At 54.6% G+C, this 56753-nt stretch overlaps 4 protein-coding genes across 18 annotated transcripts; 2 read left to right on the plus strand and 2 right to left on the minus strand.

Moving 5' to 3' along the window:
• The first annotated feature begins 5531 nt into the window (after positions 1 to 5531).
• On the plus strand, positions 5532 to 13164 carry KAT5 (lysine acetyltransferase 5). 9 transcript variants are annotated; one of them, XM_059070003.2, is made up of 14 exons: positions 5532 to 5870; positions 5970 to 6036; positions 6362 to 6430; positions 6517 to 6653; positions 6944 to 7099; positions 7189 to 7263; positions 7373 to 7447; positions 7798 to 8046; positions 8119 to 8208; positions 9930 to 10070; positions 10152 to 10245; positions 12140 to 12299; positions 12434 to 12515; positions 12609 to 13164. In XM_059070003.2, exons 1-14 carry the CDS (start codon positions 5859 to 5861, stop codon positions 12741 to 12743), a joined length of 1542 nt encoding a protein of 513 aa, XP_058925986.1. In that variant the 5' UTR covers positions 5532 to 5858; the 3' UTR covers positions 12744 to 13164. The 9 variants fall into 9 exon arrangements, with proteins under 9 accessions (XP_058925986.1, XP_058925985.1, XP_066893671.1 ...); XM_059070002.2 differs by having other exon boundaries at positions 5593 to 5870; positions 6917 to 7099; XM_067037570.1 differs by lacking the exon at positions 12140 to 12299 and having other exon boundaries at positions 5593 to 5870; positions 6917 to 7099.
• A 69-nt stretch (positions 13165 to 13233) lies between these two features.
• On the minus strand, positions 13234 to 14539 carry RNASEH2C (ribonuclease H2 subunit C). Its single transcript, XM_059070030.2, has 4 exons — positions 14251 to 14539; positions 13865 to 14061; positions 13666 to 13785; positions 13234 to 13364 (listed from the first exon to the last, which is right to left on the minus strand). The coding sequence occupies exons 1-4, from the start codon at positions 14420 to 14422 to the stop codon at positions 13338 to 13340; spliced, it is 516 nt and encodes a 171-aa protein (XP_058926013.1). The 5' UTR covers positions 14423 to 14539; the 3' UTR covers positions 13234 to 13337.
• Positions 14540 to 16053: 1514 nt separating this feature from the next.
• Positions 16054 to 24086, minus strand: AP5B1 (adaptor related protein complex 5 subunit beta 1). Of its 7 annotated transcripts, none has more exons than XM_067037576.1 (4): positions 23673 to 24086; positions 23132 to 23299; positions 20526 to 23027; positions 16054 to 16383 (listed from the first exon to the last, which is right to left on the minus strand). In XM_067037576.1, exons 1-3 carry the CDS (start codon positions 23691 to 23693, stop codon positions 20544 to 20546), a joined length of 2673 nt encoding a protein of 890 aa, XP_066893677.1. In that variant the 5' UTR covers positions 23694 to 24086; the 3' UTR covers positions 16054 to 16383; positions 20526 to 20543. The 7 variants fall into 7 exon arrangements, with proteins under 7 accessions (XP_066893677.1, XP_066893676.1, XP_066893675.1 ...); XM_067037575.1 differs by lacking the exon at positions 16054 to 16383 and adding an exon at positions 16432 to 17218; XM_067037574.1 differs by lacking the exon at positions 16054 to 16383 and adding an exon at positions 19516 to 19995 and having other exon boundaries at positions 23673 to 24085.
• Positions 24087 to 31277: 7191 nt separating this feature from the next.
• OVOL1 (ovo like transcriptional repressor 1) lies at positions 31278 to 42532 on the plus strand. Its single transcript, XM_059070022.2, has 4 exons — positions 31278 to 31665; positions 38117 to 38334; positions 40029 to 40218; positions 40376 to 42532. The coding sequence occupies exons 1-4, from the start codon at positions 31566 to 31568 to the stop codon at positions 40669 to 40671; spliced, it is 804 nt and encodes a 267-aa protein (XP_058926005.1). The 5' UTR covers positions 31278 to 31565; the 3' UTR covers positions 40672 to 42532.
• Positions 42533 to 56753: the final 14221 nt, after the last annotated feature.

Consider the following 56753-nt stretch of genomic DNA (forward strand, 5'->3'; position numbering starts at 1 on the left):
TTAATGAGGAAAATATTTTATCTGCTAGTCCTGATTTTGGTCTTGCTGTTGAAATCAATACTGTTTATTTAGATTTCAGATCAGTTTCTGGGTTCCTGTTGGAGTATTACATAATTTTCACAACTTTTTTTTTTCCTCCTCTTAAAGCAGGGGTCCCCAACCTTTTTGTCACCAGGGACCTGTTTCGTGGAAGACAGTTTTTCCACAGATGGGGCGGGGAGGGTGGTTTCAGGATGATTCAAGCGCATTACATATGTTGTGCACTTTATTTCTGTTATTATTACATTGTAATATATAATGAAATAATTATACGACTCACCATAATGAAGAATCAGTGGGAGCCCTGAGCTCGTTTTTTTGCGGTACGCAGGCCTCTCACTGTTGTGGCCTCTCCCGTTGCGACGCACAGGCTCCGCGGCCATGGCTCACGGGCCCAGCCGCTCCGCTGCACGTGGGATCTTCCCGGACCGGGGCACGAACCCGCGTCCCCTGCATCGTCAGGCGGACTCTCAACCGCTGCGCCACCACGGAAGCCCTAAAATGGTAAATTTTATGTTATGTATATTTTACCATAACTTAAAAAAAAAAAGACTGACACTGTTATCAGGGCCACAAACCTACACTTACAAAATGGTAAGAGCTACAAGAAGCAAGACTAATTTCATCACGATGACTTCTGGCTTTCATAGTCCTATTTCTGCTTCTGCTTTTAACCTGACATCAGTGAGTTCTTTTGAAGCAGTAACGTCTCCACGTGGATTGCTAAGCCTTAACTGTTGAGGGAGAATTATAATCCTTTTTTTCTTGATTTTTTTCAGGATCAGGCCCAGCCATGAAATTTATGGGGCCTGGTGCAAAATGAATATGCAGGGCCCCGTGTTCAAAAATTAAGAATTTTTAAGATGTCAACAATGGAGCATTAAACTAAGTGCAGGATCATTCTAAGCTCTGGGCGCTGTGCAACTGCACTGGTCTTACACCCATGAAATCAGCCCTACTCAAGATTCAGCAAAACACAAATTTCCTGAGAAATACCAAGAAGGCGTTTATGCCTGGAAACAGCAGTTTTGAAAGCAGAAGCGTGTGGCCCAGCGGCTGCAGCGGGCACTGGGCCACCCTAAGGGGAATCCCCTTGAAAACAAAGCCAACCAACTGAGCTGGTGGATAAAGGTGCCATCTTTGAGCCACAGAGTTGACCAGCTTTGGAGCTGCTCCAGCTCCAGGGAGGTAAGAACTCCAGTTTATTTGGAGTTTATTCTTTGTTTTCTGTTATTTACAACCAAGAATGTCCAACTGATGCACGTCTTATAGAAATGTCCTTCATCATCCTTGCAGCCCCCCCTGGTTCCCCTCCAATCACTCTCCTTAAAAAAAAAAAAAAAAAAAAAAAAAAGCTGGAATTCCCTGGTGGTCTAGTGGTTAGGACATGGTGCTTCCACGGCAGCGGTCTGGGTTCAATCCCTCATCTGGGAACTAGGATCCCAGAAGCTGCGAGGTTTGGCCCCCCCCACCCCAAATTTTTATTTTCTTTTTTAACGTCTTTATTGGAGTATAACTGCTTTACAATGGTGTGTTAGTTTCTACTTTATAACAAAGTGAATCAGCTATACATATACATATATCCCCATATCTCCTCCCTCTTGCATCTCCCTCCCACCCTCCCTATCCCACCCCTCTAGGTGGTCACAAAGCACTGAGCTGATCTCCCTGTGCTATGCGGCAGCATCCCACTAGCTATCTATTTTACATTTGGTAGCGTATGTATGTCCATGCCACACTCTCACTTTGTCCCAGCTTACCCTTCCCCCTCCCCGTAACCTCAAGTCCATTCTCTAGTAGGTCTGCGTCTTTATTCCCACCTTGCCCCTAGGTTCTTCATGACCATTTTTTTTGTTTGCTTTTTAGAGTCCATATGTATGTGTTAGGATACGGTATTTTTCTCTTTCTGATTTACTTCACTCTGCATGACAGACTCTAGGTCCATCCACCTCACTACAAATAACTCAATTTCGTTTCTTTATATGGCTGAGTAATATTCCATTGTATATATGTGCCACATCTTCTTTATCCATTCATCTGTCGATGGACACTTACGTTGCTTCCATGTCCTGGCTATTGTAAATAGAGCTGCAATGAGCATTGTGGTATGTGACTCTTTTTGAATTATGGTTTTCTCAGGGTATATGCCCAGTAGTGGGATTGCTGGGTTGTATGGTAGTTCTAGTTTTAGTTTTTTAAGGAACCTCCATACTGTTCTCCATAGTGGCTGTATCGATTTACATTCCCACCAACAGTGCAAGAGGGTTCCCTTTTCTCCACACCCTCTCCAGCATTTATTGTTTCTAGATTTTTTGATAATGGCCATTCTGACTGGTGTGAGATGATATCTCATTGTAGTTTTCGATTTGCATTTCTCTAATGATTAATGATGTTGAGCATTCTTTCATGTGTTTGTTGGCAATCTGTATATCTTCTTTGGAGAAATGTCTATTTAGGTCTTCTGTCCATTTTTGGATTGGGTTGTTTGCTTTTTGATATTGAGCTGCATGAGCTGTTTGTAAATTTTGGAGATTAATCCTTTGTCAGTTGCTTTATTTGCAACTATATTTCTCCCATTCTGAGGGTTGTCTTTTCGTCTTGTTTATGGTTTCCTTTGCTGTGCAAAAGCTTTTAAGTTTCATTAGATCCCATTTGTTTATTATTATTTCCATTTCTCTAGGAGGTGGGTCAAAAAGGATCTTGCTGTGATTTATGTCATAGAGTGTTCTGCCTAGGTTTTCCTCTAAGAGTCATTTTAACTTTTCATGCAAACTCACACTACCATAAAGAATTGTGTATTTGTGCTGCTTCCAGTTCTTCGACCCCTACAGAGTCTGGCTTTCTCTCACCCCCACCTCTGTGAGAGTTCCCCCTGAAGCCCGGGAGGACCAGCCAACTACCTAGCCCAGCGGGCATTCTCCTGCCCTTGCTGCCATCCATGCTAAGGATTCCCAGACCTGGGCCTGCAGCCAGGACTCTCTGCCAAGCAGTCTTTACCCCCACTTTGATTTTTTTTTAAATTTTATTTATTTATTTTTGGCTGTGTTGGGTCTTCGTTTCTGTGCGAGAGCTTTCTTTAGTTGCGGGGAGCGCGGGCCTCTCACTGTCGCGGCCTCTCTTGTTACGGAGCACAGGCTCCAGATGCGCAGGCTCAGTAGTTGTGGCTCACGGGCCCAGTTGCTCCGCGGCATGTGGGATCCTCCCAGACCAGGGCTCAAACCCGTGTCCCCTGCATCGGCAGGCAGACTCTCAACCACTGCGCCACCAGGGAAGCCCTTGGGTTTTTTTTTAAACACAAATAATTTTTTATTTTAAAAGTTACAACCTACCGAGAAATTAACACCTTGTCAATCTAGAACAACACTGGCAACCATTCCTCATGCACTTCTCTTAGAATAAAAGTCCCCTTGGCTGGTAGGATGAGGTTTACGCTATAGAACCTTCTCTCCCACAGCCACGACCCCCTTCTATGACAGACCCCTGCTGCCCTTGTTCCCCCCATCCCCACATCAGCATTCACCTGTCCCACCCCAGAAAGTGCAGCTCATGATAACTGTTTGTAGAAAATGATTTTAATGGGTACAGCAAATACACTTTTTAAAAAGCCCTCTCTGAAAGCCAGAGATGATGAAAATGAATTGTGTTCTTGAATTTTTTTTTTAAGCCTTCACTGGGCCAAAAAGGTGTCATTCTGAATATTTGACTTTTGTCTTGGGTACTTGTTTTCCTTTAGATCCCCTGAGATATAAAGGAGAGCACAAGTCCGCTTTCCCAAATGAGTGAGCTGTTGAGCCCAGTGGGGCTCAGCTTCCAGCCCCTTTCCTGGCTTGGGGTCTTTCCCGGGAACAAGTTATTGCTTCCATGACACTGTGACAGGGAATGTTCCACAAAGGCCATGGTCACATGCCCATGGCCTGGTCACAGCCCACCTGCAATGACAACTCTGTGCTGAAAAACACCCCAGCCCGAGAGCTCTTACCCAGAAGAAACATCATCAGCCCTCGAGGTCACGGACAGATCATTAGTGCAGTTTAGAGGAAATGCTTGTTTATCCCCACCTTGAATTCAGCCAGCATTTTGATGGATCTGGATCTTTTAAGCACAAGTGTAGCACATACATTTGGAAAACAGAAGTCCATGTTCCTTCCTTCTTCTTTTCTTTTTTTAAATATTTATTTGGCCACATTGGGTCTTAGTTGCAGCATGCAGGATCTTTCCTTGCGGCGCACAGTCTTCTAGTTGTGGTATGCAGGGTTTTTTTTCTCTTCTCTAGTTGTGGTGCACAGGTTCCAGAGCACATGGACTCTGTAGTTTGCAGCTCACAGGCTCTAGTTGAGGCACGCAAACTCAGTAGTTGTGACATGAGGGCTTAGTTTCCCCACAGTATGTGGGATCTTAGTTCCCTGACCAGGGATCGAACCCGCATCCCCTGCATTGTAAGGCGGATTCTTTACCACTGGACCACCAGGGGAGTCCCAGTTATCCATTTTATTTATTTGTTTGTTTATTTATAGTTCCGTTGGGTCTTCGTTGCGCACGCAGGCTTTCTCTAGTTGCAGCGAGTGGGGGCTACGCGCAGGCTTCTCATTGCGGTGGCTTCTCTTGTTGCAGATCACGGGCTCTAGGTGCGTGGGCTCTAGAGTGCAGGCTCAGTAGTTGTGCCGCACGGGGTTAGTTGTTCCGAGGCACGTGGGACCCTCCCGGACCAGGGCTGGAACCCATGTCCCCTGCATTGACAGGCGGCTTCTTAACCACTGCGCCACCAGGGAAGTTCCAATTATTCAGTTTTAATGTGGATGGAGTCACAGACAAGACGTCAATGAATGAGTGTGGCTATGCTCCAACAAAACATTGTTTACAGACCCTGAAATTTGTATTTCATAATTTTCATGTGTCATGAAATATTCTTTTGGTATTTCCCCAAGCTTTAAAAAATATAAAAACCATTCTTAGCCCACTGGCTGTAGGAAAACTAGCAGAGGGTTGGATTTGGCCTGCAGGCCACAGTTTGCCTACCTGCCCACTTCCTTCACCTTGCAGCGTTTTTTTTTTTTTTTTTTTTTGGTTTCCCAAAACACTTATTATCACTCTTTAATAGACTAGGTAATTTATTTTTAAAATATATTTACTGTTTGTTATCTATACCCCTCTTTTTTTCTTCCCAACCTCCAAGAATGCAAGCTCCAGGAGGAGATTATTTTATTCACTGAAGTATTCCAGGCTCCTAGAATAGTGCCTGGCACATGGTAGGCGATAACTAAGCACTTGTTGAATGTATAAATGAAAAACGTTGTAATTACTCTTATAATTAGCAACCTGTTATACAAAACAACAAACCCATAAACCTTCCGTGACTCCCAGCCCGAAGGAATGAAGTCCACAATTCAGTGACGCGTTTAGTCCTGCAAGCCCCGGCCACTTCTCCAGACCCGCCCCCCAACTCCCGGCCGAGCACGCGCAGTTCACTCCCCGCGACGCATCGTTACGCCAGTAGGAGACGCCCCAGCCCAGCCGCCCTCAAAGCACTAACACCAGTCCCACGTGACCGGCGTCGCACCCAGTGAGCGTCACGTGACGGACTCAGTTTTCCTCCAATCGTTGCGCACGTTGTGGGGATTCCACCCAGGACCTGGCCTGAGACTTAAAACACACCATTCCCCCAGCAGCCAAACGGGCCGGCTCCGTCAACAAGCTGGGCGGCGATGTCTCTCAAGGGTCCTCTCGTAAAGCTGCTTCGGGGAGGCCCGGGCCTACAACGTGTTCAGTCCCGGAAGTGACGTCTCCCAGAGGGGCCGGAAGTGGCAGTGGAGGGAGGGAAGATGGCGGAGGTGGTGAGTCCGGTGCCCGGGGCGGGGCGGAGGGAGCCAGGGGAGGTGGGTAGAGCCCGAGGCCCCCCAGTAGCCGACCCTGGCGCCGCGCTGTCTCCCCAGGGGGAGATAATCGAGGGCTGCCGCCTGCCCGTCCTGCGGCGGAACCAAGACAACGAAGATGAGTGGCGTGAGTGACGTCGGGGGGCGGGGCTAAGGAACCTGAGGGCGAGGGGCGGGGGAGAGTCAACCGAACCCAGGGGAGGGGGTGGGGCCTCTAGAATCCTGGAGCGGGCGGGGCGCAGATACTCAGGAGGGGCGTGGCTTTTAGCCGTTTGTGAAGGACCGGGCAGGGCTTGGAGAGGGGATAGCGCTTGGTGACTAACGGGGGCTTGAGCGAGCGGTACCAAGTGCTGGGGCTTAGGAATCGGGCCTCGTAGTGGAGTTCAGGTCGTAGGAGGGTGGAGCCTCATGGCCTGGTCTGTCTAAGGCCCTTGCCTCTGCTGTTCCCACAGCCCTGGCTGAGATACTGAGCGTGAAGGACATGAGTGGCCGGAAGCTTTTCTACGTCCATTACATTGACTGTGAGTTCTGGGCCGGGATGAGGTGGGGCCGCAGGGTTGCGGGGCAGCCTCTGGCACTCCTTCCTGAGCCATCCCCACTGCTGCAGTCAACAAACGCCTGGATGAATGGGTGACCCACGAGCGGCTGGACCTAAAGAAGATCCAGTTCCCCAAGAAAGAGGCCAAGACCCCCACCAAGAACGGACTTCCTGGGTCCCGCCCCGGCTCTCCAGAGAGAGAGGTGGTGAGTAGGTCCCCTGCTTCACCTCCTCTCTCCTGTCTCCTACTTTTCAAATCTCTTGGCCTCAGTGGCTCCTGGATGGGCTGGAGGCTGTGCCTTCCCACCCTGGCTTCAGTTTGCGAAGGATGGGGGCCAAATTGCAGATGTAGTTTCCAGAGTCCAGTGGCTGTTCCTGTGTCCTTGAAAGGGCAGAGGGTGGGGTTTGATCACTCCATGCTGAGGGGGCCCTACTCCCCTTCCTGATCCCACCACCAACCCCGCCCCAGAGGAAGACCCTGGACCTATCTCTACAGCCGGCCTCCGCCCAGGCCAGCGGGAAGACCTTGCCAATCCCGGTCCAGATCACACTCCGCTTCAACCTGCCCAAGGAGCGGGAGGCCATTCCCGGTGGCGAGCCCGACCAGCCGCTCTCCTCCAGCTCCTGCCTGCAGCCCAACCACCGCTCAACGGTACCCTCAGCAATTCCAGGGACCTTGCTTTCCTCTCAGGTCCCACCTTCTCTACCTTCTGACCCACCTGTCCTGGTTTCTCTCTGCAGAAACGGAAGGTGGAGGTGGTTTCACCAGCGACCCCAGTGCCCAGCGAGACAGCCCCAGCCTCAGTTTTTCCCCAGGTGAGTCCCCCAAACCATCTCTTCTTCCCTTCCCTTCTTCTAACCTCTGGTAGCCCTTTTCGGGCTCATTTCACAGCTATGTCTTCTATTTCTACTTTCTCATCTGCAGAATGGATCAGCCCGTAGGGCAGTGGCAGCTCAGCCAGGACGGAAACGAAAATCGAATTGCTTGGGCACTGATGAGGTAGGTCTGAGGAAGAGGGAAGCTGGGTGAAAAGGAGGGGACATAGGCAGGGCAGAGACTTTAGCGACTAGTTTAAAAATGAACAAGGGGCGCTGAGCAGAGATGGTGTTGGTGGGACTAGGAGTGAGGCGGAGCTGGTTCAGATCAGGCATTGGGTGATCTTTTCTACATTCCAAATGAAAACTTTCCAAGTCTTGGTTTCTTTAACTGGAAAGTGGGGATTTTAGTACCTCCCCCAATAGGTTTGCTGTTAGGTTTGAACAAGGAAACCTGTGGAAAGGCTGTGAGCTGTAAAGTGCCCTGCTTGAATTGTCTCCTATAACCTGGTGTCTTCCACCGGCCTTGGGCAGGACTCGCAGGACAGCTCAGATGGAATACCGTCAGCTCCTCGCATGACTGGGAGCCTGGTGTCTGACCGGAGCCACGACGACATCGTCACCCGGATGAAGAACATCGAGTGCATCGAGCTGGGCCGGCACCGCCTCAAGCCCTGGTACTTCTCCCCATACCCACAGGAGCTCACCACGCTGCCCGTCCTCTACCTCTGCGAGTTCTGCCTCAAGTACGGCCGAAGCCTCAAGTGTCTGCAGCGTCACTTGGTATGAGGGGTCCCAGGAGGCTACCCTCCTAGAACCCCCCCACCCCGCCCCTAATTCTCCTCTCTTCCTCAGACCAAGTGTGACCTGCGACATCCTCCAGGCAACGAGATTTACCGAAAGGGCACCATCTCCTTCTTTGAGATCGATGGACGTAAGAACAAGGTCAGTGGCTGAGGGGCAGCGGGGAGTCCTTGTCGCTGGGAGTGTGAGGGAATCAATCGAGCAGCTTCTTCCAGCTCAGGAAAACGCTGACCATTCTGGCTAACAAATCTGTTCGCCCTGTTTACTGCATTCCTGTGTAGGGCAGGTGGTGGGAGATATTGTACAAGGTGAACTAGACAAAATCTCTGCTTCGAGCTCACAGGGGAAAACAGACATGCTAATGGCTGCATAGATCCCAGTGTGATAACGTGTCATGAAACACAAAGGGTGGGTTATCAGGATCCAGAAGAGGTGGACAGCAAAGCTTCACAGAGGAGGTAACCTTTGAGCCGTGACACAAGCAGTGGGTTCCGAAGGGCAGGAATGGATGCTGACCCCAGAGATACTGCGGGTTCAGTTTCAGACCACTACAGTCAGGTGAAGATCAAAATAAAGCGGTCACACCAATTTTTTTGGTTTCCCTGAGCATATTAAAGTTACATTTATGCCATGCCATAGTCTTATTAAGCGTGCAGTAGCATTGTGTCTAAAAAAACAATGACAGTGGTAACATTGAGAGTCACTGGTCACTGTAACAAATATAATGAAAAAGCTTGTAATATTATTGCAAGAATTATGAAAATGTGACACAGACATGAAGTGAGCAAATGCTTTTGGAAAAATGGCACCGATACTCACTGCAGGGTTGCCACAAACCTTCAATTTGTAAAAAAAAAAAAAATGCATTATCTGTGAAATGCAAAAAAATGCGCAGAGACAGTGTAAAAGGCGAAGATCCTTTCTTCTGGCTGGAGGGCAGACAAGGTGAGGCAAGGCTCTCTTACATAGGACAGAGCTCAGGTGGTGGGATTGAGGTCAGCTGGGAAGTGGGGACACTACAGATTTGGGGCTTCCAACCTGCCTTAGTCTGGCTGTGGGGAGGAAGAAGGGCATAACCTGGAGGGACCTTTAAAAGTGAAATGCCTCATCCTTGGGGCCTGGAGGGCGGGGAGGGAGAGGCAGTCACCTAGACTGGCGGGGGACAGCTCTTGCTTGGGTGCTGGGGGGACTTGAGAGGAAGATGCTGCTTTAACCACTGTTAACTGTATTAAGTGTGGGCTTAGGTGCCCAAACGGCCCTGCCCAGCAGGTGCTTAAAAAGCCAAACCTGAAATGCAGGAAAGTTGTGAGAATAGGAGTAAAGTAGCAAGATTAATGATTTTGCTGGGGCAGCCCTTGAGGCAGTTATTTTGTCAAATTCCAGAATTCTTTACCCCTGTTGTAGAAGAGCAGATCAGTTCTCAAGAGGTGTGACTGGGTTGCAGAGTGTTGTTTTTTTGACAACCAGTTTCCTAAGACTGTCATACAGGCAGAGCTTTTCTCATAATCCTTGGTCAGTCTTTCTTCGTGGGGACACATCAGTTTGTTGACTGGTAACTGTGGCAGAGGGCAGTGGAGGCTTCTAGGCCAGAGTTAGATGGGGCTATGGGGAGCAGGGGCAGACCTGCCCAGCTCACTGGGAGGCGGACGCTCGAACACCATCACAGAGCTGAAACATGGGCCCCTGGACACTAAGAAGGGCCCGTGCACCGGACAGACTGACCGATGCACTGGGTCAGGCCCCAGGGAGGAAGGATCCTCACCTGTCAGCCTGGGGGACAAAGGAGCTTCAGGCTGACCGTGGCCCAACGGCCATGCTCAAGGCTGGGTACCCAGGGTGGTGACAGACCTTTTCGTTTGCAGAGTTACTCCCAGAACCTGTGTCTTCTGGCTAAGTGTTTCCTCGACCACAAGACACTGTACTATGACACAGACCCTTTCCTCTTCTACGTCATGACGGAGTATGACTGCAAGGGCTTCCACATCGTGGGCTACTTCTCCAAGGTGGGTGCTCATCCAGGCTCTTCCTCAGTCCTGCCCTGAGCTAGGCCCCTTCCCTCACACTCACCTGCCCCTCTTTTCCAGGAAAAGGAATCCACAGAAGACTACAACGTGGCCTGCATCCTGACCCTGCCTCCCTACCAGCGCCGTGGCTACGGCAAACTGCTGATCGAGTTCAGTGAGTACCTGTGCTGCTGGCCGGGGGCTGGGGGGCAGGTCCTGGGAGGCCCAGGCCCCATCGCTGTCTCACGCACAGATGCTGCACACAGACATGTCGGGATGCTGTGTTCTCAGCCCTGGCTGTGAGTCTAGTCACCAGGGGAACTGGCTAGAAATAAAGATGAGACTCCCAAGGTTCTCTCCGTTCTGGGGTGACTGCCCTGTTCGCCTGGACTAGGTTTTCAGCCCCTCATAGTTCCTTGGCCAAGGTTCTAAGTACCACTCAACTCTTCCCAAATCTGACTTGTCTGCTCCAGCCCAGGGCATGGGCAGAAGCTGAGTGAGCCAGTCCTGCTCAGCCGTCTGGTCCCGTGCGGTTATACGCGTTCCTGGGCAAGGACCCGTGGTTCATTTCCCTACTTGTTCCCTGAGCCTTGGGGACAGCAGATGTCACGTCAAACGTGACTCACGGGGACCTGGCCTCTGCCCCTCATCAGACATGAACTCTTCATTAGCCCCAAGGCCCCCTCTTGCTTCCCAGCCTCTTCCCCTCATTCCATTCAACTCACCACTCACTGCACCCTTGGGATAACCAAGCTCTGACCCGGGAGATAAGGAGGGAGGCTTAGCTGTCTGGTGAAGACTTGGAGGCTTGACTTGATCACCATCATGTTCTGAGAAATTTTATTGGTATAGAAAGATGCCAAGATGGGGTCACATCCTCAGGAAACCTGCTGCCTGAAGAACAGGTTGCTGAAAGTCAGTCTAGGCCTTGGAGCTCAGACCTCAGTGCCGATGGGATGTGTGCGGGGTCACCAAGGAAATGTGCTCAGTTGTGCCCGGCAGGAGCAGACAGGACACTAGAAGCACCATTCCAGGCAGCTCCAGAGGGTGGGTCGGTGTTCACTGGGAGGGGCTGGGAGTTCCTGCAGCTGAGGAGACAAGTGTGGCCTCCAGTTGATCTGTCAGGACTCTGCATGCACTCCCCCCAAAGTTGAGTAAGGACTCAAGTGTGCCCCTTCCCTCTTCCATGTTTCCTTCCTCCAAAGCACAAGCCTCTCTGTCCTCCCCACCGGGCTGCTTGGTGGAAGTCACAGGAAGTTGGGCAAGAGGGTCAGACTGGCTGATAAAGATGAATCAAGGGGGAAAGCAGAAAGGGCTACAATCCAACACAAGACTCGTTATGACTGAGGGTAAAGAAGGGCTTCTAAAAGTAGTGGAGACATCTCAGGGCCCTGATGGGGAAATGAATACTGTCCAAGAGATGTGAAACCACTCAGGGTTTTGCAGGGCCTGAGGGTCTCACCAGGAACTGCCTGCCAGTGCCCAGTGGTCAGCAGGGTAGAGGAGGGCAGAGCAGTCAGAGTGGGAGGGAGAGAGCCACTGGAGAGGTAGCTACTGCTGAGGAATGGCATCCCTCTGATTTGGGAAGTGCTTTGGCGCCCTTCTCCTTGCTTCCTCCCAGCCATCCAGTCAGGCCAGCCTGGTCTTAGAGCAGCTGATGCTTCGCAGGTCACAGCTGGGAGGCTGATTTGACTGAGAATGCAAGCATCCTCAGGCCTGGACCAGAGGTGGGGTTTTCCCCTCTTCTCTCCTCACATATCCAGGCGCAGAGAGTCTGGTATGACTGAGGAAAGTTGGAGGTGTTTACTTTCCACAAACCATTTTCTCTGCACTCCCCACATCCCACCTCTAAGCCCTCACTGGCTTCTAGTTGATTGTAGCTACTTCCCTCAGTGCCCTCAGCACACAGGTGAACAGTGTGCTCACTAGTCCTTTACAAGGAAACAGAACTACCACATGGCAGGCCCAGGATGGGAGCCACGCAGTCTCCCTCTGCAAGGTGCATCCTGAAACGACGGCTGCGTAATGCTGTGATTGCTTTCCCACCCCCTCCCGCTCCATTGCTTTAGGCTATGAACTCTCCAAAGTGGAAGGGAAAACGGGGACCCCTGAGAAGCCCCTCTCGGATCTCGGCCTCCTATCTTACCGAAGCTACTGGTCCCAGACCATTCTGGAGATCTTGATGGGGCTGAAGTCAGAGAGCGGGGAGAGGCCGCAGATCACCATCAAGTGAGCCTGGCCCTGCCGACCCGGGGGTGCATGGCATGACCTGTCTGTTCCCGGGCTTTCTCACTCTTTGGGCTACTGGGGGCCTGGGGCGGAGATGTAGGCCCCCAGGGGACCTGATCTTTGCCCTCCCACAGTGAGATCAGTGAAATTACCAGCATCAAGAAGGAGGATGTCATCTCCACTCTACAGTACCTCAACCTCATCAACTACTACAAGGTAGGGAGGCAGGCAGGGGGAGACAGGTGTGTGTAGGGGTGCGGAGAGCAGGCCCCACGTGGGCTGACCTGCCTGGCCCCATCTCCTGTCCAGGGCCAGTATATCCTCACACTGTCGGAGGACATCGTGGATGGGCACGAACGGGCTATGCTCAAGCGGCTTCTTCGGATCGACTCCAAGTGTCTGCACTTCACTCCCAAGGACTGGAGCAAGAGGGGAAAGTGGTGACCAGGCACTGCCCGTGGCAATGCCAGCAAAGCCAGCAGGACTGGGGCTGACAGCCCATCCCTCCCCCACTGGGGTCTCCAAGAGGCGTGCCAAGGGAGACAGGGCTGAGGACAACTCCACAAGGAGAGGACGGGCCTGGTAAAGGCCTGCTGGTGCCCAGCGCCAAGGCGGGCTCAGGTCAACTCCAGGGTCAGCTGGCTGCAGGCCCAGGCCTGCTGTGAACCAGGGACCAGAGGGAGCCAGGCAGCTGTGTACAGTGAGATGGGGGGTGCGGGTGGCTTGTATAGAGGACTGGTGGCTGTACAAATTTCTTTTGTAAAGTAGGAGCTGGGGGTGGGGTGGGGTGGAGTGGGAACTGGCTGCAGAATTCTGGCCTCTCTTGCCCCACTGCCCCCTGGCAATAAATTGTTTCTATAGGTCAGAGCTGTGAAAGGTCCTTGTCGGAAAAGGGGCAGTGCTGCCTCCCAAGGTGCTGGCAAACTTACAGGTGTTCTGTGAAGAGCTCCTTTATTGGGGTGATGGAATCAGGCTCCAAAGTGAAGAAGGTTTATTGGGGTGAAGGGATCGGTGGCTTTAAATTTCAAGCTCTGGTTCTCAGTCCTCGGGTACCTGTGCGTGAATCTGCAACAGGAATCACCTCTACTATTGTATTTCTGCAGTACAGTGACTGGGTGGCCCAGATCCTCAAGGGAGAGACCCAGCTGCTCAAAATCATAGCCCTTCTAGAAGGCCAGAGAAGAGTGGTGGGGAAGCCATGCTGCCCCTACCCAGTCTAATCCTCCAGTCAGACCCAGGTTCCGTCTGCCCCATTGTTCTCCCCAGCCCCGAAGCCCCCAGATTGACTCAGGGGCAAGATTCTGGACAACTGGGGGGTGGGGGTTGGATGGAGTCTGGGAGGGAGGGGGCCCATCCATGTACTCACCGCTGCAGCGAGGCTGGGCCAGGTTAGGGCCCCACGCACTTTGGCATCGGGACCGGGGATAGTCTCCAAGCCCCACAGGGTGAAGCTACTGAAACTGGCTGTGGCTCCGATAAAGCTGTCCTGGGGAAGGGGCCTCGGCTCAGCATCGGGGCCGCCGCTCCCACCCGCGCTCCCTTGCGACCCTATACCCCGTGCTCACGAAGTCGCGCTCCAGCGCCTCCGGGGGCTCCACCAGTTCCCGCTCCTCTTGCTCGTCATCCGCCAAACCCTCCGAGAAGTCCTGCTGCCCCAGCAACACCTCTCCCTTCTCTTCTATCATCACATATCCCACGAGGCCGGGCGGCACCACCACCTCCTCGCCGCGTAGACTGCGGCCCCGGAACGACACTTCCAGTCCTGGAGGAGGCAGGCGCAGGGCCCCAGTGAGGGTCTGATCCAGGCCTAGCGGAGCAAGCCCGGTAGCCGCCCTCCCGCCACCTTCGGTGGACCACGATCCCCGGGAGCCCTAGCGCCGCTCCTCGCGGAGGAGAGCGCGGCGCCGGCGCGGGGGCTGCCGGGAGCCGTAGTCCAGCCGAGAGCGCTCACCGTCGGGACCCTGGCGGATGGCCGGGGTAAAGAAGAGCCCCACGGGGGCGGGCCGGTTAACCAAAACCTCGCAGGGCAGGAGGTGCAGCAAGACGGGGGCGGGATCGCGCAGCGTAACAGGGCGCAGGTGCACGCGGCGCTTGTCGACGGCTTCCCCGTTGCGGCTTTCCATTGTCCGTCGCGACCCCGTTGCTCGCGGGCTAAGGCCAAAGCTGGCGCGTAAAGCGCGCGGAGCCTGTCGGGAGGCCTGGGGCAGTCAGCGCAGAGCCTCCTGGGAAGCGTAGGCTTCTCTGACGCTCCTCTGCAATCCCGCCTCTCTGTGTTCGAGGCCCAGATTTTTTTCTTGAAAATTTTTTTCCAGTAGTATATTTTTATTGTAAAACGTTAAAACGATCCCTAAGAGGGCTTCCCTGGTGGTGCAGTGGTTGAGAGTCCGCCTGCTTTTGCAGGGGACACGGGTTCGTGCCCCGGTCCGGGAAGATCCCACATGCCGCGGAGCGGCTGGGTCCATGAGCCATGGCCGCTGAGCCTGTGCGTCCGGAGCCTGTGCTCCACAACGGGAGAGGCCCGCGTACCACAAGAAAAAAATAAATAAATAAACAATCCCTAAGAGTTCACTTTTTATATATTGACTGGTAGAGAGTGTTTTGTTTTGTCTAGTTTGTATATGTGTGTTTAACTCGGGATTATCAACCCTTCCTCAAATGTGTTGAAGATATTTTACCAGAGTTTGTCTTACAAACTTCTGTATTGGTCATTTTTATTACAGAGAAGGCTTTTATCTTTGTGGTCAAATATATCAGCCTTTTCTTTTAATGTCTAGTTTTCGCAGTACTCTTTCCCTTTTGATTTCTTAACTCTTCTTTAATGTTTATTTGTCCGGATACCCAACTTAAATAGATTTTGTCAAGTACTCTCATAAAACGAACCCATACATAATGGGTAATTAACATTAAAATTGCATTTAATTTATAGATTTGGGAAAGAGAAAAACATCCTCGGACATCCAGGAGCTGGCCTTGGTGTTCTGTTGAACATGAACAATTTCACAGAACATAGACATCAGACAAGGTCACTCTGTGATGTGAAGAATCCAAACAAAAACAAGATCATTCTGTAATCATGTGAACACTGACAAAGATACAAATATTGTCCAACACACAAAAATAATGAAAATACCTATATCTTGGATAATATAAGTTTCTGTTGCTACTTTACCAATTGCAGCTTTAGCCTCCGTATAGTTAAGATTTGTTAACATATCCCATCATAGAAATACTCCCACTTGCTGACAGCATCCAATCCAGAGAAAAGTCCTACTTCTTTAAACCCTCCCTCATATCCCCAACACAAGCCCGAATCCTAGAAATCCTTCCTAATGCCTTCTTACTGAGATACCCTACACTGCAAAACTAATAACTACAGATGCGTGCCTGGTGGTCTTTGGCTGGAGGGTATTGACAGATTAGAGTTTTGCTTTCATTTTCTACCAAGCATAAGATACATAATACCATTTATTTGTGTCTCCTTTCATGTCTATCCATACGGTTGTGGGGTTTTCTTCTTTTATACATATTTTAAAGCTTATTCCTAGATAGCTTATATTGTTTATATTACAAACAAGATCCTTTTTTTTCTATTTTTCCTTTTACATTCTGATTATTATTTATCTATAGCAGAGGTTGGTGTACCTCACATTTGGTCTCTGACACAAGTATTCAGCTTTGTCATTGTAGCGTAAAAACAGCCATAGACAATATGTAAATAAATAAGCATGGCTGTGTTCCAATAAAACTTTATTTGCAAAAACACAGTGGGCTGGATTTGGCCTGTAGGACATAGTTTTCAGGAAAGCTGTTGATTCTTTTTTTAAAAAAATTAATTTATTTATTTTTGGCTGTGTTGGGTCTTCGCTGCTGCGCGCGGGCTTTCTCTAGTTGCAGTGAGCAGGGGCTACTCTTCGTTGCAGTGCGCAGGCTTCTCACTGCGGGGGCTTCTCTTGTTGCGGAGCACGGGCTCTAGGCACGTGGGCTTCAGTAGTTGTGGCGTGCAGGCTCAGTGGTTGTGGCACGCGGGCTTAGTTGCTCCGTGGCAGGTGGGATCTTCCCAGACCAGGGCTCGAACCTGTGTCCCCTGCATTGGCAGGCGGATTCTTAACAACTGCACCACCAGGGGAGTCCCAAAGCTGTTGATTCTTACATATTAATTTTTTAAACAGATATCTATTGAAAATTTTCCTTATTCCTAATAGTTTGTTTTATTTCCTGGGTCTCCCAGAGTTAGTCATCTCACTTTCAAACAATGATAATTTACCTCCTCAATACATCACAATCTTAAATGTGACTGGTATCAACAGACCTCCTTTTCTTTTTCCTGAAACTTTCATGGGAATGCTTATGCTATTTCACCAATACTCACAAAGCCCTTTCAATTTGCTTATATATATGTATCTTGTTAAAGCTGTACTACTAAGGGTTTTTTAACTTGGGAGTAGATGTTTGATTTATTTTTACTTTTTTGGTTGGGTAAGTTTCCCATAGTCTGGATTTTAGTGATTGCATTCCTGTAGTGGTGTTTTCATCTGCCCTGTATTTCCTGTAAATTAGTAATTAGATCTAGCTTTATCAGATTCGTTGTGGGGGACGGGGAAGACTGCTTCAAGGGAGGTGGTGTGTTTTCCATCAGGAGGGACATAATACCTCATGTTTCCCTTTTTTGTGATGTTAGCAGCCCTGGATGATCATTGCCCAGACCCTTCAATTCACTAGCGGTTACAAAACTGATATTCGAAGTCCACCACTTCTTCTTCATTTATCCGAATACTCCTCAAAAGAAACTGTCCCTCATCTACTATTTGGTTGCCCACTGGTACACTGAGTATAAAAAAGGCAAAATAATCGCTTGATACTTTCCTTCTATTTCTCAGTTTTTGAAATAACTTGTTTCCCTGGCATGCTCCAATGGTGACCTTTAAAAAAAAAAGGTATCATTATTTAACAGGTATCATTATTAAATAATGGATTTTTAACATTTTGAATGTTTCAGTTACTTGTATTTGTTATTCTTATTGATCCTGAAATTGTCCTATCTTTTTCTGGTGGGAACCTCTTCAAGTGAGCTCCTGAGTCTTTTTATGCGACCCTAGTAGTCTTTTATAGGTTTCCTTGTTTTTCAGAACCACAAGATATTCCTGGGTCATCTTGAACAGTTCCCACCCCAGACTTGGAATCATCCAAGGATCCCTTCTCCAAGGATCCTTGGTTCCTTTTACTAAGAAGTGATATTTACCAATTCGGTTTGACACTAGATGTGCTCATGACTGCAAGGTTGTTTCTAGATGTTTTCAGTGGACATGGTTTCTAAATGTTTTCAGTTGGACAAAGCTAGGAAATATGTATTTTTCTCTTTCAAAAAGAGAATACTTCTGAGTTTATACTATTACATGTAGGACTACAGGGGTTTTACTAACCTGATTGCTCTTACCTTTATCTTTTCCTCCTACATTGAAACACCCCAGTTCTCAGCAACTTGGTTCCACACTACGTACACAACAGTCTCAGAATAAAAATAGCAACACTACAGCTAACAATATGATTACCAAACAGCTTAAAATTTTATTTTTGTAGTTCTTTTTGTCCTTAAGGTATATTCCACTAGGATGTACAATCAATTGACTGGTTTTAAGTTCTATGGTTATGCTACCAGTTGGATACAAAGTTAGGATCGTTTGTTTCATTTCTCTTGTGACTTTTCAAGATAGCTTTTAAAAGATTTCCTTTTTTAAAAATTTATTTATTTATTTATTTATGGTGTGTTGGGTCTTCGTTTCTGTGCGAGGGCTTTCTCTAGTTACGGCGGGGGGGGGGTGCACTCTTCATCGTGGTGCGCGGGCCTCTCACTATCGCGGCCTCTCTTGTTGCGGAGCACAGGCTCCAGATGCGCAGGCTCAGTAATTGTGGCTCATGGGCCCAGTTGCTCCGCGGCATGTGGGATCCTCCCAGACTAGGGCTCGAACCTGTGTCCACTGCACTGGCAGGGAGCCTCTCAACCACTGCGCCACCAGGGAAGCCATAAAAGATTTACTTTTACTTTATGTGATTATTTACATTTCCAAAGTCAAACGACAAAGTAAGATTTAGAGAAACCTAGTGTCTATTCCTGTTCCTTGCAAACAGTTCTCTCCTGCCCTATGTGATCTTTTAAATAGTTTAGTTCATCTTTCCATTGTTTACTCTTTTATAGTGTTAGCATACATTTATGTATATTGAATTCAATTTCCTAATTTTTTTGTGGAGGATTTTTGCACCTATGTTCATGAGTGATATTGATCTGTAGTTTCCTTTCTCGTGATGTCTTTATCTGGTGTTGGTATTAGGATAATGCTGGTCTCATAGAATGAATTAGGAAGTGTGCACTCTGCTTCTATTTTCTGGAAGAGATTGTAAGGAATTGTTATTCTTTCTGAAATGTTTTTTCACAAGAAGAATTCACCAGGGAACCATCTCAGCCTGTTGCTTTTTTTTTTAGGAGACTTTCACTAATTTTTGTTGTTGTTCATTTTAAGAGATTTTTTTTTCAGCTTTACTGAGGTATAACTGACAAATAAAATTGTAAGATATTTAAAGTGTACATCGTGATGATTTGATATATGTGTCACCTCACATATTTATTATTATATGTTAACAATATACAGTATTAACCATTATAACTATTAATTATTGATTCACTTTCTCGAGATATAGCTCTATTCAGATTATCTATTTTCCTTTGTGTAAGTTTTGTAACTTTGTGTCGTTCAAGGAATTGGTCCACTTCATTTAAGTTATCAGATTGTGGGCACGGAATTGTTCATAATATTTATTATCCCTTTAATGTCCATGGGCTCAGTAGTGATGACCCCTCTTTTATTTCTGGTATTAATAATTTGTGTTCTCTTTTTTTCTTAGTTAGCCTAGCTAGAGTCTTATCAATTTTACTGATCTTTTCATAGAACCAGCTTTTGGTTTTGTCGATTTTCTCTGTTGAATTCCTCCTTTCAATTTCACTGATTTCTGCTTTAATTTTTATTTATCTTCCTCTACTTGCTGTAGACTCATATTACTCTTCTTTCTCTAGTATCCTAAAGTAAAGGGTTAGATTATTGATTTTTATATCTTTCTTATTTTCTAATATATTCATTTAATGCCACAAACCTCACTCCAAGTATTGCTTTCACTGAATCACACAGATTTTGACAAGTTGTATTTTCATTTTCATTTAGTTCAGGATAGTTTAAAATTTCTCATGGGGCTTCTTTGACCCATGTGTTATACAGAAGTATGTTGCTTAATCTCCAAATATTTGGGAATTTTCCCGCTATCATTCTGTCATTGATTTCTACTTTAATTCCATTGTGGTCCAAAAGCAGATTTCTGTTCTTTTAAATTTGTTAAGGAGTGTTTTATGGCCCCCAAAATGTGGTCTGTTGCACTGGATGTTCCATGGGCACTTGAGAACATGTATTCTTCTCTTGTTGGATACAATATTCTATAATCTTTGCTTTTTTAACGAGTAATGTTCTTTTATTTATTTATTTATTTTTGGCAGCATTGGGTCTTTGTTGCTGCACGGGCTTTCTCTAGTTGCTGTGAGCGTGGGCTACTCTTCATTGCGCTGCGTGGGCTTCTCATCGCGGTGGCTTTTCTTGTTGCAGAGCGCGGGCTTCAGCAGTTGTTGTGTGGGCTCGGTAGTTGTGGCTCACGGGCTCTAGAGGAAGGGGCCACCAGGCCGCTGCAGCCTCCTCTGTTTCTGCCCACTGGTCCCTCTTCCTACCTAGCCTGAGCTCCCTGTGCAGAGACCCTGCAAACCTCTGGAGTTGAAAAGCACTGGCTCACAGGTCAGGAGGCCCAAGTCCAGCTTCACTCTCATTCCTAAATTGCTGGGTGGCTTTGAGCAAGGCTTTTGCCTCTCTGGGAAGCAAAGATGTGGATAGTTTTTCTCCTGCCTCTTGGGCAGGGATTCTAGAGAATCCTAGCATATCCGGGCAGGAAGGAACTTTCATGCCCTGCAGTCTGGGGGTTCCTAGCTTGGAAGCTTTCCTGGAGCCTCTGACCCCCATCCCAGTGTGCCTTCCCCAACCAGGGTCCCAAAGAAAACAAACCAGTGAGGGTTGTTAGCAAATATAGGGGTTTTTTTGTTTTGTCTTATTTTTACAGAAAGGAGCTACAGGGCTGTATCCTGGCTCTCAGCAGCCCTTCTTGGGCAAGAGCCTGCAAAGGCCACAGTCCTGCTCCTACCTGGCCTGGCCCTGGGGCTCAGCCAGCCGCTGACAGGCCCCGGAGGTAGTCCCCCACCAGAGGCAGCACGGCCCAGTCATCAGTCCGCAGGGCCACAGGCACTCCGTCCGCCTGGGCTGCTTCCAGCCGCAGCAGCAACCGCGAGTCTGGGGGTAGACGGATGGCTATAAGGTAGCTGGTCGGGGGTTGGGCCACCACCACAAAGGGCTCCAGGTGGCGAGACACCAAGGCCTCCAGTCCGTGTGGCCCGAGAGGGCACCACAACCGACTCTCGGTGCCCTTTGGCAGGCAGGAGTCCCAGAGCTCCTCAAAGAAGCCCAGCTCGGCCCCCTCGGGGGGCTGGGGGAAAGGCAGAAAGAGGTCAGAGAAGTTCACAAGCAGGGGTGGCAGGTGAGCGTGGCAGGTGAGGCCGCTGGGTGTGGTGTACAGGGCGCGCACAGCCAGCCTCGAGGGAGCCGGGTGTCGGGGCTGCAGAGGCAGCAGCAGAGGGCGGGTGGGGCGGCCAGGGCACAGGTAGGGCACATGCACAGCCCCCAAGGGTGCATAGAGCTGTCTTTCCACACGGAAGCGCAGTTCCAGAGAATACACCTGCTCCAGCACCTCCACCTGGAGCTGCAGCACTGGGACCGGGCCCTTGGCTCTGTGGGGACCCACGCTTAGCCGAATCGGGGCCGGGGCCTCCTGCACCATCAGTGCTGCAGCAAAGCCCTGGTTCTCGGCCACCAGTGAAGAGGCCAGTGCAGGTGCGGCAAGGGAGGGGCCCAGGGCCACCCCCAGCTTGGGCTCTTCCAGGTGGGCCAGGAGGATGTAGTAGAGGCGCGCATGGTCCCGCCCATCAGGGTCCTCCAGCTGCCTGGCCAGGGTCTGCAGCAAGTCCGCCAGGCCTCCCCCAACACCTGCCCGCAGCAGGGCCCGGCAGACCTGCAGAAGGGCCTGCTGGAGGCCCCAGTCCGTGCAGCGGGCAGCTGCAGCCTGCAGGAAGCCGAGGGTGGCACTCTGGGCATCCCCATCTGCCACCCTTGCCAGCATCTGCAGGTGCCAACGAAGGGCTCCATCCCTGCCTGGCCTGGACACCACCTCCTGCCGCAAGACCACCTTTAAGGGTTCCCCCAGCTCAGGGCCCACCCGATCCAAGAGATCCACGAAATGGGGAGCCAGTGCAGGCTGGGCTCGGTACAGCTGGGCCAGTCCGTGGGTCAAGGGTGTCAGCACCACAGGTTGCCCGGCCAGGCAGCGAGCAACGAGGTAGGAGGCCTGGAAGCAGAGAGTGGCTAAGGCCCGGGGGCCACCATCCAGGGCTGCCCTCTGCCGCAGGCCAGCCAGTAGCTCCTCCAGGTACCGCCGGGGGCTCTGATCCTGGCCCTTTTCCTCCTTTTCTTCGTCTTCCACACAGAGGAGGCACAGCAGATGCAGGCGGGCCAGAAGGGCCATCGGGTCATGCAGGAGACTGGGCAGGAGGCCACGGCATAGCTGGGACCCCAGCAATAGCGGGGCAGCCTCCTCGCCTGCGGGGCCCAGCGGCCAGTTCTCAGGAAAGTTCAAGAGGCAGTGCAGGTAGAAGAGATGGGCGGGCAGGGGCAGGGCCGGGTGCTGGGCAGCCAAGGTGAGCCGGCGAAGCAGCAAGGCCTCATCCTGGGCTGTGAACAGTGCCTCACCAAAGGCCGCCTTCAGAGCCAGAACGGCGTGCAGCAGCGTCAGCTGTGCTGTTCCCAGCAGCCGTACCAGCTGTGGCTTGAAGAGCACTGGTGGCTGTCCCCGAAGACCCCGCAGGGCCCAGCCCAGCAGCCACAGAAGCTGGGCCTGGGCCACAGGAGTGAGCAGGTAGGAGGCGTCCAGAAGCTGTGCCACAGCAGCCCGCAGCTCCCGGGCCTCCTCAGGACTGAGCTCCAGCGTGGCAAGGCGACATTCCCCCTCCTCAGCTGCTGGCCAACTGGGTGCCTGGGGCTGAAGGTGGGCATCCCCCTCCTCAGCCAGCATCCAGTTCCAGGGACCCCCCTCAGTGGGCCAGTCCCCAGCCACGAGCAGGCCCTGCAGGCCAGCCCTGGCCCTGGCTTGTATCACCAAGGCGTTTCGCAGGGCAAGTGCCAGCAGCAGGCTGAGTGGCTGTACGGCGCGCTCCTGCCCCAGAAGGCCCCGCAGCAGCCCCAGACAGCCCCCCAGCAGCCCAGGCTTGCAGCTCTCCAGCTCCCGCAGGCACTCCCACGCTGTGGCCTGCAGGGTGCGCTGTTCCGAGGCAGGGCCAAAGCTTCGCCCCAAATCGCGGCCCGAGGCCAAGCCCAGCAGCAGGGGCAAGAGCCGGCGGGAGGCTCCCGAGGTGGGGCCCAGCACACCTCCTGCCGCCAAGGCTGTGGTGGCCGCCAGCAGAAGGGGCCGCCGCAGAGCCGAGGGCCGCGGGGGTAGAAGGACCAGGGTATCCAACAGGGAAGTGGCGGCTGCTTCGGCCGCAGGAGCGTCCGGCCACAGCTGGGCTGGGTACTCCAAGCTCAGAGCCAGCAAGGAAATCTGGGGATAGGGGGTTGTGGGTGGGAATCACGAAGCTGAGGTTCAGGGCACGGCGGGCTGAAGGGACCACCTGGGCCAGGACACGGGTCACGCGCAGGGCCTACCTTAGTCGGCTCGCTCAGCTTCTCACTCCTCAGGTCGCTCAGCAGGTGACGACCCAGATCCTCACCCTCAGGACCTGCCATGAAGGCGGACGGGCTGGCCCGGAAGGTGCCCAGGCGCTGGGCCCAGGTTTCCCGGCTCGTGGGCCCCATGGTCAGGCACGCAAGTCCCTGCAGAAGAGCGAGGGAGGATCAGACGTGCGGCCTGGAGACGCGCGGCGCCCGAGGGCCGCCAGAGGGCGCGCGAGCCCCTGCGCCAACCCCGAAGGGGCCACTGTCACCCCAGGGCCGCCTAGCAGATCCCAACCGCCCTCAGCGGGGACCCCGCACCCGGGTCCCGAGATGAAACCCAGGTTTCGGGGGTGACGCTAGGGCGGGACCAGGTTCCCCGCGGGGAGGAAGGCTGGCGAGCAGGGGCGGGAGTGCCGGCCAGGCAGCTGGCGCGGGGGTGCGTGCCGAGAGCTCATTAGGCCGCCTGCCCGCAGCCGGTACCGAAGCCACAGCACCGCCCCGGCGCCCTCGGTGACCGGTCGGCCGCTCTCACCCTGCCTGACCCAACGGCCATTGGCGCTCTAGCCGGCCTGCTACTTCCGGGCTGGCTGCGCTGGGCGGGGCGGGGTGGGGCGGGGCGCGCGGCGCGTGGGCGGCCGAACTGAGGCGGGTCCCTCGCGGGGGCGGGACCGTAACGGGACCACCGCCTCCCCCGCCCTCCGGGCCGCCGCCCCCTCGCCCTCCCGGCTGGCAGGTGAAGACTCGCTGGTTTCGCTGGGGCTAACTGTCCCGCTGTGCGCAGGCCCAGGCAGAGGCGGTGGACCTGGGTGGGCCTGGGCTCCCGGATGCCAGGGTCCCCTCTGCGCGCGGACTGCAATCTCAGGGCGCTCCGGTGGACAGCGGCCCGGGCCCCGCCCGCGCCTGCCAGACTGCTGAGGATGGCAACCAGCGCGCCCCGCGCCGGCGCCCGGGCGCGGCGCACCCTGCGCCAGTCGCCCGCGGCCCCTGTGGGTGACGCGGATTGGAGTCCTTGGGGCTCCCCGTGTGGCCGCTGGAGGGTGTACAAGGTGCGGTCCCCGGGCGCCCGCAGGAACTGCTCGCCGTGGGCCCGGCTAAACCGGTCGGGCGGGCGCCGCAGGGCTTGGCTTCGCTTCCCCGACGCCGGCCCCGGCTCCCCACCCGCTCGGCTTGGGGGCGCTGAGCCGGCGCCGGGGTCGGGGCAGGCGGAAGCTGCTGACCTTTGGTGGAGGCCGCGCCGACGGTCGGCTAGGGTCGTGGCAGCCAGACCAAGGTAAAGCTGGCGGGGCCAAGTCCCAAGCTGCGATGAAGCCAGAAAAGAACGGGATGCAGATGTGAGGACTGGCAGGGCCTGGCCGGTCACGGGACTCACAGCACGCTTTAGCACGGACCGGGAAACTGAGGCCTTGCCGCCGCAGGAGATCTGGGGTCAAGCAGTGCCCGAGCCCAGCACTCTTGACTTCCAGAGGGCTGGAGAAGGGCTGTTTGGGGGCACTCAGAGGGCTGGGCCTGGGGCTCAGCTAGCAGCCCCTCCTGGGTCTAGGGTCCAGGCTGCAGACGCCCCACTGATTGCTGATTTCCAGGGCCCGCCCATCTGAGTAACACCTCTGGCTCTCATTAGCCCGCTCTGAAGATGAAACAGGCCTGAGCCCCCATGCCAGCCTCTGCCAACTAGTTTCTCACCTTTCTCCGGGCTTGGCAGGCCCCTCCCCACCCCCTCCTGCTGCCCTCCAGATGGGAGGTGGTAGGGAGTGGTGAGGTAGAGAGAGCTGGAAAAGAGGCTCTCTGGGTGCCCAGGGTGCCAAGGGGATGGAGACAGGGACCCACCCAAAGGGACAAGTCCAGCTGGAAAACCCAGTCCCAGCTTCTCTGGGCCCTGGCTCAACAGTTGACTCACAGGTGGCAATCCCAAACTACTTCCCTCTAGGTGCCTCAGTTTCCCCACCTATAAAATGGGAGTGATGACTTCGGTCAGAGAGGCTGTGGAGTGGGGCTGCCTGGCTAATTAAATCTAGGATGAAAGAGGCCAGGATGACAGCAGCCCTGGGAGGGAAGGCAGCTTGGGGGTAACAGGAGCCTGTCTGAGGCCCAGAAGGTGCTGATAACTGCACATCCCCAGCCCTTATCACTTACAGGGAGGGATGAATGATTATTAACCCCCTTTTACAGTTGAGGAGACAGGCCTCAAAGGGTCAGGAACTACAATGCTGGCTCTGGCCCCTGTTCAGCCTCTGACAGCCACCAGCCTTTCTGAGCCTTTGCTCCTTGGGGCCCAGGGTTTGGAGGCAGGGAACCCACGTGTAGCTTTCGATGCTGTGGTGGGAGCATCCACATGGATTCACTGAGGCTTACAGCAGCCTGAGGTACCTGTGGATGGGTACCATTCCCAGAGAAGGAAGGGGAGGCCCAGCGGGGTGCAGTCACTTGCTCAGTCACAGAGCTCCTAAAAGGTGGAGCCTGGACTTCAGGCCACAGCCCCTTGCTATCCCTGACTTGGCCCTCCACTCACACAGTTACTGTCAGCCTTCACCTGCCTGCCCAGATGTCTGCTCCCCTGTGGGAGGGTGGTGCTGGTACTGTCCCTGGCACAGGCTAGGCGTAACATTGAACTCAGACCACCAGCACTGAATGTGCAGTCAGCAAGCCCACCCCGAAGAGTGACCTCCCAGCCAAGAGGGCCCAGGTGAGGGCTGCAGCAAGTGGCTGAGCAGGGAACTCCCCACTCAATGCCCACAACTCATTTCTTCTCTTCTGCTGAGTTTCCATCCTCCCCAGGGCAGCCCAGTTCTGTGGAGACATTAGGCACACTGAAAAAAGGGAAAGTCAGTTTCCTGAGAAGTCCTGAGTCTCAGTTTTCTCATCTGTAAAATGGGAGATACCCATCCTCACAGCACTAGGCACTGGGGATACAGAGATGCTTTAAAAAGAACACATCAATATGCAAATCCATAGAGAGCAGAGTAGCGGGTTCCAGGAGCGGGGGGTTGGGAGGAATGGAGAGTGACTGCTAACAGGTACGGGCTTTCTTTTGGGGTGATGAAAATGTTATGGAAGACAGTGGTGGTGGTTGCACAGCTCTGTGAAGATACTAAAAACCACTGAATTGGGAATTCCCTGGCAGTCCAGTGGCTAGGTCTCTGTGTTTTCACTGCTGAGGGCACGGGTTCAATCCCTGGTCAGGGAACTAAGGTCCCGGAAGCTGCACAGCACGGCCCAAAACATAAAAAAGAAAAACCAAAACAAAACAGAACACTGAACTGTACACTTTAAAAGGGTGAGTTTTACGGTATGTGAACTATATCTAAATAAAGCTACTAAAAATGATGTTAAAAGAGGCCCCTCATGTACAGAACTTACACTGGGGGAGAAAGGAACAAACAAGACAAATCAAAATTTCATGGAATAAGAGATTCTGCAGGGACTTCCCTGGCGGCGCAGTGGATAAGACTCTGCGTTCCCAATGCAAGGGGCCCGGGTTCGATCCCTGGTTGGGGAACTAGATCCCACATGCATGCCACAACTAAGAGTTTGCATGCCACAACTAAGGAGCCTGCCTGCCGCAACTAAGGAGCAGGCGAGCCACAACTGAGGAGCCTTGGAGCAGCAACTCAGGAGCCAGCCTGCTGCAACTAAGACCCGGTGCAACCAAATAAATAATAAATAAATAAATATTTTTTTAAAAGAGAGATGCTGCAAAAAAGAATAAGAAAATAGGGTAATGGGACAGAAGTGACTGTGGGGACAACGATTTAGCTAGGGCAGTCAGAGAGGACTCTTGGAAGAGGGCACATGTGGCTGAAACCTGAGTAACGAGAGCGAGCCAGTCATCAAGTGGGGAAAAGCCTTCCGGGAAGAAGGAGCAGCAGAGGAGAGGCGTGAGCTGGGAACAGGATTTGGCCAGTTCAGTGGACAGAGGGCCAGCAGTGTGGCGGGCACACACACGGTCAGTGAGAAGGGAGAAGCACGGGGTCAGGAGGCCAGCTGGGGCCAGAGCACGCTGGGCCCCAAGGACTTTATTCAGTTGCGAAGGATCGGGCTGGTAAACGTGGAGACGGAGGTGTGGGAAGATTCCAGATGCTTTGGGAGATGACAGGACAGAACTCAGCAAGAGATGGAGGTGTCAGTGTCACCCACAGCATGTCACAGTTTGTCAGGGGCTTTGCAGCCTCCATGGGGCTACTGTCAAACAGAGCTGGAAAAGTCACTATTTGAGCCAAGCAGAGGCCTCGGTGGCCAGGGGCACTGTCAGCCTGCTTTAAGGCTGAGTCCATTTTCAAGGGCTGCTAGGCTTCTGGGCAAAAGTGAATCAACAGCATCTCTTGACAGCTCTGAGGAGTGGAGCTGGAAGTCAGAGCCCCCTGTACAGACGGGGCTTAGCCCGAGTCCCTGGAGACTAAGAGCCCGGGGCAGCCTGACTCCAGGTCCAGTGCTCTGTTCTGCTTGTCCTCGCAGCACAGCTCCCAAAAGCCTTTCTGCCCCGAGCCGCTATGCTTCTAAGCCCCTGCCCCACCCAACCCCATCCCGGCTGCCCCCAGAAGCCTTCTCTGAGAACAGGAAGGGGTTACTCCAAAACCTCTCCATCCGACTCCTGCCCTAGCTCTCCCTGGGCTGCTTGGGATGGGAGCCGAGCTCTGAAGGCGGCTGCCAGCCACCAGCCTTTGGGGAACATGGTCCTTGCTTGCCTGCTAGGGTTCTGCTTCCCTTCACACCCCTGTCCACTGTACCAGAGGCATGGCTACTCGTGTCACCTGGAATTAGCACTCATGGCTCTGCATGCAGCTGGCCCAGGCCACCATCCCCTCCTTCTTGGACTATGACGGTAGCCTCCTCACTGGTCTCCCTACTGCCACCCTCAGCACCCCTCCCCTGGTGACACACTCCTCTCCCCATAGCAGATCCAAGGCTTCCCACTGCACTGAGCCTCACAGGACATGACCGACCTGCCTCTCCAGGGTCAGTTCCTACACCTTCCCATCCCCTCATGATCCAGCCCCCTCGCCTTTCGGTTCGTCACATACGCACACACACACACACACACAGGCACTGCTCACTCCTGCTCTGGGGCCTTTGTGCCACCTGAGCCATTTACGGATCAGGCTCTTCCCTGCTCTGCACAGCTGGCTCCTACCTCTCATTCAGATCTCAGCGCCCCTCGCCTGTCACCATCCCATCACTAGTTAAATGTCCTGCAACACACTAATCATTTCCTTATTCTTTGTTTGCCTTGCATCACAGGATACCCAGTGCTAGCATACAGTAGGTGCTCAATGAATATTTGTTGACTGAACTAAGGAAGGAGAGATCGATATCGAACTGGCCCTGTGTGAACAGAGCAGAAGCGCCTGCCCTTATGGAGCTCGCAGTTCAGCTCAGTGTCTACCCAAGTTCACACACATCGTCTGGCTCATGAACCACAGGCCACACACTGGCAGCCCACGGGTCAAATCTCCCCCACGAATGTATTTTATTTCACTCATTCCACGTTTTAAAAAAAAAGCTATGTCAACATTCAAAAACTGGTAGATTTCGGGGAATTTCCTGGTGGTCCAGTGGTTAGGACTCTGCGCTTTCACTGCTGAGCCCCCGGGTTTGATGCCTGGTCGGGGAACGAAGATCCTGCAAGCTGTGCAGCGTGGCCAATAAATAAATAAATAGATAGATAAATAAAATAAAAATTGGTAGGTTTCACACATAAATCTGGATTTCCGGTTTCCAAATGGACAAAAGTGGCAACGTTGGGTTTCTGTGATTGGATGACATGCTTGTCACTGGTCCTTTAGACAGTCACATTCTCCATGCCCCCCCATCTCTGAGAGTTGCCCTTTATCACACCGAACTTGCACTATAGCTTTCCTCATAATAAAGAAATTTGCTTTGTATTTATGCCTCTAGAAAATTTGTAACATAAAAGGCTGAATGTGTCACATGAGTCAAGAAACATAGGATATTCAGTCATTCAACAAATGTTTATTGACAACCCACTATGTGCCAGGCACAGCTGTAGATGCTGGAGAGACAGCAGTGGACAGCATGGACAAATATCCCTCCCTCCTGGAGCCTCGATCCGTACACTGTGTAACTTTCTTTCCACAAGCGGAGACATTTGAGTTGTTCCCCCGATGAGAAAGACTGCCTGTGTCTAGCATCATCTACGAAACTTCATCAGAGTTTCCACAAAGCCCCTACTGTGTCCCAGCCCCTGTCAGGGTCTGGTACAACCAAAGTGCTCAATAAATATTTGTTGGGTGAATGAACTAAATTCACCTCTCTCCCAGACAGTGTTAGTCAAACTTATTTGCCCAGGATATATTCAAAAGACAAGCAAGTAGCAGGTGCTCGCTTAATGTCAACTGAACAGAAGGGTCCAGGGTAAGAGTGGAGGGTTGACAAGGGAAGCAGAGCCTGGGAAAGGAAGGGGAAGGGGGCAAACATTAGTGCCCCTGCCAGAGCTCACACCATCATCACCGTGGACCCACGAGGTAGATGACGGGATTCTCAGGTGACAGACGAGGATACAGCCTGGAAAGGAAAGCCCCCTGGCCAGACTCACAGGTTCCAGGAAGGAGTAGAGAAGGAGGCCCATCTGCCCCCAAAGTCCACACCTTCCCCACTCACCCAGGGAGTCCTCTACAGAAGTCCAGTGGAGGCATGTAAAGGGCCTCTGGAAGCCTCCCCCTTGAAAAACTACCTTCTTCCACTAGACGCCTGAAAGTCCACCATAAGCAGGCTGCTCCTCTTCTGACTCCTGACTTTTGAACTGTGTGAATTCACCTATCAGATTCATTTCCTCCTAATCTGTTCCAGCAAACATTTAATATGTGAGAAAGGTGTATGTGTGGTAGGGACTCTGAAATATTATTTTACATGAGGGAAGGGGGAGAGCTAAAAAGAAGAAGGGGTCCCATGCCTGCCCTTACTAGTTCAGCTGGTAAGAGAAGCCCAGTGGCCGAAGTGGCACAGTTACTGTGCCTCATGGAGGCCACCCAGTGCTCCTCAGCTTCTGAGGAGGCTGGGGCCTCCCTCCAGGAGGCGGGTCCTGGGACTGGGCAGAGCATGATGAATGGCTGGAGTGAGGGGTCCCAGGCTGAGCCTCAGCCAAGGCTGGGCTCTGGGGCCAAGACGTGAGCTCCCTGACTGCCGTGGCTGCAGCCAGGCCAACTAAGTTGGTCCTCTGCCCTCGGCTCACCTCCAGTCTTGCTGCACCTGAACTCCGGCCATTTGGGAGAAAGATGAGGGCTCGGGGGCAGGGGTGCAGCAGTGTAAGCCCCAGTGACTAACTAGGTGCTGGGGTCTTTCGGGGTCACGGTGGACTCGGAACGGTTTAAACGCCTCTTCCTCCACGAAACCTTCCACACTTGACCGGCCAGAAGGCGGGCTCTCGGCAGGGCTCGGCGCCCGGCCCTACGGGTGCTCTCCGCTTTGTATTGCGGCCCGGAGAGGCCCGGCCTGCCCGCCCACCGGCCTGCGTGTTCCAGCGGCCCCGCGTGCCTTTCCGAACGGAGCCGGCGACCAGCAAATACCTCCCTCTGGGCTGAACCACGAATTGCTCAGCCGGGCGTTTGGGACCCGGGGCCGCTTGGGCCCGGGCCCGGTTCAACAAGTGTGGGCCGGGCCGCCCAGTCCCGCCCGACGGCTTCACGCCTCCCCAGGCGCCGGGGGCTCGCCGGGCCGAGCCCAGTCGGGCGAGTTTCACTTCATCGCCCGCAGAGCGTGTGAGCGCTGAATAACATTGCCCCTTCGCTTCCCTCCCCTCCTCTTCTCCCTTCGAAACTCCGTTTGGCGAACGCTAGCACTCCCGCTGGGAGGTCCCCGGCGGGCAGGGGCTGGGCCGGCTGGGCAGCGGTGTGCTGGGGGCCCTGCGCCCGCCCCCCGCCCCCTCCCGGCCACCCCGCCCAGCCCGCGAGGCCACCTCACCGGCAGCGGAATGGAAACCGGTTCGACAGGTAACAAATAGGTGGGTTGTCACCGTTATTTCCCAACGCATGCGCCGTCGCTCCCCGGGCCACTCCAAGCTAATTAGCTCAGATCAGCCCCCACCCCTCCCCGCCCCAGCCACCAACACACGCCGCCGCGAGCCAATAAAGCGTGAACCCGTCCGTACTGCTCGCACTTTAAGACTTCCCGAGCGGACGCGAGGGACGCCAGTCGCGCCGGGAGAAGCATACCTGCCGCTTCCGCCGCCGCCCGGTGCACCTGGCTGCAGGGGACTTCGTTCAGACAGAGGACGGCGACAGCTCCGCGCAGTTGAAACGGGCGCGCGCCGTCCCGGGAACGGCCTCCCGGCGCAACGCGGGACGCTTTGGCGACTTCTTCTCCGAGCTGCTCCCCCACCCCCACCCCCGCCCGCCTCCAGCCCGGCCAGGGAAAGGTGGGACGGCTCCGACCCTAGTTACGGAAGCGGCTGGTACCCGGCGAGGAGGGTTCGAAAATGCCCCGCGCGTTTCTCGTGAAGAAGACGTGCGTCTCCACGTGCAGGAGGAACTGGAGCGAGCTCCCCGACGAGGAGCGCGGCGAGATCTACGTGCCAGGTGAGGCGCCCAGTCCGCGCGCCCCGAGCCCCGCGCCGCCGAGAGGGCGGCGGGGCCCCGTCGAGCGGCCGGCGTGCGGGGCGCAGTGGCGCGGAGCCCCGCGGCCGGCGCAGCTGGGGCGCCCTATTTAATGTTTAAGCGGCCGCTGCCCCGTTAGCCCGCGGCGCGGCCCACCCCGGGCGTGGGGGGAGGGGAGGGCAGGGCCGGCGGAAGGAGAGGCCAGGCGAGGGCGGGGGTGGGCGCGGGGGCTGCCAGGTGGGGGCGACAGCCGTTCCCAGGACCCCGGCGGGGCGGGGGGCAGGCCTGTCCGAGGCGCGCGGGCGCGCGCGGTGCCGCCCTCCCCTCCACCGGTCCGAGCCGCGGCGCAGTGGAGGCAACGGGGTGTGTCACCGCTCAGGCAACCCTCCACTCTCGTGTCGTAAATCCCGAAAGCCGGGACTTTTATGAGGCGGGAGGAGGGCACTGGAGCGGTGCCACTTCGGGGGGCAGGGAGCGAGCTGGAGTTTCTGCTGAGATTTGTGCAAAATGTAAGAGAAGACCCAGAGTTGAAGCCACCTTCATTGATCTCTCCCTCTCACCCACAACACTGGCTGCCAGAAGGTCCCCGTGAGGGTCGGGCAGGCAGGAGCTCCGAGCCGTGGGGAGCGTGAGACCGTAGGGAAGGCGCCGAGCTGCACCCCACTAGCCCTGAAGACAAAGGTGGGGTCAGCTCTCACCTCTGTTAGAAACGCGCCTCCTTCGACCTTGCAGAGGACACCCCTGAGCTGAGAGGGGTTTTAAGGAGCCCACCCCACAGCCAGGGGAAGCTGGGGCACCCAGTTTATTTTCGGAAGACGCCTTGACAGCGTGGGAGTCAACTTTGGATGAGTAACCCCAGTTGTTTCTTCCTCCAGTGGCATCTTCCACGTTAGCCCTGAGACCTCTTCTGCGCCTTCGGTCCTCCCCCACCCCTAACAGAATCTTTGGTCGGGAGCCAGTTTGCTTCGGAACTCCCCTTCCCCAGGCCTTGGGGGTGGGGCGCGGGATGCGCTGAACACCGTGCCCAGCGCCTCCAACGGGGGAGAGGTTGTAATTAACCAACCGACTTTGACCCTTGATCTGCAGGTTCCCCTGCATCGCCCCGGGCCTTGTAGGAGAGTGGTGAAATAAGGGCAGTGAGGGGCCCTGGGAGGGCTCTTGCCTCGGTTTCTCTCCTGAAGAAATTGTTGGAGACTGTGGGTGTAGTGGTGGCGTCAGGGTCCTATGGCCTACAGGGCCCCTATCTACAGCCTCCTTAAAAGGTGGGAATGCGCCAGCAGTCCTGATGACCCCAGTGGGGAAACTGAGACAGAAAGGGAAGTGAGCTGCCTCCACACCGGAGGTGGATCAGGGTGTGGGCCGAGGATTCTGTGTATAGTTTCTTGCCTCTCCAAGTTCCCTGGGGAGTTGATCAGTGTTCCACCTCCAGAAAGGCCATGTGAGGGGGTGAGGGACGCGAGCCCCCTTCCTTCCTCCTGCCTCCTCCCTTACCTGTGTCTGACTTGCTGCTTAGCTGCTCCTCGGGATCTGATAAACCGAACTTGGACTGTGTTAAAGGTGAGCAGAGCCTTGCTCGAGACTAGTGTGATGTTATTTTTAGTTTTATTTCACATCCCAATCAGTAACAGATCATGTGTTGACCTTTACAAAGGACAAAGGAGTTCCCTTTGCTCAAATCATTGACTTCCTTGCGTCCTAGTGATTTTCCCCAGCACAGTTCTGGTGGCCATAGTGGGAGTGGCAGGGGAGACCTGCGCCCAGGGGCTGTCCCATCAGGTGCACAGGATGGTCTGTGCCACCTGCCGCTGCTGTCCAGGTGAGGGGAGCCGCTCACTCTGCAGGATCATCCCGGATGTAGGGTGGGGTCTAACCTGGAGGTGCAGGTGACAGTTTGCCAGGGAGAGTCCCGTGGGCTCAAGCAAAGCATAGAAGTCAGATAAGTTACTTTTGCCTCTCAAAACCATGTGGCCCACTAGAGAGTTTTCCCACCGTTTTTGGAAACGAGAAAGGGAATGTTCTCGGGCCACGCTCGGGTGCCTTAGATGGCTAGAGGGTGGGGAGTGTGTTTTGTGGTGGCCTGTCCCCTGACTGGGCCATTCCATCACCAGCCGACCGTGACCCTGAGAGCCGGCTGGGCACGTTTCCTTCACCCCACCTCACAGACTCAGCACGTTGTGACCAAGTAAGCATTGACCCCATCCGGTCCCACTGGGAGAGGCCCCGGGAGGGCTGGGGAATGAAGCGTTTGAGGTCTGACCTTCCCGCCAGGGCCCTCTGAGACCCTTAGAGCAGCAAAGAATGCCTGGAAAGAAAGTGTTTACTGACTGAAGATCCTGGGCCCCGGCCTGGCAGCTCTGACTCCAGGCCCCCAGTCTGAGCAGCACTCCAGCCTCTTCTCTGAGGCACAGTTCTAGAGGTTTCCCACCGTCAGTCCCCTGGGCCTCACTCTCCTCCCAAAGCTGAGGGAAAAGCCCAGAAGTGGGCACAGGGGCTGGAAGGCTGCAGGGGTGGGTGACGTCAGCACTTACACCAGGAGCACTGAAAGGGTTCATGGTTAAGCTGCCGCCTGTTTGGCCTTTGAGCCCCCGCCCTCCATCTCCCCTGGCATTTCTCCTTCGTTGTGTCATTATTGACTGTGGAGTGCAGGGACTGATGCTGGTTTCTTGACGATGAACCCAGGCCCCTGTACCCAGGGGCTAAATTCCATCTCCTGGACCTAAGGCGAAGCTCCAGGAACGGGGAGGAAGTGGGCTTCTCCGGGCCCCTGCTGAGAGGAATCTCAAAAGGCCAGGAAGGCACTGGAGGGCAGACCAGGCCTGGAAGCTGAATGACATGCCCCAGCCATGAGCATCCTGGGGCCTCTTCCCTACAACCCCCCCGAACCGCCCCCCACCCCCCCACTTCAGACGGAGCCTTTGCAGTCCGTTCTGCCAGTTCATCAGCACACGCCTACCCCAGGGGGCAGCCAGGCTGAGGTGCGCGGGATCGGAGCGTCCTCAGCCTGGCTCTGACTAGGCAGTGTGGGCACCTGGGTAGCTCTTTCTGGGGCCGAGTTAGAAAGGCTGAGGAAGTCAGCTTTGGGCCCCGGAGTACACATGCAGGGGTGCGAGGGAGTGGAGCTGGCGAGAGATTATGCCTCTGACGGACGCGGCTGCCGAGCTCTCCGGGGGAGCAAGGCTGGGAGGGTAGACAGCCAGCCGGCGGATGGGTACGGTGGGCTAGACGGGATTCCTAGCCGTCCCACAGGGTGCCGTCACCCAAGGGCCCAGGCTGTTTGTCCCTAGCCTGGGTGGCCTGAGGCAGAATGCTGCCAGGCTGTTTGTCCCAGATAGCGAGCAGGTGAGACCGAGTCCTCTGGGCGTGGGGAGGACGGGAGCAAAGCACGGCCATTGTTGATGTCAGGCTTCTTCTTTAACTCTCTTCGTGCTCAGCAGGTATCGTGTGGCGTCCCACAGGGGTGCCAGCCCCGTGCTGCACGGGAGGGGGGGAAGGAGGGACGCAAACACAGTACGGTTCCGCCGGCCGCAGCGCCCACCCTGGCGTGAGGGCTGAGGTGCACAGCGTTGGTTAGCTTCACTGTGGACATGGTATAGCGGTTGGGAAAGCGGGCAAAGGGCCTGCCTGAGAGAAGAACTTGGCGTTCACAGAATGGAAACGACAGGCTGGGAGATGGGCCCGTTGTGTTTCCAGGGCTGCCCAGCTCTGCCAGTTGGCTGGCGCTGGCTCCCTTTCAGGCCCCTGCTAGCTGACCTGGGGGCCGGAGGAGACGGGCACAGGGGACCCTGCCCTTCCTGATAAGGGTGCGAGACCGCCTAACGCCAGCCTGGGCTGTGCTGACACACTGGGCTCCCCGCGCCCCCGCCCCCAGGTCGGCAGCAGCCCCAACCCGTGGCTAGGTGTCCTCAGGTCTGTTTCACCCGCTCTCCCCAGAGAGCCTAGGGCCAGGCCTCGTGCCCAGCCCTGGCCTGAGGCCTTGGATAGGGTAGGAGCTGGCACCCTGTCTGGTGTTTGGGCCAGGAGCTTTCAATCCAAGAGAGAGGGGACTTGCTGAAGGCCTCGGGTGGGAAGCCGCTCTGGGCCCAACGCCCAGTGTCATCCAGGTGGGGGCATGTTGAGCCGACAGAAAGGGAACCCGTGCAGCCCCTGAGGGGGTAGGGAGAGGGCCTTGCCACACTCCTCAGCTGCGGGCGGGCGATGAGTAGCCACAGCGGCCGCCACCTTGCCGGAAACATCTAATTAGGGGACAGAGAGCCGCACAAGCAGGGCCCAACCAGTTCTGCTTCCTGCTGCTCGGAGACACCCAGTGATAGGCGCAGCGGCAGGGACACGCTCCCGGGGGTGGCAGGAAGACGGGTTTGGTGGGGCGGGGGGGGGGATGAGGCAACCGTCCCCACCCTGGCGGCCTCACCTGCCCCTCGCTCGGGGAAAGGCGGCACGGGGGCAGAGCAGGCGGGCCCGCTGCCTGTGCCCGGTTCCCCAGCACTGTCATTTCAGGGCTTCTGCGGAACGGGAGAGGCAGGCCTGGGAAACAGGTCTCCCCCTAAACCTGCTTCGATCCTAAGAACCCTCACCATGGACCCCACTCTGGCGGGGCCAGGGAGCCAGGGAGCCAAGGCGTTTGGGCCCAAGCCGGTTAGCCCTCACCTGCTGTCTCTCCTCCCTCTGCTGCCCCGGCTCCAACTTCCGGGAGCCCTGGTCTCGCTACCTGATTCTGAAAGACAGAAGAGGGTAGAGGCTCCTGTTGGCCTCTACCTGGATTGAGAAATGGAAATTGTCATCCAGTTTTGAATTCTTAGCCAAGATCTCCAGTAGCTGGTAATCTGGCATAAATTGAAGCTGCCAGCACTCTGACACGCCCGCCTCCGGCAGCCCCCATCCCTGTACACAGACGGCTGTCACTGTGGGAGGACGGGGATGGGGGCGGGGGGCCTCCGAGAGCTCCGGCCTGACGTGCAGCCGTCCAGGGCTTGGAGAGAGGCTGGGCCGGGGCCGGGTGCTGGTGAATCAACTCCCGGAATGAGGTGGCTCATTAGAGTCCCCGGACGGACAGACAGACGGCGCCAGTGCCAGCAGAACGGGTTTGGGTGGCGGGCAGGAGCAGTCTTCCCCTGTCAGAACTTTGTTATGTTTGAAGGGGGTGAGATCGGGGACCTCTCCCGAAACTTGGGTGCCTTCATATTTGCCCTTCCTCCGTCGGTGTGTCCTCTGCTTCCAGCCTCGCCCGCTGCATCCTGCTGGGGGCCGCCCCTCCATGGGACCCTGTCCACTGTCTCACCAGCCAGGGGCTGCGGGCACAGGGGGCCTTCTTCATGGTTCTGAGACCCTAAAGTGGTCTCAACCTGCTAAGTCCCTCTCCCTGGAGCCCACTCATCCTTTCCTTCCTGTGCCCCTCTTGATTTTTCCTTCTGAGGCTTGGAAAATGTTCCTAGCTTAGCCTCTTTGGGAGAAAAATACTGACCAAACTGTAACATTAGCTTGTTTGCCTCAGCTCTGGGGGTTTGAGACTTGTCTCCTCTGTGTCACTCGGGAGAGCTCCCCTCCCGTCTAGTCAGGACGAGGGCCAAGCCTCTCCGGCCCTGTTGAGCGTGAGGTGTCTGCCGTGGGGAGCGGCGTGTCCAAGGGCTGCCGGTATTGCTGGTATCGCTGCAGCTGCCGTGCGAAGGGCGGGAGCCCAGCCCTCAAAGCGCCACAGCGACCAAGCAAGTGAGCGGTCCCTGCTCTAGGGGAGGCTTCCGTCCGTAACAGCCGGGCAGGCTGCCCAGGAGACTGTTAGGCCGCACCCACCTGCTGCTCCCTGACCTCCTCCCTGCCCTTGCCCCACCCGGCCTGCTCTCTTGCTAAGCTGGGCCAGCGGGAGTGGGGAGCCTGGAGCCCCAGTGAGCTGCAACGTCAGGGACAGACCACCCCGAGGGAGAGGGGGGTTAGGACCACCCCGTTCCCCACGGCCAGCAGCTAAATCTGCCTGGAAGAGAGGCCCGGAGTGGCGCAGACCACCGGGACCCTTCTGGGGCAGGGGTGAGTCCCTGGGTCCAGGGCCTCCAGTGGTGCCCTTTGTCCCTGCAGGAGCGTGGATGAGGCCTGGAACCCAGAGGCACTGGCCCAGGTGGGGCAGGCAGACAGCTCGGGAAGAATAATTGGCAGGGCAGGTTTGGTCCTCCCAGTTCCGCTAAGACACAAATTACTCAACGGGCAGGCCTGTGGGCCGTGGAGCTTGGCTGGCGTCACCTGTAATTACCTTAATGGGGTGGGTGGGGGGGGGGGGGAGGTGCGGCATGCAGTGGGCTGGGGGCAGCCCTGCTCTGCCACATGCCTGCAAGGGGTGGGACAGCGGATCCAGGTTCCAGCCAGCTTACGGCCAGGGAACCTTCCTGAAATCCCACGCAATCCCCTTTTCCCCACCAAGCCCCTCACTTGGCTGTTCTTCTCTTCCCAGTCAGCCTAGGCGTCTGCCCACCACAGCCCTACAGGGAGCCAGAGCCATCAGTGGCCGAACCCCCTTCTTGCCCTCTGGCTTTGGACATGAGCCTTCGGGACTCCAGCTATAGTGTGACCCCAGGGCCCTGCGTGGTGGCCCAGCTGCCCTCCGAAGACACGAGCCGCCTGGCAGACCCACAGAGCAGAGACCATGGCTTCCTGCGTGCCAAGATGAAGGTACTGACCCTCACGCTGTCTCCAACGACCAGGGGCACGTGTATCCTCCCGGGTCCAGCCCACGAGACGTGGCACAAATGAGACTTAAGTAGAGATTGGCCTTGGATCTGGGTCTAGGTTTCTGCAGAGAAGTGAACCTCACTGGAGCACGGACGGGGGTGGGAAAGAAGAGAAGTGGGTCGGAAGTGAGAATGCCCATGCGCTAGGAAGCAGCAGTGAGGTTCAAAAGACGCTTAACCCTTTGGAGTCCTCTCTGGGGGTTGTTTAGCTTCATTTCTGGTCTTGAGGGGAGGCACCTCTTTACACAGAAGTCCTAGGGGAAGCGGGGAAGCGTGAGCCTGGCTCTACAAGCTGACCTGGGCCTGCGTCTCCGTCTCCGTTGCCTGAGAGTGAGGTCTGGAGTCTGCTTGGTGGTCGACTCCCTGCGCATGTGCCCCGCGGCAGTCTCCGCCTCGCCCAAGTGTGTGCTTCCATCCCAGAGCCTTGCGTCTGGGGCGGGGCCGGGTGAGCGCCCACTGCTCAGCAGCCGAGGCAGGAAGGAGCTCACAGGAATACCCCTGCTTTCCAGCGTGCAAACAGCAGGGCTGTCTCTGGCTGGGCCTCCATTCCTGAAAGCTCCGGGATCTGGAAGCAGTCGTCTAGAGGAAGGGCTCCCGTGGAGCTTTCCTATGAGCCAAAAGACTGAAGAAAACTGGCTGTGCAATGCTGTTCCTGCCTCTCTTACCTGCGGAGGCCACATGTTGTAACCAGAGGGGAATCGCCAAGACATGTACTGGGCGGTTGGCCGGGGAGCTGACACAGTGCCCCAGATCCCCGAGGGCCCTTCCTCCCACCCCTTAATCCCAGTGGCTAGGGAGCACGTGGAGAGAGAGACCAGGGGGCACAGAACAGCAGGTGTGCCAGAGGAGTGAGTCCTGACCCCAAAGGGCTTGATTAGCTAGCGACAAGGCATTTACCCGGTGCCAGAAGCAATGCAGGGCCAGAAGGCACGGGGTGATGGGGTGCATCCGGTGCCCAGGGAGCTTGGGAGGAGTGACCAGCGACAAGGCCACCACAAAGCACAAGTAACCTCTGAACATTCACAGAGGTAGGGTGTTGAGGCCACGTCTCCACTTCTGAACAGCTGTTCCACAGTTACAAAGAAAATGAAAAATGTTTATAAGCAAGAGAGTCATCAAGGTGGCAAAGGGACTCAGACCAGACCACGTCAGGCTCAAGTAAGGCCAGGGGCTGAGCTGGCCTGCGAGGGGACTCCAGGCTCCCAGTGGTGGCCTCAGCCTGGGAAGGCTGCACGGAGACCGCATCGTGGGCACTCTTCCCTGTCCTGAGGCGTAGGATGGGAACAGAGAGCAGAAACGACAGAGAAAGATTTGGGCTCAGTGAAGGGAGGACTTTTAACAGGCAGAGTTACTCAATCGGGCTGTCTCTGTGGGGAGCTGGCCACCCATCTCTAGAGATGGTAAGGGAGGGGCTGGGTGGCGGCCCTGCACAGAGACTCAGGAGCCCAACAGGAGGCGGACATTCCTTCCGGCCCCGCAACCCGGACCTCCGGGAGCCCGGGGCACAGAGATGTGGCCTCTGGGGTGGGCGCCGCCCTCCTCACGTGGCTGGGGGCTGGTGCGTGTGTCCCCCCAGTCTGCCACCTGCAGCCCCAACTCCTGGGTGTCCGTCACAAACCCCGCCCTCGCCCACAGGTGACCCTGGGGGACACTCCCAGTGGAGACCTCTTCACCTGCCACATCTGCCAGAAGGCCTTCACGTACCAGCGCATGCTGAATCGCCACATGAAGTGTCACAACGACGTCAAGAGGCACCTCTGCACCTACTGCGGGAAGGGCTTCAACGACACCTTCGACCTGAAGAGACACGTGCGCACCCACACTGGTAAGAGGAGCCTGCCCGGCGGAGGCCGCGGCGGCGGGCCCGGGAGCCCTGGGCAGACGTCCTCCGCGGCTCGCTGGGGAGCTGGGGTCGGGCGGGCCTCCGGGCGCTCCTCTGCCACGGAGTCGGGCCCCTGACGTCGGCGCTGCCCTCCCCACAGGCGTGCGGCCCTACAAATGCAGCCTGTGTGACAAGGCCTTCACGCAACGCTGCTCTCTGGAGTCTCATCTCAAGAAGATCCACGGTGTGCAGCAGAAGTACGCGTACAAGGAGCGGCGGGCCAAGCTGTACGTGTGCGAGGAGTGCGGCTGCACGTCCGAGAGCCAGGAGGGCCACGTCCTGCACCTGAAGGAGCGCCACCCTGACAGCCCGCTGCTGCGCAAGACCTCCAAGAAGGTGGCCGTGGCCCTGCAGGACACCGTCACCTCCCTGCTGCAGAGCAGTCACCACCTCTGAGCAGCGGCGCCCCGGCCTGGGCAGCCCTGAGAAGGCGAGGGCCACCTCCCTGCCGCCCGGCCAGCCCGCCCTCTGCGGCCTCCTGCCGGAACGCCGGTGGCCAGGCTTGGAGCCCGTGGGCACGCGTGCTCGCTGAGGCCGGCGCTGGCCTCTGCTCGCATTTGCGTCGGTGTCTGGGGGGCAGAGGCCGCTCTGAGCCTGGGCAGACGTGTGTTAAGTGTGGGGCAGGGCGGGGCGGGCCAGGGCTGCCTTCGATTTGAAGCAGCTCGGGCCCAGAGACAGGACTTCCTCCCCAGAGGAGGTACGTGAGGGCGAGCCTGTTGTCCTCTGCTTCTGGAGCAGCGGGGGGATGGGGGGCTGCTGGTCCCCCGTGGACCGCAGAGTCAGGCGCCCCGGCAGAGGGCACCCCTGCAAACAACAGCCGTGCAGGAGCTGGCGGCGGCCCGCCCGGACATGTTCCTCGCGCTCAGGGCTGCAGGGGCGCCGCGGGGCGCTGCTCTTCGACAGGGAGATGCACGCGTGTGCACAGCCGTGGACGTGCACGCACGCGGGAGGCCTTGCCATATATCACCTCATATTTAAGAAATCAACTACAAGGTGCCAAGGAGGTTTTATTTTCCTTTTTTAAAAGATGACAATGTGTACAGATAGTAATATATTTTTGGTGCCAATGGCGACTGTTTTAAGAGGGGGTGGAGCTGGCTTTTCTCCTCCCCACGCGGTTCTATTTATCCTGGACGTTTCACGCCTCCTCTGCACCTTGGCTCTGGGGTGGCTGCCCTGACCCAGCCCCACCCCTCATACCTCCTGAGATATTTAACCTAAGACTTTCCTCCAGCCCTGCCTGGAGGAGGCTGTACTGCTCTCTGTTCTCCCTCTTCTGCCGGGACAGCCGTCACATCTTCTGCTTTTCCCTCCCCGTGTCTCTGCCTCCCTCCCACATCCTTCCAAGGCAAGTCTCAGGGTGACCGAGAGCCTCCTGGTCTCCTGATAACAGACCTTTTGCGGAACGGCTCACCATTCCGGACATCTGGGGTGGGGGGTGTCCAGCTGCGGCCGCAGGGGTAAGCCGGGTGGGGTGATGAGTCTCTGAGGCGCCCAGAGTCCACTGCCTGAAGTAACAGCAAGAGTGCAGGGCCAGGCTGCGAGGCCTGCTCTTTTCCTGGGAGAGTCAAAAACCCTAGGGTGGGAGCAAAAAGATTAGGACAATAATAACCAGACACTTCAGAAACTTCTAGAGGGAGGACAGTATTAGATGGTTAACAAGTTATATTTGTAGCCTTTTTTCTGAATGTTTGGCAGATGGTGAGGCTGGGTCTTGAGCACCTAAGGAGGGAGCCACCCCTGGGCTGCTTGGCTCCACCCGAGGGACCCGGCCTGGCTGGGCTTCCTGCTAAGAACATGAAAGGGCTGTGGGTCAAAAGGCAAAGACGGGCAGGGGCTGGAGCCAGCCTGCCGCAGAACGAGAAGGCAAACTCGAAGGAGAACACGGAACAGAGCAGGTGAAGCTGCCCCGTGAAGCCAAAGCCCAGGCAGAAACAGCCTTGGCCTCTCCTGCCCGGAAAGAGCAGCATCTGCACAGTCCCCGGATGCAGGGAAGGAGCCTTCTCTGACCTCCCTCTGAATGTGTATGGATTGTTCTGGAAGACTCTCGTTTTAGTTTACTTTAGAGTCTGTGGGAGCTGCTGTATTCTGGAAGTTGTATAGCATAAACTAACATTCTCTGGAAGCCTTGTCTTGTTTACATTTCTGTATCCCTGTGTTCATTGCCTGTTCATTGTTCATCTCTTGTGTTCATTGCCTATCTGAGGCAGTCACAAAGCTCTGTGCTGTCTGTTTTATAACTTTCCCCTCAACTATCAAAATAAAGAACTATCATCTTCTGTGTTTCTGCTTTTTTGTTTTATAGACCTCATTTTTTCCACCGGCAGGGAAATTAATCAAAACAATTGATGCATTTTGTTCAAAGCTTTACCCTTTTACAGGTAGCGATGGCCCTGAAGTCAAGACAAGAGCCTGCTAGGTAAGGTGGCCCGCCCATGGTCTGGGCGCTCAGCGCCTGCTGACCCCAAGGCGGCCCATTGTGCTCTTCACGGTGGCAGCGGGCCCTCCCCCGGCTCCTGCAGCCTGACTGACTCGTGGCTCTCCTCCAGTGGGTGCAGTTACCTGGGGTCCAGTCTCTTCCCCACACCCTGCCAGGACCACAGGAGGAAGAGCCACATTCCTAAATAGTAGGGCTCAAAATTCCCGTCACTTCTGGATCAGACACCTAGCTGTAGGGATGGTCACACCTGCACAGCACTTGTTCTGGGCCAGGCACACTCATGTTTCATGCATATTAGCTCCCTTGATCTTCCAGCCACCCTCCTAGATGGGGGCTGCTCCCCACACCCAGCACAGAGGTTAGGCAGCTGGCCCCAAGTCTCAGGACTAACTAGTAGTGGAGCTGGGCTAGAAACCAGACAGCCTGGCTTAGGGTCTGTGCTTGGGAGCACGCGCGCACACTGCCGACGGAGAGGCCGGCAGACGGCCTCGCACCTCTAGGCAACTCAAAGTAGAGGGAAACTTAGAGATTACCAGGCCGTGCCCATCACCTACCCAGGATCGCTTGGGGAGACCTGATCGCTCTGGGGACCCTGGTCCCCGAGTCCCAGTTCAGCGTTTTTTTTTTATCACGCCCCCACCAGGGATGGAGGAGGGGGCTGCCGGGCCTGGGCCCTTGGCAGATGTCCCGGGAGGCGTGAGAAGAGTTGGTAGTCCTGTTGCTGCGAGGAGAAAGGAAAACATTGATCTGACCTCTAAGGCTCCCTGTGTGAAGCCCAGAGGACTGGAAAGGGCCCCTAACCCTCCTCCCTATGTCTCTTTAAATAGCCAGGCACAGAGGATTTCTCTTTATCTCTAGCAGCCTTCCAATGTGAAAGGCAAACTAAATTCCATTTTTACATGTCCCAAGACGGGCAGAGCCCATTGTTGGGAACCCAGATGATTAACTGCTATGCAAACTTTAGGGGGAGCAAGTTTTCCAGAAAGCCAGGGATGGGGGTGGGGAGAGGGTCCCCGGGGCTCCCTCTAAGCCACTCCTCAGAAGGGCTCAAGGGCGGGACACCACTCAGACAGGGTCAGGCCAGCAGTCACATTTTGAGGGCCCACAATGATCTAGAGACTCTGCAGGATGGGTGCCGGGAGGGACACGAGAACGGTGTGGGTACCCTCCCGCCGCCTGGGAAATAGGGAGCAGTCAGGCAGAGGGAAGAGATTAGTGCAAGTTCAATGGATAACGAAGGGTAGACGGTGTGGCCAGACTACAAAGGCTGTGGAACCCCAAAAGGAGGCTTTTGCATTTGAAAGAATGGAGACTTCTTGGAAGAGGTGGGGTTCAGCTGGGCTGGAAAAATGGGAGAGTCTGAATAGAACAAAAGAGGAGGGGAGGTGTTTCAGGGAGGGGAAGAGGAGCATCAGACCCAGAAGAGAGGAGGTGTGGGCTCTGGGGCCGGCAGGGGGCCTCACCCGTCCCACCGACAATCCGACAATCGGATGCTGTCATTCGTTCAGCCTCACCACCGCGTTTTTTTGAGCCCTGCCCAGGTGCCAACAAGAACTGGTAACAAAATTCTGAGAGACGGGAGAGCTGGCTGGGACCTAGCAAGACATCCGGCCTGATGGAGGATGGAAGGAGAGTCCTATTTATACAGCTAAAGACAAAGCAACCAAGTGCACGGTGCGGGGGAACTTTACAGCATCAGGAAGTGGCTGCGAAGGTTTATACTTTATATTTTTATGTAATTTCTAATGGTTTTTACAATGAGCATATGTTATTTTTACAATCAGGAAATGCCAAGTTATAAAACAATTCAGGCCTGTTAGTCAACTTGAAGTTCAACACGTCACTGGGGATGGGGCCGCCCAAAGAAGCACTAGCGTGACCCTGGACGACACCAGAAGCGTGGCGTCAACAGCCGAGGCTGCCCTCTGCCTGCCTGGGCCCGTCACCAGTCGGTGGGTGGCAGGAAAAGAGCAGTGACGGGGCTTGAGGCCCAGCCCTGTCTCGGGCCATCTGTGTGGCCTTGGGCAAGCGACCTAACTCCTCAGTTTCCTCGTGTATAAAATGAGGCCCTGTCTGTTCTAAAGGCTTCATGTCTCTACGCCCCCATCTCAGTAACACCCTTGAAGAAACTCACTGACAAACTGCAGCAGAGATGAAGAGGTGCTGAGAAGGTGGCGGTGTGAGTGAGGAGCCCGGACCACACGGCTGCTGGCTTGAAGCAGGGGCAGAGGCGCATTCGGGTGGACCCAGCGGGCAGAACCTGGGCGGAGAGGTGAGCATCAGAGGGGCACAGCCCCCAGTGCAGGGAGCCCTGGCACAGCTTAACGTGGGGCAGCGGCTTGGGAGGGAGGCGCCCCAGGCATTGTCACTGGGGGCTGCTGGCTGGGGCTGGGAAGCCATTCATTAGGAATTTCTACAGGGACTCAGTGGCGGGGCTGAAGGCTGGACAAAATACAAGATTTTCCAGCCATGAAATTCTAAGGGGTCGGGCAGTGGCCGTGACTTCCAGGCCTGATCCCCATTCCCAAGAAGGCAGAGCCTGGGTGAAAATGCTAGTGAAGAGAATAGAATGGAAAAGAAAACCCTGGAAGGTGGGGACCAGTTGGGAGGCTGGGCTTGGGTGGTGAAGACCTGGTCTTGGAAGGGCTCCCCTGGCCCGTCCTCTGGGGCCGCCCAGGATGAGTCCACTCCCTCAGGCGGTGGAGGTCGCCTGACCCAGGATGTCCCGCCCTCTTCATGTCCAAGACCAACCTGCCCTCCGTCCCTCACGCCAGCCCCCTTCCCCAGCTTCTAGAGTCTCTTTGGATCCTCCATCCCTCGCCCCGCAGGCTAACAGCTCCCAGCTCTCTGGTTCCTGTAACCCATCAGTCAGGCCCTCTCAGTCCTCCTCTGGGACGGCCCTCCTCGCCTGGCAGCCCCACCCCCTGGGCAGCAGACTCGCTGACACGTGGGGACTCAGGTCCAACACCAGCAGGTGTGGAGATTCTGGTCCTGGGCAAGGGTGGTACATTGAGAATTACAATATGTCTTCCAGGTTCTGTTTCCTGAACGTAAGAGCTCGGTAACAAGGGACCGATTTCCTCTGTTCCTCACTTGTTCTCTGTACGTAAAATGAGAATACTTCTACCCTATCAAGCTTTCAAAGTAGAACACAAAGCAGGCGTCTAAAAATGTGTTCAGAGATGTGAGGGGTGGGGAGCCAGCTGCACCATGTAACCTGCGTAAATCTCAAACAGGAGCACCCGCCCGTCCTCAGAATTCGCCTGTGACGTATCGCCTGAGGGCGGCTAGCATGCCCCCCTCTCCCACCCCGTCCCACCGCCACGGAGAGGAAGCCGGGGCAGGGCTGCTCAGGGCAGAGAGCAAGTGAGCTCTGCGTCCAGCCTGCGGGGCCACACGGCCTGTTAGGTGACAGCAGCAAGGGCTCGTTCTGCAGAGCCAAGGGACCACGGCATTCAGGGTGGGAGACCAAACCGAGAGAGGCTCAGGGCACTGAGAGATGCCGGGGTCACTCACTGCTAAGCCCCGTGCTCCTGGGGCCGCGCACGCGTCACTGGCCCTTTATATTATTTATTTTTTTTTAACGTCTTTATTGGAGTATAATTGCTTTACAATGCTGTGTTGGTTTCTGCTGTATAACCAAGTGAATCAGCTATATTGTATACATATATCCCCATATCCCCTCCCTCTTGCGTCTCCCTCCCACCGGCCTTATCCCACCCCTCTAGGTGGTCACAGAGCACTGAGCTGATCTCCCTGTGCTACGCGGCTGCTTCCCACTAGCTATGTATTTTACATTTGGTAGCCTATATAAGTCCATGCCGCTCTCCTTCCCCCTCCCCGTGGCCTCAAGTCCATTCTCTACGTCTGCGTCTTTATTCCTGTCCCGCTCCTAGACACCGCCCTTTCATAGCAGCTCATCACCGCTTGCATTTATTGAGCTCCTACTACTGATGTGGGCAGGCACCGAGCTGCGCTTCCCTCTGCCTTCACTAATCCCCACAACCACCCTGGGAAGTAGCTATTATTGTTCTTGTTTTTAGACAAAGAAATGGAGGCTCAGGGAGATTGAATGTCTTGCTCAAGGTCACACGGGCTCCAGTCTGAGGACTCTCAGGCCGGGGCTCCCGTGTCTCAACCCTCCATGATCATGAGATGGGAGAGCCTTTCCCTTCATGAGCACCTACTCTGTGCCAAGCCCTGTGCTGAGGCGTTGGGGATGCAGAGACGAATGAGGTCCCTGTGCTCCGGGGTTTACCTTGCGGTGGGGGAACTGCACTAGTGGGGGGGAGGAAGAGAGAGAGAGGAGAAGAGCCGAAGAAGCAGGAAGGGGCCCAGGCTGCCCTGAGCTCTGCCCTCGAGCAGAGATCTCTGAAGCTCCCAAACGACCCCACGTCCGCAGAGTTGAGGAAAGAGAAAGGAGGGAGAAACCCTGACACACACGAGCCCCCACTACCGTCTGTCTGGTGATTTGTGCACTAGCCCCGAGGTCTAGACTCTCCAGGTGAGGAAAGCGAAGCCTAAACAGGTTAACCAGAGGCCAAGGCCACCGTGGCCGCCTGGCCGAGCAGCCACTGCGCAGGCACCTGATGGAGCCCCCCAGGCTCTCACTGACGGGCGTCACGTGGTCTTCGTGGGAAATGTGTGAAAATACAAGAGAAGAGGGTTCTGGAAACTCCCAAAGTCCTCCGCGAGAGACCAAGGGGGCCAAAGGTGTCGGGGTCTAGCTCCTGCCACAGAAATGTTTGTGCCTGTTACTGTCCCAGCCACAGCCAGCTTCCAAACGTTCCCAACCTGGAGAAAGGGTGGGAGGGGAGATGCGTGGGGCATGGAGGGTGGACCAGGACGGTCCAAGCCCACAGGAGCTCGGAAGTGAGCTCCCAGCATCCACCCTGCCCTGACCTGCTCCCTGCAGTCCCAGTTTTCCCAGGTAGTGATCTTGCTGCTAAGAAACTCATCCTGTCCTCACCACCTCGGCCTGTCCAGTCCAGCCGGCTCCGGCCTGGGCCCTCCGGGCCTCTGCCGCCTCTGGGGGGACTCCAGGTAACAGGCCCGGTGAACCTCCCCCTCCCCACGCACAGCAGTTGGTTGGTAAAGGAGGCCAGGGGAACTGGTGGGACTGGCGTCCCTTCTGCCAGCGGTAATAACAGGGCAACTGAGACTCAGGAAGAGGAGGGAAGGCTGGTGGCCGACAGTCCTGCATTAGGGGCTTGCTCAGAAGCAAGAGGGGCCCTTGGAGAGTGGGGTTCTCTGTTCCTGCTGTGACAGACCCAACCAGTACTTCCTGCCCTACCTGACAAGACAGTCCCCGCTGATGCTAAGACCCCTACGTGGTCTCCTCCCCCGTCCTCCCAGGGCTTCTTTTTTTTTTTTTTTATTACTTAATTTGTTTTTGGCTGCTTTGTGTCTTCACTGTTGCATGTGGTTTTTCTCTAGCTGCGGCGAGCGGGGGCTACTCTTCGTTGCGGTGCACGGGCTTCGCATTGTGGTGGCTTCTCTTGTTGCAGAGCACAGGCTCTAGGTGCATGGGTTCAGTAGTCGTGGCTCGTGGACTCTAGAGCGCAGGCTCAGTAGTTGTGGCTCGCGGGCTTAGTTGCTCCGCAGCATGTGGGACCTTCCCAGACCAGGGCTCGAACCCATGTCCCCTGCATTGGCAGGCGGATTCTTTTGTTTGTTTGTTTGTTTGTTTTTGTGGTATGCGGGCCTCTCACTGTTGTGGCCTCTCCCGTTGTGGAGCACAGGCTCCAGACGCGCAGGCTCAGAAGCCATGGCTCACGGGCCCAGCTGCTCCGCAGCATGTGGGATCTTCCCGGACCGGGGAACGAACCCGTGTCCCATGCATCGGCAGGCGGACTCTCAACCACTGCACCACCAGGGAAGTCCCTCCCAGGGCTTCTGAGAAGTTCACATCACGGTTTTCTGATGGAACCTCTGGGAGGTGCACCATCCCTCCCAGGGCAGTGGCCTGTGTAAGGGGAGGGGGTGATGAGGTCCTGGAAGTTGGGGTGGAGGGATGGGGAGCTTGGTGCCCAGGGCGGGAGGAATGGCATTGCCTAAGGAGGCCAGGGTGCTTCTTGGGGTGAGCATTGGAGGAAGAACCTTCTACAGAGTTTGCTGTGTTTGTGGGGAATTTGTTAAAGAAAAAGTAGAGGAAAAAGAGCAAAGCATCCACGGCCTGGTTGAGAGAGTTGGAGGAAAACAGTGTGTACCCACATTCAAGATGGTGCAATAACCGGTAGTATCAGGGACTTCCTTGGTGATCCAGGGGTTAAGGATCAGTCTCGCAATGCAGCAGACACCGGTTCGATCCCTGGTCGGGGAACTAACATCCCACATGCCGCGGGGCAACTAAGCCTATGCACCACAACCAGAGAGAAGCTCGCAACTAGAAAGAAGCCCGTGCGCTGCAATGAAAAGATCCCTTGTGCTGCAACTAAGAGCTGACGCAGCCAATAAATACATAAATAAATATTTTTTAAAAAAGATGTGGTGTCAAAATGAGTTTTTGGCAGATAAAATTTTAGCCTTAATATAAAGAGTTCTTACATGTCAGTAAGGAAAAGAAAACGCGGACCATTGAAAACTGGCAAATACCATGAACAAGCTATTCACGAAAGAGCTTCAAATGATAAAAATCATATAAAAATAAACTTCACTCATAATCAAATAAATAAAAATTAAAATCAGATAGAGAAGTCTATCATAAAACTGGTTACAACAGTGAAAAAGTAGGAACAATCCAAATGTTTACCTCTAGGGTACCATCCAAAATTATAATGAAGTATTGTGTATCCATTAAGTATGATTTTATGAAAGTACTTACTAACAGGAAAATGTTTACAATATATTAAGTTTAAAAAGCAGATTCTAAAGCAGTGTTATGGATAGGTGCATTTTCCATTTCTGTAAACACAAGTAAGTCGACATGTACAACATAAAAGTTGTGGAAGACCAGACAATACTAAGTTATTTTTCAGTGGTGGAATTATGACTTTTATTTTCCTCTGTTTTGTTTGTCTATATTTCGTGCTTTTCTACAATGATCCCGTATTGCTTTTGTTATAAAAAGAAATCTTCTTAGAGACTTTGAAAGAGTTCTTGGCAGAGGGAATGTAAAAATCGTTGCTTTCTGTAGACACTTTTCACCAAGAAACGGAGAGTCTTCTCCCATTTGGTGATCACAGAGTGGGGGTGCGATGGGACCGGGTGGGAGGAAGTGTGAGGTCCAAGGTCAGCTGGGGCTGAGGAAAGGGATCCAGGAACCCCAACTCTGATGTTGCTCTGAAGCCCCCAGGGGCCCGCGACCTTGTATAGAAGGCACAGAGGATTTGAAGTCAGAGAACATGAGAGGATCCCCAGTCCACCAGTTAACACAAAGGAAGCCACTTTATCTTTCTGAAACTCATTGTCTAGAAAGTGGAAGTATTACAAGGATCATATAAGACAATTATTTTCTTTGCAAGGTATAAAGCCCTAATCGGGGACTTCCCTGGTGGTCCAGTGGTTAAGACTCCACGCTCCCACTGCAGGAGGCATGGGTTCGATCCCTACTCCAGGGGATTAAGACCCTGCATGCTGTGCAGCGCAGCTGAAAAAAAGAAAAAAAAAGGAAAGCCCTAAACAAATGTTAGATGTTGTAGTAATAACATTGATCAGCCTGAGAAAGAAAGCTGGCCATCTGCTATCGTCAGGGCTGTGCTGCACATGCGGGAATTGAGGGGTAAGTTCCCATGTGGCTCAGGAAAACTTGGATTTCCCAGTCCATAGACATAGCATATAAAAATAAAATAAAAATAAAACGAGCTCGGAGGAAAGTGTTCGGGGACCCACTGTCTGCTCTTTGAGCAAAGAATATGTAGCCAGTGATAAGAGCTCCCTGGTAGTCCTGTGCTGGGCAGTGGAAAAGAGGAGGAGACAGCCCAAGATGCAGAGGTCTCTGACTCCCTTCACCTAGAGTTGTTTACTGATGTTCTGGCAAAATGCTTGGGGGCTAAGGTGGGTGGACCAAGGATGCCACAGTTTGTCATCTAAGGAGACTGGGAGAGGCTGGGTGGCAGTTCCGGTTAGATGGGTCCCCACCCTGCACGAGATGGGGGAAGCCATGGCTTCTGGGCGGAGGTGGCAGGCACACCCATGAATCATAAGCCCCTCTTGTTCAGAACCCGTGAGCTGGTTCTTACGGTGCCCCTCACGGCTTTCATGAGGGATGGGTCCCAAAGTTTCCAAAGAGTACCACTTTCTTCATCCCACTAGATGAACGGGATTTGCTGATCAGATGACAAGCTTTCTAACACGGAACACGTTCGGAGACTTACTCCTGACCGCCCCTCCCCAGCTCCTCCAAATGAGATGCTTCATCTTCACTCTTCTTCTCTTGCGTTTTTGCTCCTTCTACAATGCCTTTCCTTCTGTTTACCCCCTTTTCTGCTTCGGGGTCATTTTTTTATTTTTTATTTTTATTTTTATTTATTTATTTATTTATTTATTTTTGGCTGCGTTGGGTCTTCGTTGCTGCGCATGGGCTTTCTCCAGTTGCGGCGAGCGGGGGCTACCCTTGGTTGCGGTGCGCAGGCTTCTCATTGCGGTGGCTTCTCTTGTTGCGGAGCACAGGCTATAGGTGCACAGGCTTCAGTAGTTGTGGCACGTGGGCTTCAGTAGTTGTGGCACTTGAGCTCAGTAGTTGTGGCTTGCAGGCTCTAGAGCACAGGCTCTGTAGTTGTGGCGCACGGGCTTAGTTGCTCTGCGGCATGTGGGATCTTCCCGGACCGGGGCTCGAACCCGTGTCCCCTGCGTTGGCAGGCGGATTCTTAACCACTGCGCCACCAGGGAAGCCCCTCGGGGTCATTTTAATTGCTCTTCCTCTCCCCGCTCCTCAGTGTCCTGCTCCTTCTCCCTGTGTCCACCTCTCTTTGGTTCTGGGTTCAGCCAGCATCTTCATCTGTGCTCTTGATGTCACAGACACCCACCACTCGGAGTCACCCGACGCCAGGGTGTCCTGAGCTACAGCGCAGAGGACAACTGTGTGATGAGGCCACACAGACGGCCGTTGGTCAGTAGCGGGGGTGGGGGTGGGGCTGCCCCCCCCCCGCCGGGGCCACGAAGCTGGCGGGTTCATGAGCTTCACTCCTCTCCTCCTCACCAGGCCCCTCCTCAGTTACCCACCAAGCCTTTTAAAATCTCTCTGTAGCTGAGTTTCTCTCGTGATACTCCTGCCAACCCTGGCCCCCAGGCCCCTCCGCCTTCTGCAGGAGCCTCCGGTGCACCCGGGCCTTGCTCGTGCCGACATGCCCTAGACTGAAAGCGCCGCTCGGCCGTGGTTTCGCCTGGTGAAGAGTCACAGCCTCCTGCCTCCCCCGGGGCAGCAGGGAGCGGCCAGCGATGACAGCCCTGGGCTCCCGCTCAGCTTGGCTGCCTCAGCTGCCTCCCTCCCATTCTAGGCTCTTCTAGGCTTTCTTGTTTATCGCCGCTATCCAGCCAAGTGCCAGGATGGGAGTTTTTCCTGTCTCCTTCATCCCTTGGAACCTCACGCCACTATATTTTTTCTAATCTGAATCTCACTTTGAAATCTCCTGCCCAAGGGGTTTCCCAGGGCCTCCCAGTTTTGAATCTACTTGCTGTTTACAGCACACCCAGATCAGGAACAGAGACGTCAGGGGGCGGCTGGATCTGACACTATGCACTGAAGACACTCCTGTACCCGCGACAGTCACTGGACTAGTGGCACCTGGACAAACAAATCTATTCCCTCCTTATCTCCCACGGAAAAAGAAACCAAGTAGGCTCCAAGCTGGGAACAAGGACTGGCTGGAAGGCTGATGCCAACTCGGCCATGTTCCTCCCCTGGGGAGACGTGGGGGACTGTAGCCACAGGTCTGGCCCGCACCCAGGGCGATGCTCTCCAAGCAGCCCCATGGAATTCTCTGCCCCCAAAGCGCCCAGTCTCTCTCAGGGGGCCATTCCTCAGGAATATGCATCTTAGCTCCCCATCCGTGACTGAATGGGGTGGATTTCTGGCCACAGGGATCCTAAGCCACGGGCAGCCTCAAGAACAAACACAGAGAAGTGGGTCAGTGTTTTCTTGAACAAGTGAAAACGGGTTGTTCTCTGCATACAAAGGTGACCCACCACCTGCCTGGTAACCTGAGAGCTCTCTGTCACCAGCAAAGAGGGTCAGCCTGTGGTCCCAGCCACGGGCTATGCTTATTCTCCAGAGGAAGCTGAAGGAGGAGTTTGGGGCTAAATTGGCAACCTGGGTCTCCACATCATGTTCTAGCCAATTTTATTTTCAAAATCTATCCAAAGTCCCAGTTCTGCCTCTAATTCCCAGAGAGCCAATCCTTTTGTCCAGGTGAGCGGAGTGAGATCCAGACATCAAGCCAGCTTCTAGAGGCTCTCGTCACCCTCTCATTGAAGCAAATGCTGCCAACCGGAACTAAGCCTTTCTCTCTGCTCCTATAATTTGAGGCGAGAAAACCCTGATGCCACAGCAAGCTCCTGCTCTTAGCACCTGGTGTCCCACTTGCTTCACCTTGGTTCAGTGCAAAGCCTTCAATGACTGGTGGCAGTCACACCACAAAGGAGAGAACTCTCTCTCCTTCCCTCCTGCACCCCCCCACCCCACCGAACCCTTGCGCGCCAGGGCAGGAGCCCAGCTCTCCTGGAGGAAGGGTAAGTGTCCAGGCAGAAGGATGATGGGAGTGCCCCATGGTGAGGGACAGGGAGGAGGGGCCTCCTTTCCCAGAGCACAGCCTGGGCGGAACATCAGATCCCAGAACTGTGGGTTGTTGACCTTGCCAACATTTTCTTAAAGCTCAGAATTGCTCAGAAAATGATCACACACATGCACACAAAAACACTAAGGGTCAATCACAGCAAGATCCTTTTTGACCCACCTCCTAGAGAAATGGAAATAAAAACAAAAATAAACAAATGGGGCCTAATGAAACTTAAAAGCTTTTGCACAGCAAAGGAAACCATAAACAAGACGAAAAGACAACCCTCAGAATGGGAGAAAATAGTTGCAAATAAAGCAACTGACAAAGGATTAATCTCCAAAATTTATAAGCAACTCATGCAGCTCAATAACAAAAAAAAACAAACAACCCAATCCAAAAATGGGCAGAAGACCTAAATAGACATTTCTCCAAAGAAGATATACAGATTGCCAACAAACACATGAAAGAATGCTCAACATCATTAATCATTAGAGAAATGCAAATCAAAACTACAGTGAGGGCTTCCCTGGTGGCGCAGCGGTTGGGAGTCCGCCTGCCGATGCAGGAGACACGGGTTCGTGCCCTGGTCTGGGAAGATCCCACATGCCGCGGAGCAACTGAGCCCGTGAGCCATGGCCGCTGGGCCTGCGCGTTCGGAGCCTGTGCTCCGCAATGGGAGAGGCCACAACAGTGAGAGGCCCGCATACCGCAAAAAAAAAAAAAAAAAAAAAAAAAAACAAAAAAAAACTACAGTGAGATATCATCTCACACCAGTCAGAATGGCCATTATCAAAAAATCTAGAAACAATAAATGCTGGAGAGGGTGTGGAGAAAAGGGAACCCTCTTGCACTGTTGGTGGGAATGTAAATCGATACAGGCACTATGGAGAACAGTATGGAGGTTCCTTAAAAAACTAAAACTAGAACTACCATATGACCCAGCAATCCCACTACTGGGCACATACCCTGAGAAAACCATAATTCAAAAAGAGTCATGGGGGGCTTCCCTGGTGGCGCAGTGGTTGAGAGTCCGCCTGCCGATGCAGGGGATGCAGGTTCGTGCCCCAGTCCGGGAAGATCCCACGTACCGCGGAGCGGCAGGGCCCGTGAGCCATGGCCGCTGAGCCTGCGCGTCCGGAGCCTGTGCTCCTCAACGGGAAAGGCCAAAGCAGTGAGAGGCCCGCGTACCACAAATAAATAAATAAATAAATAAATAAAAGAGTCATGGGGCTTCCCTGGTGGTGTAGTGGTTGAGAGTCCCCCTGCCGATGCAGGGGACATGGGTTCGTGCCCCAGTCCGGGAAGATCCCACATGCTGTGGAGCGGCTGGGCCCGTGAGCCATGGCCGCTGAGCCTGCGTGTCCAGAGCCTGTGCTCTGCAACGCGAGAGGCCACAGTAGTGAGAGGCCCGCGTACCAAAAAAAAAAAAGAGTCATGTACCAAAATGTTCACTGCAGCTCTATTTACAATAGCCAGGACACGGAAGCAACCTAAGTGTCCATCAACAGATGAATGGATAAAGAAGATGTGGCACATATATATGATGGAATACTACTCAGCCATAAAAAGAAATGAAACTGAGTTATTTGTAGTGAGGTGGATGGACCCGGAGTCTGTCATACAGAGTGAAGTAAGTCAGAAAGAGAGAAACCATTACCGTGTGCTAACACATATATATGGAATCTAAGAAAAAAAGTCATGAAGAGCCTAGGGGTAGGATGGGAATAAAACACAGACCTACAAGAGCATGGACTTGAGGATATGGGGAGGGGGAAGGGTAAGCTGTGACGAAGTGAGAGAGTGGCATGGACATATATACACTACCAAACGTAGAGTGGATAGCTAGTGGGAAGCAGCTGCATGGCACAGGGAGATCAGCTAGGTGGTTTGTGACCGCCTAGAGGGGTGGGATAGGGAGGGTGGGAGGGAGGGAGACGCAAGAGGGAAGAGATATGGGAACATATGTATATGTATAACTGATTCACTTTGTTGTAAAGCAGAAACTAACACACCATTGTAAAGCAATTATACTCCAATAATGATGTTAAAAACAAAACAAAACAAAACAAACAAAAAAAAAACCACTAAAGGTCTCTTGACATCACATTGGCACAGTGGCAGAAACAGAGGAGCCATCCACTCAAGGCTGTGAGGCTTGCCATCTCCCTTCTTTTTTTTTTTTTTTTTTCTTGACATCTTAATTCCCTGACCAGGAATTGAACCCAGGCCACTGCAGTGAAAGCACTGAGTCCTAACCAGTTGGGGGGAACTCCTCGTCTCCTTCCTTTTTAACACGCTGGCCATCACGCCTTTGTCAATCCCCAGTGCAGGACTTTGCAAATTTTGTCTGCTAAGAACACCTTTTGGCAACCCAATGAATGTTCTATTCCCTTTTAGTGAGTCTAATTAATTAGCATCATTAAACTTCCCCTGTCGTGCTCCATCTCCGCGATCTCTCTCAGCCTCTGCTCTGTCTCTCGTCAAACAGCTGCCAGGCTCCTCTCAGCAAGGATTTAATGAGCTCCCACTGGACTCTGGGCTTACTTCTGCAACCAGCCCCCCCCCTTTTGTCTCTAGAAGATTCCTTTGTCCTTGAGGTTCTCCTGCTGGTGAATAACTCTCATGGGCTCAGTGATTCCTCCTCTGGGGACACAGATCTAATATTCTTCTCATAAGACACGCAACTCCTTCACCACCCACGAGGGAAGGTGGTTTAGGAGAAGCCTGACAGTGACAGACTGCACAGGCTTTAGTGGAGACGTGACCCAGGGGCGCTGGCATGGGGAGGGCCACCTGCCCAGCACAGCTGCCCTTCAGCCACGCTCCTGCTGCAGCAGGTCACAGTGTCTCCAGCCTGGAAGGGACAACAGTATCTCGCTTACAAGGCCTGTGGTTACCTTGATGTTGCCTGGTCCCTGGCTGTCTAACTGGCTGCGCTGAGTGAGAGCCCCCAGGAAGGTGGGGTGTCCCTGTGACCTCCTGCCAGAATTGTGACACCTCCACGCACAAGGGACTGGGGCTCACCATTTCTCTGCCACCCCATCTTTGGAAACACCTTGTAAAAGTGCATCCGAGGAAACAATCTTTTCACTCTGCTTCTTATTAGTTCCTGGAACAGGGAAATGTGCAGCCTGGCAAGTCACACCAGGGATGGCGGAGGCCTCGCATGGTGAGGGGACACAAGGGGCCAAACTACCATTTATCCCACTTCCGGGGCTGAGACTGTCGATGCCGAGGGAGGTCAGGAATGAGCAACACTGACCCAGAGTACCATGGGGTGCTGTGTCCACAGCATGTCCTCCTTGCTCTCAGGCACCACCTCT

Source organism: Kogia breviceps, chromosome 7 (assembly GCF_026419965.1).
Source record: "Kogia breviceps isolate mKogBre1 chromosome 7, mKogBre1 haplotype 1, whole genome shotgun sequence".
NCBI lineage: Eukaryota > Metazoa > Chordata > Mammalia > Artiodactyla > Physeteridae > Kogia > Kogia breviceps.

What these genes read in the sequence shown, in the direction of transcription:
- OVOL1 (XM_059070022.2), top strand. Translation starts at nt 31,566, where the DNA reads ATGCCCCGCGCGTTTCTCGTGAAGAAGACGTGCGTCTCCACGTGCAGG. An exon ending in TCCTGCGTGCCAAGATGAAG is followed by an intron (nt 38,335 to 40,028) that starts GTACTGACCCTC and finishes CCTCGCCCACAG; the next exon opens with GTGACCCTGGGGGACACTCC. An exon ending in ACACGTGCGCACCCACACTG is followed by an intron (nt 40,219 to 40,375) that starts GTAAGAGGAGCC and finishes CCCTCCCCACAG; the next exon opens with GCGTGCGGCCCTACAAATGC.
- AP5B1 (XM_067037576.1), bottom strand. Translation starts at nt 23,693, where the DNA reads ATGGCCGTTGGGTCAGGCAGG. An exon ending in TGGCCGTTGGGTCAGGCAGG is followed by an intron (nt 23,300 to 23,672) that starts GTGAGAGCGGCC and finishes GCTCTTCTGCAG; the next exon opens with GGACTTGCGTGCCTGACCAT. An exon ending in AGCTGAGCGAGCCGACTAAG is followed by an intron (nt 23,028 to 23,131) that starts GTAGGCCCTGCG and finishes CCCTATCCCCAG; the next exon opens with ATTTCCTTGCTGGCTCTGAG.
- KAT5 (XM_059070001.2), top strand. Translation starts at nt 5,859, where the DNA reads ATGGCGGAGGTGGTGAGTCCGGTGCCCGGGGCGGGGCGGAGGGAGCCA. An exon ending in CAAACTGCTGATCGAGTTCA is followed by an intron (nt 10,246 to 12,139) that starts GTGAGTACCTGT and finishes CCATTGCTTTAG; the next exon opens with GCTATGAACTCTCCAAAGTG. An exon ending in ACCTCATCAACTACTACAAG is followed by an intron (nt 12,516 to 12,608) that starts GTAGGGAGGCAG and finishes TCTCCTGTCCAG; the next exon opens with GGCCAGTATATCCTCACACT.
- RNASEH2C (XM_059070030.2), bottom strand. Translation starts at nt 14,422, where the DNA reads ATGGAAAGCCGCAACGGGGAAGCCGTCGACAAGCGCCGCGTGCACCTG. An exon ending in CATCCGCCAGGGTCCCGACG is followed by an intron (nt 14,062 to 14,250) that starts GTGAGCGCTCTC and finishes TGCCTCCTCCAG; the next exon opens with GACTGGAAGTGTCGTTCCGG. An exon ending in AGGCGCTGGAGCGCGACTTC is followed by an intron (nt 13,786 to 13,864) that starts GTGAGCACGGGG and finishes CCCCTTCCCCAG; the next exon opens with GACAGCTTTATCGGAGCCAC.